Source organism: Macaca fascicularis, chromosome 3 (assembly GCF_037993035.2).
Source record: "Macaca fascicularis isolate 582-1 chromosome 3, T2T-MFA8v1.1".
In the NCBI taxonomy this organism is placed as follows: domain Eukaryota; kingdom Metazoa; phylum Chordata; class Mammalia; order Primates; family Cercopithecidae; genus Macaca; species Macaca fascicularis.
In genome coordinates this window covers 77126892-77198980 of record NC_088377.1, presented here as the reverse complement: position 1 = coordinate 77198980, position 72089 = coordinate 77126892, and the positions used below count along the sequence as shown (strand labels likewise).

General features: G+C 37.3%; 2 pseudogenes; one reads left to right on the top strand and one right to left on the bottom strand.

Moving 5' to 3' along the window:
- The first annotated feature begins 20609 nt into the window (after positions 1-20609).
- LOC123572515 (uncharacterized) lies at positions 20610-53520 on the top strand (annotated as a pseudogene).
- An 881-nt stretch (positions 53521-54401) lies between these two features.
- LOC123572711 (U2 spliceosomal RNA) lies at positions 54402-54608 on the bottom strand (annotated as a pseudogene).
- Between the last annotated feature and the right edge of the window lie 17481 nt (positions 54609-72089).

Sequence of the window (72089 nt, the reverse complement as noted above, 5' to 3'; positions counted from 1 at the left end):
ATGTAATCTTTTCCTGGTATTTGACTATATGAAAAAAACCTTTCTCCAGTCTTCTGAACTGCATTTGTACGGGAGAGCACTTCCACCAATCAGCCTAGCTAGAGCTTCTCAGTCCTTCCCTGGATATGCGTCATCTCCGGGCTTGCGTGTGTAATTTTCTTGTGACAGAGGCTTGACTGTTTTCTTCTCAGTAGTCTATACTCTCTGACTTTTCATTGTATTTGTATATACTACTTCAGTCTTGCTTGGGCTGTAATTCACACAGTAATTTTTTCTTTGCAGCTGGCATCTATCCTATGCTGCCTTTCCAATCAGTGTTCTGAGTCAGGCTAGACAGAAACTACTCCCTATAGCATGTTTGTTCCCAAAAAGCCAGAACATATAGCCCATTCTTCTCTTTCCAATTGAGGGAAGAGCTGGTTGCTGGTAGTTCTTTAAATTTTGGAGTAAAATGGCAGATAGGGCTTGGATCTGGAATAAGTAAATCCCTGCTTTGGTGTGAGTCTTCTTGGCTTTGACCTCATTTATGTGCTACAATTTTTTCACTGGCTTCTGGAATTCTCAGAAAGGTAACTTGATCCATATATTGTTGTTAAGTCAGTCTTAAAGATGTGGGCAGTGGCCTGGTGCCGCTTCTCCCATCTTTCTAACTTCCATTCTTGCTGTTGTCGTCTTATTTTGTGACAAGTTTAGACCAGTTTCCTAGAATGTTTTGATTTAAATCAGCGCTCATCCTTTACAATTGCTTCGAAAGTATCAAAAAGAGTAAGCATTATCTCCTTATTAATGACATTATAATATTTTCCTTAAAATGTTTTCTGCCTGTATGTAAATATTTGTGGCATTTCGTTAAAATAATGTCCTTAATTATTATTATTATCATCATCTTACTTATTCTATATATTTTAATTTTACTTTTTCTAACTTTCCTATAATTTTGTTAAATTTTTTTAGAAAAAACTATGTTTTCTACATTTTAACGTTTGTTTCATTTATTTGCTTGTAGTACTTTATATTAAGACTTTCTATATTAATGCTTTTATCTGTAGTTTTATCAGCTCTTAAACTATTTTCATTAATTACCTATTGTCATATAGTTTCTCTGGGTTTTGTGGTTTATTTTGCTGCAGGTTTGTATATTTCATAAGCTTTGTAAATTTTTTTCTAATGCACCCAATTTGAGTTAAAATTCTCATTATTTCATTCCTTTCTGGTTTTATTAATTCTCATTTATATTTTAATTATTTATTTTATTCTGTAAATACTAGGTATATCTTGTCAATATTAGGGCCACTGAATTTAAATATGTAACTATTTATTTTCTTAGATATCTTACTTATTTTGTTTTATTTTTAATGCAATATATATGCACCCTGTAGATTTAATTAAGTAGTTCTGAACATTTTATGTTTCCAATTGTGTTTTCTTTTTCACATCCTGAGTTAATTAAGAGTAAGATTTAAGCTTGATAAACTTCATTTATTGATTTTTGATACTTTCATATTAATGACTCAAATTTGATACCACTATAATAAAAATAACCTGTTTTATGTAATTCCTATTATCTAAAATTTTTGAGACTTCCTCTGTGATCTAATACTGTCTGCAAATATGTGTGCACATGAGTGTGTCTCTGTGTCTGTGTGTTTTGATTTTGAGAAATATTAGTTTTCAAATATACTTTTTTTTCTGCTATTTGATGTATTTTAATATTTACTCATATTTTAGGTAATGAGCTATTAAGAATTATTTCCAAAGTCAGATTGATATTTTTAATTTATGGATTTTTGCATTCTTCTGCCTTCTGTTGGATTGACAGAAATTTTCTTCATAGAAACTTTATTTACCTTGGTATTTCTGGAAGTGAACAATTGTATTTTATAATTTTTGTGGTCACTCTTGAAGTTTTTTTTTTCTTTTTTTTGAGATGGAGTCTTCCTTTGTCGCCCAGGCTGGAGTACAATGGCATGATCTTGGCTCATTAGAACCTCCGCCTCCCGGCCTTAAGCGATTCTCCTGCCTCAGCCTCCCAAGCAGCTGGAACTACAGGTGCCTGCCACCATACCCAGCTAATTTTTGTATTTTTAGTAGAGATGGGGTTTCACCACCTTGGCCAGGCTAGTCTTGAACTCCTGACCTCATGATACGTCCGCCTTGGCCTCCCAAAGCACTGGGAGTACAGGGGTGAGCCACTGCGCCTGGTTGGTCACTCTTGAATTTTTAATATGTATGCTTAAATATTTTAAAATAAGTATGTACATCTATTTTGTAATTGTATCTTCCTAAATTAATGATCATAGCATTCATAAGCTTTAATTATTCAACTTAAAACATCCATCTTGGCATTTTTTAAAACTCTGAATTTAGCATTGTTCCTTTATTTTTCTGACAACATAGATTTTAATTTTTTAAATTTATTTTTGGACTCATTTACAGACTTAGGCATGTTATAAAATGTACAAATATTACACTTTTTGTAAATTGTTTGTATTACTGTAATAAGATATTTGTTTATAGCATGATGGTCACTACACTTAATCTATATATTTTCTCCTGTTATGACAGTGACAATATTTGATGTTCCACAATTACTCCACAATATCACTATACTAGTTTTACTTCAATTAGCTTATGATAGAAGATACCATTCCACTTTGAAAACCTGAAGCTTTCATTAATTATTTTGTACTTCCAATTATCAATTGCATTTCAATTACTTTCAATAATTCAATAATTCTCATTGATTTTTATATTACTTTTCTTTTATTTCTAATGTTTTTTCCCTATGGAATGCCATTTGAAACAAAACTGAAACATCTCAATTTATTATTTGAGTGCCTTTTTTTAATTTAATTTAAGTTCCAGGATACATGTGCAGGTTTGTTACATAGGTACACGTGTGCCATGGTGGTTTACTGCTCCAATCAACCCATCACCTAGGTATTAAACCCAGAATGCATTAGCTATTTATCCTGATGCTCTCTTTCCCCAACAATCCCCACCAAAAAGCCTCAGTGAGTGTTGTACCTCTCCCTGTGTCCATGTGTTTTCTTTGTTCAGCTCCCACCTATTATTTTTTATTATGATAGTTGCTTTATTGTGGTGGTCTGATACCAAACCTGCAGTGTCTCTGAGGAATTCCTATATTCTTCTTCTTTTTTTTTTAATTTTATTTTTAGGTCTGGCATACATGTGCAGGTTTGTTACATAGGAAACATGGGCCATGGTGGTTTGCTGCACTGGTCAACCTGTCACCTAGGTATTAAGCCCAGCATGCATTAGCTATTTTTCCTAATGTTCAACTCCCACTTCTAGGTGAGAACATGCTGTGTTTGGTTTTCTGTTCCTACATTAGTTTGCTGTGGATAATGGCTTCCAGCTCCATCCATATCCTTGCAAGGGACATGATCTCATTCCTTTTTATGGTTGCATAGTATTTCATGGTGTATATCTACCACATTTTTTTATCCAGTCTGTCATAGATGGGGATTTGGGTTGATTCCATGTCTTTGCTATTGTGCATAGTGCTTCAGTGAAAAAATGCATCCACGTATCTTTATCATAGAATGATTTATATTCCCTTGTATATATATACCCAGTAATGGGATTGCTGGTTCAAATTGTATTTCTGATTCTAAATCTTTGAGGAATTGCCACACTGTCTTTCACAATGATTGAACTAATTTACATTCCCACCAACAGTGTAGAAGTGTTTCTACTTCTCCACAGCATTGCCAGCATCAGTTGTTTCTTGATATTTTAATAATCATCATTCTGACTGGCCTGAGATGGTATTTCACTGTGCTTTTGCTAATGATCAGCAATGTTGCGATTTTTTCATGTTTCTTGGCCGCATAAATGTCTTCTTTTAAGAAGTGTCTGTTCATGTCCCTTGCTCACTTTTTAATGGAATTGTCTTTTTCTTGTAAATTTGTTTAAGCTCCTTGTAGATTCTAGAAATTAGCCCCTTGTCAGATGAATAGATTGCAAAAATTTTCTCCCATTCTGTAGGTTGTCTGTTCACTCTGATGATACTTACTTTTGCTGTGCAGAAGCTCTTTAGCTTAATTAGATCCCAGTTGTCAATTTTTGCTTTTGAGGTTTTTGTCATGAAATCTTTGCCTGTGCCTATGTCCTGAATGATATTGCCTAGATTTTCTTCTTGGGTTTCTGTACTTTTGGATTTTACATTTACGTCTTTAACCCAACTTGAGTTTATTTTTGTATAAGGTGTAAAGAAGGGGTCCAGTTCCAATTTCCTGAATATGTATATCCAGTTATACCAGAAATATTTATTAAATAGAGAATGCTTTCCCCATTGCTTGTTTTTGTCAGGTTTGTCAAAAATCAGATTGTTTTGCAGGTGTGTGGTCTTGTTTCTGAGTTCTCTATTCTGTTTCATTGGTCTGTGTGTCTGTTTTAGTACTACTACCATGCTGTTTTGGTTACGGTAGCCTTGTAGTATAGTTTGAAGTTGGGTAGCATGATGCCTCCAGCTTTCTTCTTTTTCCTTTGGATTGTCTTGGCTGTACGGGCTCTTTTTGTTTGTTTCATATGAATTTTGAAGTAGTTTTTTTCTAATTCTGTAAAGAATATCAATGGTAGTTTAATGGGAACAACACTGAATCTTTAAATTTCTTTGGGCAGTATGGTCATTTTCACAATATTGAGTCTTCCTATCCATGAGCATGGAATAGTTTTTTATTTTTTTGTGTGTCCTCTGATTTCCTTGAGCAGTCATTTTGAGTTCTCCTTGAAGATGTCATTCACTTTCCTTATAAGCTGTCTTTCTAGGTATTTTATTCTCTTTGTAGCAATTGTAAATGGGAGTTCATTCATGATTTGACTCTCTGCTTTTCTATTGTTGGTGTGTAGAAATGTCTGTGATTTTCACACATTGATTTTGTGTCCTGAGACTTTGCTGAAGTTGCTCATCAGTTTAAGAAGCTTTTGAGCTGTGACAGTGGGGTTTTCTAGATACAGGATCCTGTCATCTGCAAACAAAGACAGTTTGACTTTCTCTCTTTCTAGCTGAATATGCTTTATTTCTTTCTTTTGCCTGATTGCTCTGGCCAGAACTTCCAATAATATATTGAATAGGAGTGTTGAGAGAGGGCATTTTTGTCTTGTGCCAGTTTTCAAGGGAAATGCTTCCAGCTTTAGTCCATTCAGTATGATATTGGCTGTAGGTGTGTCATAAATGGCTGTTATTATTTTGAGGAATGTTTCATCAATATCTAGTTTACTGAGAGTTTTCAAGATGAAGGGATGTTGAATTTTATCAAAGCCCTTTTCTGCAACTATTAGTTCTGTTTATGTAATGAAATGCATTTATTTGTTTGTGTATGTTGAATCAGCCTTGGTTCCCAGGGATAAAACTGACTTGATCGTGGTGGATAAGCTTGTCGATGTGCTGCTGGATTCAGTTTGCCAGTATTTAATTGCGGATTTTTGCGGCAGTCTTCATCAGGGATATTAGCCCGAAGTTTCCCTTCCCTTCCCTTCCCTTCCCTTCCCTTCCCTTCCCTTCCCTTCCCTTCCCTTCCCTTCCCTTCCCTCCCCTCCCCTCCCCTCCCCTCCCCTCCCCTCCCCTCCCCTCCCCTCCCCTCCCCCTCCCCTCCCCTCCCCTCCCCTCCCCCTCCCCTCCCCTCCCCTCCCCCTCCCCTCCCCTCCCCCTCCCCTCCCCTCCCCTCCCCTTCCCCTCCCCTCCCCTCCCCTTCCCCTCCCCTCCCCCTCCCCTCCCCTCCCCTCCCCTTCCCCTCCCCTCCCCTTCCCCTCCCCTCCCCTTCCCCTTCCCCTCCCCTCCCCTCCCCTCCCCTTCCCCTCCCCTCCCCTCCCCTCCCGTCCTTTCCCTTGCCTTCCCTTCTCTTCTTCCTTCTTCTTTCCTTCCTCCCTCCCTTTTGCTTTGCTTCTCTTCCCTTCCCTTCCCTTCCCTTTGCTCCCCCACCCCTCCCCTCCCCTCCCATCCCCTCCCTTCTCCTCTCCTTTCCTCTCCTTTCCCTCCCTCCCTCCCTCCCTCCCTTCCTTTCTTCCTTCGTTCCTTCCTTCCCCCCCCCTTTCTTTCCTTCTTTCTTTCTTCCTTCCTTCCTGCCTGCCTGCCTGCCAGGTTTTGCTATCAGGATGATGCTTGCCTCATAAAATGAGTTAGGAAGGAGTTTCTCCTTTTAATTTGTTTGGAATCATTTCAGAAGAAATGGTACCAGCTCCTCTTTGTACCTCTGGTAGAAATCAGCTGTAAATCCATCTGGTCTTGGGCTCCTTTTGGTTGGTATGCTGTTTATTACTGCTTCCATTTCAGAACTTGTTATTGTTCTATTCTGGCATTCAACTTCTTCCTGGTTCAGTCTTGGGAGGATGTATGTGTCCAGGAATTTATCTATTTCTTCTATATTTTAGTTTATTTGCATAGAGGCATTTTTAATATTCTCTGATGGCTGTTTGTGTTTCTGTGGAGTCAGTGGTGATATCCTCTTTTTCAATTTTATTGTGTCTATTTGATTCTTCTCTCTTTTCTTTATTAATATAGCTAGTGGTCTTTTTATTTCATTATTTTTTTCCAAAAAAAAAACTACTCCTGGATTTGTTGATTTTTTGAAGTAGGGTTTTCATGTCTGTATCTCCTTAAGTTCAGCTATGATCTTCGTTATTTCTTGTCTTCTGCTAACTTTGGGGTTTGTTTCCTTTTGCTTCTCTAGCTCTTTTAATTGTGAGGTTAGAGTGTTGATTTGAGATCTTTCTGTCTTTTCCATGTGGCATTTATTGGTGTAAATGTATCTGTTAACATTGCTTTAGCTGCACCCCAGAGATTCTGGCATGTATATCGTCTTTTTGCTCTCATTGATTTCAAAGAACTTTTTGATTTCTGCTTTAATTTCATTATTTACCGGGAGTCATTCAGGAGCAGGTTGTTAAATTTCCGTATAGTTGTATGGTTTTGAGTGACTTTCTGAATCTTGAGTTTGAATTTGATTGTGCTGTGGTCTGAGAGACTGTTTGTTATTATTTCAGTTCTTTTGTGTTTGCTGAGGAATATTTTACTTCGAATTATGTGATCAATTTTAGAGTAAGTACCATGTGGTGCTGAGAAGAATATATACTATGTTCTCTGTGGGTGAAGAGTTGTGTAGATTTCCATCAGGTCTGCTTGATCCAAAGTTGAGTTCAAATCCTAAATATTTTTGATAATTTTCTGTTTCAATGATCTGTCTAATATTGAGAGTGGACTGTTAAAGTCTCCAACTATTATTGTGTAGGAGTCTAAGTGTTTTTGTAGGTCTCTAAGAATCTGTTTTATGAATCTGGGTGCTCCTGTATTGGGTGAAAATAAATTTAAGATAGTTAGCTCTTCTTATTGAATTGAACCTGTTACCATTATGTAATTCCATTCTTTGTCTTTCTTGATTTTGTTGGTTTAAATTCTGTTTCATTCGAAACTAGAGCTGCAACCCTTGCTTTTATCTGATTTCCATTTGCTTGGTAAATTTTTCTCCATCCTTTTATGTTGAGCATATGTGTGTCTTTGTATGTGAAATGGCTCTCTTGAAGACAGCACATTGAAGAGTCTTGACTCTATCCAGATTGCCATTCTGTCTCCTTTAATTGTGGCATTTAGCCCATTTACTTTTAAGGTTAATGAGGTTATATGTGAATTTGATCCTGTCATGATGCTAGCTGGTTATTTTGCAGACATGTTGATGTAGTTTCTTCAGTGTCATTGGTCAGTGTTGTACTTCAGTGTGTTTTGTAATGGCTGGTAATGGTTTTTCCTTTCCATATTTAGTGCTGCCTGCAGGAGCTCTTGCAAGGCAGTCCTGGTGGTGACAAATTCCCTCAGCATTTGTTTGTCTAAAAATGATTTTATTTCTCCTTTGTTTATGAAGCTTAGTTTGGTTGGATATGAAATTCTGGGTTGGAAATTCTTTGGATTTTGTGGGGGCATTTTTGTTGATGCTGCTGTTGTTTTCTGTTTGTTTGCTTTTCTTTTAATAGGGCACTCTTCTGTAGGGTTTGCTGCAGTTCCACTCCAGAACCTATTCACTTGGGTCCCTCCCGCACCTGGAGGTGTCACCAGTGGAGACTGCAGAACAGCAAAGATGGTTGCCTACTCCTTCTTCTGAGAGCTTTGTCCCAGAGGGGCACTGACCTGATGCCACTGGGAAATCTCCTGTACAAGGTGTCTGGCAACCCCTGTTGGGTGTCTCACCCAGTCAAGAGTCACAGGATAAGGGATCGGCTTAATGAAGCACTCTGGCTGCTGCTTGGCAGAGGGGGTGACACGCTGGGAGGAATCCCTCTAGTTCAGCCTGCCCAGATTCCTTGGAGCCAGCAGGATGAAAGACTAAGTCCACTAATTCATGGAGACTGTGGGCACCCCTCCCTGCAGGGGCTCCATCCCAAGGAGATCGGAGTTCTGTTGGTAAATCCCTGGATGAAATTGCTGAAATTCTGACAGGGAGGCCCCACCTTGTGTGGAGGGATGTGTCAGGATCCAGACCAAAGAGGCAGTCTGGTCACAATCTGTGAGAGCTGCTGTGCTGCCCTGTGGGGAATTCCTCCCAGGTCCAAACCACCCACTCTCCCTTGTACCAGCAGGTCAAAATGGCAGACTACTGCTGCAGTGATGGTTGCCATTCCTCCCCCTGGCAATTCAGTTGTCTTAGGCAGCAGACATCCATAATAATGATAGCCACCCTTTCCCCCAAGAACTCGGTGGCCTTAAGTAGTCTCCAGCCAAGTGGCCACTGAGAATCTGCACATCTCTGTGCTTGGGAACCAAGGCCTTGGTTGCACTGACTCACCAGGGGAACTCCTGATCCGTGGGTTGACAGATCCATGGAAAAAGCGTGGTTTCTGTGGAAAAAGCATGGTTTCCCAGGTTTCCCGGGCAGGTAACACAATCAGTCACCACTTCCCATAGCTGGGAGTGAGGGCTCCCCTTGATCCATGTAGCTCCCAGATGAACTGTTGCTCCACCCTGCTTTTCCTGGCTCTCTCTGAGTTGCACCAACTGCCTAGTCAGTCTCCATGAGAGAACCTGGATATCTTGGTTGCCCGTGCAGGATTCACTCACTGTTTTCATTCTCGCTGGGAGCCTCCAACTGCAGCTGTTTCTAGTTGATCATCTTGGCCCCTCCCTTATTATTTGCATTTCTTACATGGTTTCTCATATTTTTATCTTTCTCTATTGTATTTATATTCTGAGTATTTTCTTCACAATTGTGTTTCAATTAGTGGATTGTCTCTTACTAGTTTTGAGATTACATCACATTAAATGTTTTAATTTGGGTACAATAATATTCTTTTAAATACATTTAATGTGATTGTTCCATATTTTTTATGTTTGTCATTGTCTTAACTTTATTTCTAGCTTAAAATTTCTTGTTTACTATTTTCTTGCCACTTTAATAGATTTTCTTCCATTTTCTTTTTAATTTGTTCTTGTTTGTATAAAGGAATGCTGTAAAAATACTGAATATTACAGTTATTTTCAAGTTGTTGAATTACTTTATTGTTTTAAAACTGAAATCAATTAAGCCATCATATTCCCATTTTAACCTACATTATAATTTTAATAATGATTATAGCTTTTTCTTGGTTAATTCCATTAAGTAGTATATTCATAACATAATTAAAGGGTTTTTTTATTCCCAGACTTAATTGGAATATTGGTAAATATCACACTGTTTAACACATTTTAAAAACAGAATAATATATATTTTTTATTTCCCTTATATTCCTGTATACAATTTTTTAAACAAAACTGAAATATGACTCTTATCACCTATCTTTTTTGCTTTTGTAGAAAAATAATTTTATTAATAACATGAAATAATTTACATAATTTATAATATTGAATCATCTGTGTATTCCTGGAAAAATTTTATTTGGTCATGATATATCTTTTTATAATGCAGTTAGTTCATCTTGCTGTTTTATTAGAACTTATACAATCATGTACTTACTTAGACTGATCTGTAGTATTGTTTTCTGTGTTAAATATATCCTCAGTTTATGACCAATGTTATGCTTGTTTCATAAAATTGATTTTCAAGTTTTGCAGCTGTTGATAAGCTATGATACATTTATTAGCATTTTTCATAACTAGTTTTATGAATATTTGGAGAATCTTTTCTGAAAAATTTTCTGGGCATGAACTTTTCTTGGGAGATGTACATTAAACTTTTGTATTCTACAGAGTTTTTTCATTTCATTTGTATCAGTTTATATTTTACCATAACATTATCATTCGATCTCTCTCTCTCTCTCTCTCTGTGTATATATATAAATAATATGTAATATATTTATATATATATAAAATATATATATACATTTTTTTGGTTTTTTTTGAGACTGAGTGTCACTCTGTCACCCAGGGTGGAGTGCACTGGCACAGTCTCCACTCACTACAACCTCTGCCTCCCGGGTTCAAGCAATTCTTCTTCCTCTGCCTCCTGAGTAGCTAGGACTACAGGTGTGCAACACCACACCCGCTAATAATTTTTTATATTTTTAGTAAAGATGGGGTTTCACCATGTTGGCCTGGCTGATCTTGAACTCCTGACCTCAGGTGATCCACCTGCCTTGGCCTCCCAAAGTGCTGGGAGGATTACAGGTGTGAGCCACTACTCCCGGCCTCAATCTATATTTTTAAATGAATTTTTATATATCTAAGAAATAAATTTTTAATATTTTCATTAATTTATACTCAAACTATTTCTTTTTTTCTTTTTGACCTATTTATTGTTTCTCATTAATATCTCAAATTAATCATTTTACTTTCATCTTTATCAATGTATGAAACAGTACATTTTCCTCTGAGGAGAATTTTAATTGCTTTCCATTGAATCTTTGTGGATGGTTTATTATTGTTAACATTATCTTTTTTTTTTTTTTTTTTTTTTTTTTTTTTGAGACGGAGTCTCGCTGTGTCGCCCAGGCTGGAGTGCAGTGGCGCGATCTCGGCTCACTGCAAGCTCCACCTCCCGGGTTCACGCCATTCTCCCGCCTCAGCCTCCGAGTAGCTGGGACTACAGGCGCCCGCCACCACGCCCGGCTAGTTTTTTGTATTTTTAGTAGAGACGGGGTTTCACCATGTTAGCCAGGATGGTCTCGATCTCCTGACCTCGTGATCCACCCGCCTCGGCCTCCCAAAGTGCTGGGATTACAGGCTTGAGCCACCGCGCCCGGCCAACATTATCTTTATTATTAAGGTTTTCTATATATCACATCATTTTGTTTTTATTTCTTCTTTAATCCTACTTATATTTAAGAAGGTTTTACCTTTCTATGCACTAGAGATATTTTTGTTTCTAGTTTTGTCATTAACATTTAGTTAAATTTATTGTAAAAATAGGATATTTCCTGAAGCATTTTCATTTCTCACAAAATATTACATTATCCTCAATGTCAGCTTCTGTGACTGTTTCATGGTGTTATCTAGGATTTTGTAATACTGAATTTGCATATCTGTTCCTGTGTATGTAATAATACTAAGCTCTAATTAATTAATATTTGTTTTCTCTTTATCAATAAATAGCTAAAATAATAGTCTATTATCAAGCAGAGTGGAAGAGATGAGTAACATTTTCATACTATCAAAATGATGTTCCAATGCTTCTTTAAGTTACTTATAGTTTTGCAAATCAATATATATTTGCAGAATTTATTTGTGATGCTGAGGTGGGTGGATCACAAGGTCAGGTGTTCAAGACCAGCCTGGCCAAGATGGTGAAACCCCATCTCTACTAAAAATACAGAATTTATTTGTTACCATCAGATTGTTTTTGTATCATTACAAGTTGCTCTCTTTTATTCCATTTCTAATGTTTCTTGATTTAAGACTGAAAATTAACTTTTGTTTTAGATTCCCCATTTAATACTTGGGGTTAATATTTTTACTTGTATTGATATAACAGCCATGCTTTTTAAAATTTCTGTGTCATATGTTATGCCATAATTTGTTTTTATTGCTATATTATTTTTAAAAATTTAATATAAACCTTTTATTTTTCAATGTTCATTAATGTATATGTATTTATATACAGCTGTGTTTTATTTTTTAATTCTTTTAGTCTGATAATTGGAAGGTTTTTTCAAAAAAAAGTTGATGTAGAAGTGTTCAAATGCTTTAAATCATGAAATGTATAATTATATCTTCCTATTGTAAATTGCAGTCATTTCATGATTTTAGGAAAATCAAGTTTAATTCTTTCTCTCAGTGCTTGGTTTTAATTTTCAAATATCTACATAGGGCTTAAATGTACTAGAAATATACTTGAGGCCTAGTGCAGTGGCTCACACCTGTAACCCAGCACTTTGGGAGGCCAAGGCAGATGGATCATGAGATCAGGAGTTCAAGACCGCCCTGGCCAAGATGGTGAAACCCCATCTCTACTAAAAATACAAAAGTTAGCTGGGTGTGGTGATGGGCACCTGTACTCCCAGCTACTTGGGAGGCTTAGGCAGAGAATTGCTTGGATCTGGGAGGCGGAGGTTGCAGTGAGCCAAGATCACGCCACTGCAGTTCAGCCTGGGCAACAGAGCAAGACTCTGTATCAAAAAAAAAAAAAGAAAAAAATACATATATGTATGTGTGTGTATATATATGTGTGTATATATATGTATATATGTGTGTATATATGTGTAATATATGTGTGTGTGTATATACTTGAAAAAGGGAATGATATTTTTGCATAGAATATTACGTAGTATATGTTTAAAGCTTGGAGAATGAGATAAAAATCAAAAGTGATTTTGACATGATATTTTGCGAGTGATTGACATACTTTAGTAATTACTAAACTTTGTAACTTAATCATTGTACATGCTAGATCCTTTTTCAAATGGTAGCATGACTACTTTCTGACAGACCTAATTTAATTCGAGCAGCCAACAAAAATAACAAAAACTCAGATAATAAAATATATTTTAAAATCATGAGGAAATACACTCATATGCCTACCTCTCAAGAAATGTAAAAAGGAAAAAATTTTAAAGAACAATTGTAAATTTGTATTTGTATTTGAAAGATTTTTAACATATACCAATAGCAATTATATTGGAATCATTGGGTAATATAATATTATATCATAGAGGGAGGGAGTCAAAATAGAAAATAAATAACTCAATATAGTAGAATTCCTGTATTAGTTTTACGTTTCTGTCTATCAAACTACCACACAATTGGCAGCTTCATATTCACAGTGGATCCCTGAACAATGCAATCTGGGCACCAATGCCCGAGTAGTTGAAAATCCGAGTATAACTTTTGGCTTCCCAAAAACATAGCTACTAATGACCTACTGTTGACTGGAAGCCTTATTAATAACATGGACTGCCTTATCCGGGTGCGGTGGCTCACACCTGTAATCTCAGCACTTTGGGACACTGAGGTGGGTGGATCACAAGGTCAGGTGTTCAAGGCCAGCCTGGCCAAGATGGTGAAACCCCATCTCTACTAAAAATACAAAAATTAGCCGGGCGTGGTGGCAAATGCCTGTAATCCCAGTTACTTGGGAGGTTGAGGCAGAGAATTGCTTGAACCTGGGAGGCAGAGGTTGCAGTGAGGTGAGAGTATGCCACTGCACTCCAGCCTGGGCAACAGAGCGAGACTCCGTCTCAAACAAACAAACAAAAAACACAAAGCAAAACAAACGAAAAAAGGAAACTACCTATTCTTCCATTAAACTAGGTCTGAGAAAAGGAAATGTTATTCAGGAAATCATAAGAAAGAGAAAATATATTTAATAATCATTTAGTGGAAGTGGGTCATCATAAAGGTCTTCATCCTCATGGTCATCGTGTTGAGTAGACTGAAGAGGAGGAGGGAGAGGGGGAGCTGGTCCCACTGTCCTAGAGTGGAAGCAGAAGAGGAGGTGGTAGATGTGGAAGGGGAAGCAGGAGAGGCAGGCACACTCCATGTAACGATGTGAGGGTTGTGGGCACCAATCCCCTGTGCAGTTGAAAATCTGAGTATAATTTTGGACTCCCCAAAACCATGCAGATACATTGTAATTTTTGTCTTACGTTTTTTGCTTTTTTGTTTCTCTAAAAAATGTTTCTATATTTTTCTTCTTCCACAAATTCTTTCACCATTTGCTTTAGTGTCAGGGCTCAGTTATAATAAAAGGATACATGTTGCAAGGAAGTCAAAAGCAGCTCTCTTGGATACGGACAACCCTTCTGCCACACTGTCTACTGTCAATTTGTTTTCTGGCACTACTTATTCTATGCCTTCTTCATTATCTGGCACTGGTTTGAATGCACTCATCTCCATCAAGTCATCTTCTGTTAATCCCTCTGGTGTGGTGTCTATCAGTTCCTGATTTTTCCAAGATTCATAACTTGAAACCATTTACACCACCACCAGTCCCATATTTTTTTCCATATGTACAATCTCTTTCATGATTTCCTTGATTTGCCTCTGTCTTTAATCCTGTGGAGTCATGTATAACATCTAAACGTAGTTTTCTCCAATAGAAATGTATTGCTTTTGGCTTGATGGATTTGACACCTTTTTCTGTAACATCAATGGCATCTTCGATAGTGTAATCCTTCCAGGCTTTTCTGTAACAACAATGGCATCTTCAATGGTGTAATCCTTCCAGATTTCTACGATGTTCTATCAAGACGCTCTTCTATAGCCTTGACCGTCCTCTCCACAGAGGATTGACAATCCTCCTCTTACTGTGCATAAGAACCCAATTTATGACTTCCTGATATAAAGGCTGAATTAGAGATGTTGTGTTTGGGAGCAAGTAGACTACTTTGACACCTCTGGGGTTGAACTAATGAGTTTCTTGGAGAACAGGGGCATTGTCCAATATTAAAATAACTTTAAAGGCAGTCCCTTAGTGGCAAGGCACTTCCTGATTTCAGGGACAAACCATTGATGGAACCAATATAGAAAAGGGGTTCTCATTGTCCAGGCCTTCTTGTTGTACAAACAAAAAGCTGGCAGTTGGTGTTTATCTTTTCTTTTGAAGACTCTGGGGTTAGCAGCTTTATAGATAAGAGCAATCCTGATCATAAATTGGACTGCCATTTGCACAAAACAGAAGAGTTAGCCTATCCCTTCCTGCCTTAAATCATGATGCTCGTTTCTCTTCCTTGCTAATTGATGTCCTTTGTGGCTTTTTTTTTTTTTCCAAGAATGGGGCACTTTTGTCTGCATTAAAAACCTGTTCAGGCAGATAGTCTTCCTCCTTAATGATTTTCTTAATGGCATCTGGGAACTTTTCTGCTGCCTCTTGGTTGGCAGAAGCTGCTTCTCCAGTTATCTTGACATTTTTTAAGCCAAAACTTTTGCTAAAATTATCAAACAGTTTTTACACCGGTATTAAATTCTTCAGCTTTAGATTCTTCTCCTTCCTTTTGCTTTAAACTGTCATATAATGACTTTACTTTTTCATAAATCCTATCAGTCTATAGTTACGCCTTTTACATAATCAGCATGCACCCTCATAAAAACTGCATCTTCAATATGAGATAAAAAAAATAGTTACCAAAAAGTGTAAGATTTTGATGACTGCTGAAAGAGGTGCAGCTATAGCTTCATGAATTTTCTTTTCTTTTTGCACAATGATATTTATGCTGAATTCATATATCTTAAAATGGCGGGCAATCACAGCTGCAGACCTTTGTCTGTGGTACATCCCAAGCAATTCAACTTTTTCTTGTGATGCCATAACTTTTCTCTGCTTCTTGTGAACACTTCCAGCTTAAACAGTGGTACTTTGTATAGGTTATTCAAGATGTACCATGTTGTATGGAACACAGTGAAAAAATACACAAGAGCCATGAGAGATTGCTTTTTATTGGGATAAGCAATTTACTGAAGGGATGAGAGGCTCACATGGAGACGATTATCTTCACAGGGCGTTTTAAGTGGATCCTAGCAACGCTTGGGTTCCTTGTAATAGCAACAGGGGATGGCTGTGAAATTATTACAGTAGTACAGAATTACTACAGCTAATTTTATGCAGTTATTATTTAACATTCCATCTTTATGTTTGTTTACATTTCTCTGGCCTGAATGGTACCATGTATGCTTTGTGTTTGTGTGTGCAATTTTGATAAATTTTAATTTTTATAACAGATTTGTGTGCATTTTATGGTAGTGATAGTGAAATAGACTAGTAGCTACAAATATTTTCTGTCTTCATGACATATCTAATTTTTTCTTAATTTTTTTGATATTTCTAAGCTATGCTATTCGCAAGTTGTTTACAAATTGTCACAAATTCCCTAAAAAGTATTTTAATGTATTTGTTGAAAAGAAATGTTTGTGTAAGTGATCCCATGCAGTTTAAACTGGTGTTGTTCAAGGCTCCACTCTATATGGTGGACAGAATTCCTCCTCAGGGTGATTGGATTCTCTGTTCAGAGTCTCACTGGGCTTGAAATAAAGGTATCCACTGGGGCTGCAGTTCCTATTGGAGGTTCAAGATCCTTTTACCAGTCTTGAATTTTTTTTTTTTTTTTTTTTTTGGCAGAATTCATTATCTTGGGGATGCAAGGCTAAGTTCACTGTGTTCCTGCTATTGGCTGAGAAAACTTTCAGCTCTTTGAGGCCACCAGTTTCTTACCACTAGACTCCCTTAAGTAATGAGTGACATGATATTTGTCATTTTCCAGGCTAATCAGAGAATGTCTTGTAACAAGCTGGAAAAAAGTGGCATCTTTAAAGCCCACATGCCCAGGAAAACCTCCCCCATTGTCATAATACGTAATATAATCAAGGGAACAATATCTCAGCCACGGGTTTCACCCACACTCAAGGGGAAGGAGGCTGTAAAAGAAAGAAGGCTTTCTAAAACCCATGGAATTTTAATTTACAGAGGTGACAGGTCAATATCATTGAAAGAATATTACTGAAACTGTCCAAGAGAAGGTAGCCAGGCTGCATCATGCAAGGGCATCTGGCGAAGCACCATGGTCAGCCAGGAGGCAGAACGTGCAAGAGAAAGCCTGCTCCAGAGTCTGTATTCTGCTTTCTATGGGAAAGAAGGGAAGATGGGACCGGTGGAATAATTTTAATGGGCTCTGGAACATAAGGGTAGTCTCTAGTTTGCTCCTGGCCCTGGGGTGATATAGGGTAGGGAAAGAATTGGCATTGTGTGTGAGAGTTAGATAAGGAAGCTGATTTGAGGCATGGGCTGTACTACTCGATATCTATATGAAAAGTATGTTCAAAGGCAAGTTGTGTTTTATCTCTAAAAATCCTAGGAGTTAGCTTGAATTACACTGGAATGAGCAACCTCTCCATAGGCAGGAAGGCTCTCAAGATGTGAAACCATCATAAAATATAGGGGAAAAAACGTGATTAATACAAGGTCATGGGAGTCATCTTAGAATTCTACCTACCATAAATTGAAATCAAATTCATAGGAGTTTGTTATGATAATTGAAGGGACCCAACATTGCTTAATGAAAAGATTATAAACAAAGAATAAAAAATTTAGCATTGTATGATCTTCAGCAAGCAACATTCTGAAGTTTAGATTCTCTAACTGTAAAATTAGTGTAATGGTATACATGCTGTAAATATGTAGGATGAAGTGAGAAAGTATATTTTAAGAGCTTACCATAATATTGGCACAGAGTTGAGCTCCAAAATTACAAATATCATTATTATTAGTATGTTATTATATAAATTTGATTATTCTTAGATTCTTTCAGACTTCCTTCCTTCCTTCCTTCCTTCTTCATCATTAAATTCCAAACTATGGAAACTCTTGGTTTTATTATAGTGGTGTCTGGACTTGTACCCTTTCTTATTTCTGAGATCTACATTGTGTTTTTCACAATGTCCCATTAATCATATTATTTACAAAAACACCTAAAATATGTAACACCACCTATTTGGTAGGACAGCAGGCACCAGAAAACAGGTAGACCAGTTTGAATCGATGGAGACTCATGCTATACTGGGAAAACTTTTGGATTCTTATTTGACAAGATTATAAATAAACATATGTACATAGGACAGAATTGACTGAGGTCACAAAGTATGAATGAAAGGGAGCTGAGTTTGGAATGCATGGTGCTGCAGTGTTAAAAAGCCTACTTTTGGAAGTGTCCTTTGAATTGAGAGGGCAAAGGTGGGTGGGGGGTTAGTAGAAGAGAGGTAAACAGACAACAAGCACACCATGGTAAGGAAACAAAGGAACAGGCCTAGCATGGTGGCTCACACCTGCTATCCCAGCATTCTGAGAGATTGAGGCAGACAGATTAATTCAGCCTAGGAGTTGCAGGCCAGCCTGGGCAACATGGTGAAATCCTTTCTCTACAAAAAGTACAAAAAATGTCAGCCCGGCATGGTGGTGCACACCTGTAGTCCCAGCTACTTGAGAGGCTGGGGTGGGAGGATCGCTTGAACCCAGTAGGTGGAGGTTAGAGTAAGCCACGATTGTGCTACTGCACTTCAGCCTGAGCAACAGAGCAAGACCATGTGTCACAAAACAAAACAAAAACAAAGAAATAAAATCAGGAACTGTAATTATGTCTTGATATAATTTTGGTTGTTTTAATCAACATAGATATCTGACTATAATTAAATACGGCAAGAGTTTTAGACTAAAAATTCTTTGCTTGTTCAGGTTTTAAAACAACATTATAACTTTTTATCTAGGAGCTCTAACAAGAGAACAGCTGAGAAAGCTTTAGAGTTCTGCAGAAAGTGTGCCTATCAATGATCCCTTCAGAAGAAGTTAGGGTGCAGTGGTGATTCTCAGCTCCCAAAGGAGCTATAACAGGTGGAATCAGGGACCAACGAAAGACATTTTTATAGTCTCCTATACAAGTTTTCACTATGTTCTAAGCATTAGCATTTGTGAGATCCCTAGATGGCTGTCCAGTGAGTAAGATGTAAATGTTTATTTTATGAAACCATTGTGTTTTGGGTATTGTTACAGCAACAAACTGTATGTAATTCAATAGTTAAAAAGAAAAAAACAAAAAGGTCACTTTTTAATAGGTAATGAGTTATTATGATGTCATGAAGACAAATACCAAAGTGCTGTGTAACACTCTTGAAGATTTATGGGTATAAACGTTCCTTGGGCTTCCAATGGTGGATGTAGGTGTGGGGTTAAAGAAGTGGTAAGTTGGAAAAGACCCTGAACCTGTGAGCAGAGTAGATTAGATTCTCTTCCTTATATTGCACACTACATATTACATTTCAGATGCATTTCAAGAAATGGTATACTCACAAAAGGATGGAGGAATGGAGCAGTATTATGATTGTAGTCATGGAAATCTATATCAAAGATGCAAGGAAAACATTCTAAATTAGGAAATTAGAGGAAACGGTATGTTCAGTCCTTGCTATCTATAGAGCTGTAAATTCCTGCAAATGATGAGATTGATTTATACAATACAAAGACCAGACAAAACATAACAAACAAACCAACAAACAAAAAACAACATAGTTTTAATTTCATAGCAATCTTGTCGGAAATAAATAAATTCAGTGACAGCAGAAACTCCAATTCGGCAGAGACCGCAGCAATGTCAGGTCTATTCGCAGAAATCTTGGGAAGGTGATGGACTTCACACAAAATACAGGCTGAAAGTCTAGAGCCAATTTTATTTCATTGCAAAAGTCAGGATGGTATAAATGGATTTCTGAATTATATTTAGTAGAAAATATGAATTTTAGAAGGCTTATTGCAAAATCAAATTTTGTGATTTTTAAACTATACTTCAGTGCTTCCCAAATATATTAAAAAATCATAATCCTGGGTTTTCCAGAAAATTTCTCTACAGTATTTTCTTCACATTTACCCATCATTTCCAAGATGTCTCATAAATTTTAATATTCTGTGACAATATTCCATCCTTTATCAACCCAGAAAAGAGTATTACTTTTGAGATATTTCAAACCAATGTTTTTTTTTTTTTTTTTTTTTTTTTTTTTGATTCAGAAATTTTGGTCATTGATGTTAAAAGACACCCCGGGTATTGGGAAATCTAACCCAAATGGTTGAAGAAAGATTTTTAAATTAAACATAATCTGTCTACACACATTAAGTTAATCAAAAGGCTTCCATTTTGTCAACCAGCATGTGCTGTAAATCACAGTTGAAATCTTCAAGGGGGGCCGGGCGCAGTGGCTGGTGCCTGTAATCCCAACACTTTGGGAGGCGGAGGCAGGCGGATCACTTGAGGTCGGTAGTTCGAGACTAGCCTGGCCAACATGGCGAAACCCTATCTCTACCAAAAAATGCAAAAATTAGCCGGGCGTGATGGCACACGCTGGTGATCCCAGCTACTCGGGAGGCTGCAACAGAAGAGTCACTTGAACCATGGGGACGGAGGTTGCAGTGAGCCAAAATCACACCACTGCACCCCAGCCTGGACGACAGAGTGATGCTCAATAAAAAATAAATATTCACGCAGACAAATACTATCTGTGATGGCTAATCCTAGGAGTCAGCGTGGCTGGAGGAGGGTGCCTAAGGCTGGGCGAAGTTCTTTCTCAAGTGACTGTGAGGGCGTCGCCAGAGGAGATTGACAGCTGAGTGGGTGACTGGGAGAAGAAGACTTGCCCTCAGTGTGGGGGACCAGCCAATCCGCTGCCAGCGCGGTTGGAACCAGGCCAACAGAAGATGGGGGATGAGCAGTGTGCAAGGTCCTCATCCTCTGGCTCACTCTCTCTTCCCGTGCTGGGCGCTTGCTTCCTCTCCTGCTGCCCTTGGAAGTCAGACTCCAGGTTCTTCAGCTTGTGGCCCCTGGGGCTATCGGACTTGGGAGGACTGACTGGGAGCACACTGTGGGCCTCCCTGGTTTGGGGGCCTGGGACGTGGCCGAGTCCTGGGGCTTCTCTGCGGCCTGTTCCGGGCGTCGCGGTGAACCGCCAGCCAGTTCCCCAAGTAAACTCCCTGCTCACACGCCTGATAGCTTGTTGGTTCTGTCCCTCTGCGGGACTTTCACTACCACTCTCGAACTCACACACAGAGGAAAGAGTGTTACGGGAGAGATGGAGCAGTCCACTCCAAGAACATTCTTATCCTATGGATTACGAGAATTGCCTGAGACAGTTTGGGTATGTGCATAAATGTGATTTTATGTACAACATCTTTAAGCTTGTGGTACAGAGGGAAGGTGGGCAGCCCATAACTGGTACCTTGGCTTCCAAATTTGGGCTTCAGTTGTAGTTCTGACACCAGTTTCATGATTTTTAAAACTCATCATCCATTTGGGGAACTTTGTTTTGCCATCTATGAAGTATGGATAATTGTGCCACATAATATTTATTTGAAGAGTGACAGGATATCTGAAGGTCATGAATAGTCAAACATCACTTAAACAAATTTTATAGTGTTTTTTACAAAATTGAATCAAAATTTGATAAGGATTTATAAAGAGTAAGTCAAATTTTTACCAGGACTTCATATCTGTTTTATTAAAATGATAGGCATTTTTTGAAGATTAAAAAAAAGCAACTAGACAAACTGTCAGAGATACAATAAAATGTTTTCCAAGCTACCAATGATTTAACCTAAATACAGAGTTCACCATTAACTAAGCAATTAAGAAAATGAGATCGCTTGCTAATTAAGAATCGGTAAAATATTATACATAATATATAATCTCATTATATATAATCGGTTATATATAATATATAATTTCACATATAATTTGTTATATATAATATATAGTTTCACATATATAATCTGTTATATATAATATATAATCTCATGTATATTTTATATAATCTCTTGTATATAGTATATATAATCCCTTATATATTTTATGTAATATTATATATAATATACATAATCTCATATATATTATATATAATGGCATAAATATGTATAAAATAAAAGATAAAATATATATAGTTCTGTCTCTCTGGAACCCTAACATAGGTGTTAAACATATTCATAATTTACTCTTTTAATAAACATTATTGAAAACGAAGTATCTGTCAAACATTTTGCCAAGGAATTGGGATTTAATGGTGAAAAACCAGAGTTTGTGCTATCAATTTAGAAGGAAAGACATTTGAGCAAGCAATCGTTTCAAAACCTAAGATAAGTGAGTAATTTCAGGACGTTATGCTATGTGCTAGATTTATACAACCAAAAAGAGGGGAATGAAGGGGAAAAAAAGCGTCTTTATTTAAATAGGAACCACAGGGATTGGGCGCAGTGGCTCACGCCTGTAATCCCAGCGCTTTGGGAGGCTGAGGCAGGCCAATTACCTGAGGTCAGGAATTCGAGACCAGCCAGGCCAACATGGTGAAACCCCGAATCTACTTAAAAAAATGCAAAAAAATTAGCCGGGTGAGGCGATGGGCACCTGTAATCTCAGCTACTCGGGAGGCTGAGACAGGAGAATGAATTGAACCAGGGAGGTGGAAGTTGCAGTGGGCTAATATTGCGCGCCTGCACTCTAGCCTGGGTGACAAAGGAAACTCCACCTCCAAAAACAAATAAATAAAAATAAATGAATAAATAGGAACCACAGTAATAAGAGTGAGTTTATAGGTCCATTCTTTAATATTCCCAACATTTTATTTATTAATAAATTTACAATTTTTAATTATTATGTATTTATAATAGTTGTATATATTTCTGGGGCACATGTAAAATTTTGATACAAACATGCAATGTTAAATGATCAAGTCAGGCTAATTGGGGTTCCATTACCTCAAGCACTTATTATTTCTTTGTTTTGGAAACATTCCAATTTCATTCTTTTAGTTATTTGGAAATATTGGCAATAATTGCAACATTGCTATTCCTCCAGCACAAATTTCCTTTAGTCTTATTTACAAAACTATGGTAAGGAAGTTTAAATTAAATTCAAGGTACGCCATGTTACAGGTAAAATTGTTCCATAACAAAGCACATTGAAAAATTGTTGTATTTATTAGTTGAGGAGACTAAGTCACAGCATCTGTTCCAATATATAGAAAACATATCTCTCTAACGTGTGTATACAGACAACCACACACACACACACACACACACATATTTATAGTGCCAAGCTAGGCAGCTAATAAATGTGTTCAGCAGCAATATATAAATCAATAAAATAACAAAGGGATAGATTGAATTAATTTTGTTAGAAGACACAAAAGTTGAACATTTATAAATTTTAGGTGGCTTGAACTTGATTGGTTCATTTCACTCTTTCAAAAAATAAAAGGTGAATTTTGTTTTGCTTTCACCCTGCAGAATTATAGTAAATGCATAATTCAAAACATATAAAATAAAAACAAACCTAATTAGTACAGTGCATCATATAATATGTTCACTTTCTTTAAATTTAGTAAACTCCATACTACTTTATTACTGCAAATCTAATTATAATGAAGTTACTTTTTACTGACTACTTTCTATTTGTTAAGTTCTAGAGACTTATTTTTCAGGATAATAAGTACACAACAGCAAAAATATGTATTGTATATGAGATGAAAGTGTTTAGAGGATACTAATTTTTTGGTGTATGATTGTAAGCTATTTTTTCTTCGTATTTGTATGAATTACCCATTGTGAGAAAGCAGTGCAGTTTTAGATAATTATTCTTAGATTTCTGATGATAATTCATTTTATTGAACATTAAAAAGGAAAAAGTAGTAGCTGTAACATTATTATAACGCAAAGTAGGACTCTGCTGAGATTTTTTTTTTTCTTAACAATATATTTAGTATTTATTTCAATAAACATTCAGGTCTTTTTTTTGTTTTAATCGTTGTAAAGCCAAAGGTAAAAATACCATAATTTATAATATTTCCCTGGGTGAAATATTTAGGTTTAAATGTATATTTTCTCAAATATTAACATGACTGCATAAAATTTGTGGTTATTAAAATAAAGCCAGCTCTGATTTAAGTAAATGATTTTTTCTTGTAAAAACTAATGAAAAAAATAGATCCTAAATCCTCCGGAGCAAAATAACCTTTAAAATTGGGACATAAAAAACATCTCATTTGGGGGTCTGCTCAAATGAGAATCTAAGAGATTTATTAGTTTTCTTACATGTCTTTTGTATTATGCCAGATTTAATATGGTGACTGAAATAGATCATATAATTCTATGCATCTCATTAAGTAGGTCTTATTACTATATATACTTGTATATTTTTCTTTCCTTTTATTCTATTCATATACCTTGGAGTGTCATTTCCACTTGACTTTACGTTTGCACTTCTGCAGTTTTTCTCTCTAAAAGTTTTATGGTAATATAATGAATATATCATACAATTTAACTGCTTAGTGTACAATTCATTGCATCTTAATATATAAACAATGTTGCACAGCCATCACCACCATCAATTTTAGAGCATTTTACCAGCATTCCCTGTAAAAGAAACTCCATCCCACATTAACAGTCACTCTACTTGTAAATTTTTTTTTTCTTTTCTTTTCTTTTTTTTTCTGAGACAGTGTCTCACTCTGTTGCCTAGGCTGGAGTGCAGTAGCATGATCTTGGCTCACTGCAACCTCTGCCTCCCAGGTTCAGGTGATTCTCCTGACTCAGCCTCCCAAGTAGCTGGGGCTACGGGTGTCCGCCGCCACACCCAGCTAATTTTTGTAATTTTAGTGGAGACGGGGTTTCACCATATTGGCCAGGCTGGTCTCGAACTCCTGACCTTGTGATCTGTCCGCCTTGGCCTCCCAAAGTGCTGAGATTACAGGCGTGAGCCACTGTGCCTGGCCGCAGTCACTCTACTTTTACAGTCACCCCCACCCTCAACTCTAGACAACTACTGATAAAAATTCTGCCTCTATAGATTTGCTTGTTCTGGACATTTTATATAATTGATATAAATGAAGTGTGAATTGTTGTCAAATGACTTTTTCTGTGTCCTTTGAGATAGTGTGTGTTGTGTGTGTTACATCAATTAACTTTAAGATATTATGGCACTCTTGCATCCTTGGAAGAAATTGCCCTTGATCTTTGTGTATAATCTTTTTATGTTTCTGGATTCAGTTGCTAGTATTTTCCTGACACTTTTTACATATAGTTTAGTAAGAGATATTGGCCTCTAGTTTTATTTTTCGCTATCTTTTTCTGGTTTTGATACAGCATAATACTTGCCTCATAGAATTACTTGGAAAGTGCTCTCTCCTAATATTTTTGTAAAAGTTAGTGAAGAATTTATATTTATTATTTAAATGTTTTGTAGAACTCATCAAGCAATTTGGAACCGAGTTTGTTTGTTTGTTTGTTTGCTGTTTGGTTTTTTTGTTTGTTTTTGGTTTTGTTTGTTTCTGTCGCCCAGGCTGGTATGCAGTGGTACAATCTTGGCTCACTGCAACCTCTGCCTCCCAGATTCAAGTGATTCTCCTGTCTCAGCTTCATGAGTAGGTGGGACTACAGGTGCATATCACCATGCCCGGTCATCTAAATTTTTGTAGTTTTAGTAGAGATGGGGTTTTACCATCTTGGCCAGGACGATCTCGATCTTTTGACATCATAATCCACCCTCGTCGGTCACCTAAAGTGCTGGGATTACAGGTGTAAGTCACCTTTCCCAGCTAGGACTGAGGTTGTTTTTTTTTTTTTTTTTTTTTAAGAAATGTTTAAATTTTTTTTTTTTTAATTTATTTATTATTATTATACTTTAAGTTGTAGGGTACATGTGCAGAAATGTTTAAATTTTTAATTCAGTTTCTTGTTATAGATCTATTCTCATTTGATATAATTTTGTGAGTCAGTTTTGGTACTTTCTCAGAATTTGTTCATTTTGTCTAAGTGATCAAATTTTGGGGCATAAGTTGTTTTTAGTGTTTTCTTATAAGCTTCTTTATTATTCTACAACATTTGTAACCATGTCTCCTCTACTTCCACTCTTGATATTAAGTTGCATCCTGTCTCTGTTTTTTTTTTTTTTTTCTTTACTAATATAACTAATGGTTTGTCAATATTTTGGTCTGTTCCAAGAACCAAATCTTGATATCATTAATTATCTGTCTTATTTTCCCAGTCTTTATTTTATTACTTTCTGCTCTAACCTTTATTACCCTTTTCTGCTTTCTGTATGTGTGTTTGTTTACTTTTCTCAGTGTTTTAAGAAGGTGGTTCTGGTTATTCATATCAGTTCTTTTTTTTTTTAATATAAACTTTTCAACTTTGAAGTTCCTGTTGTATAATTTAAAAATTGTCTGGCCTTTCTTTCACTTTCTTACCACAACAATTCTAAAAACTCTTATAACTTTCCAATGATGGAAGTATCTTGATTATTCAACGCGCCCTTGAAATACACGTGAAATTGTACTTATGAGGTGACTCATGGTAAGACCTTAAATAGCTTTTAAGATTGGGGCTACTTAGCAAACTATCACAAGAACAGAAAACCAAACACCACATGTTCTCACTCATAGGTGGGAACTGAACAATGAGATCACTAGGACTCGGGAAGGCGAACATCACACACCGGGGCCTATTATGGGGAGCGGGGTGGGGAGGGATTGCATTGGGAGTTATACCTGATGTAAATGACGAGTAGTTGGGTGCTGACGAGTTGATAGGTGCAGCACAGCAACATGGCACAAGTATACATATGTAACAAACCTGCACGTTATGCACATGTACCCTAGAACTTAAAGTATAATAATAAAAAATAAATAAAAAAATAAAAAAAATAAAAAATAATAATAAAAAAAAGATTGGGGCTACTAATGTCAGAAAGGCCACTCATACGATTAGAGGCTTGCAGGTTTGTGCCAACAATATCAGCCTTACCCTTAACCTCTGTGGAAGGGAGGGAGGCAGTACATTGAGTTAAATTATGTGACCAATGGATTGCATTCACCATGCCTATGTAATTAAATTTCAACAAAAACTCTGGACACTAATGCTTAGTGGAGTTGAGTTTCCTGATTGGTGAACACACTGACATGCAAGGAGAATGATGCAACCTAAGAAAGCATGTAAATTCTGTATACCAGACCCCTGGAAACTTCACCCTCTGTATCTCTTTGTTTTGCTGTTTCTGAGTGGAGTCCTTTATAATAAAATTGTAATGCTAAGTGTAGTGTTTTCATCAGTCTTATGAGTGGTTCTAGTGAAATTATCCAACCTGAGGAGGGTGGTGGAAATATTCTCGATTTGCAGCCAGTTGATATGAACTGAAGACAATCTTGTAGACTATGCCCTTTAACTTCTTGAGTCTGTGTTAACTCTATGTGGTTCATGCCAGAATTGAATTGTGCTACCTCAGTTAGGGTCGGTGTCAGAATAGTTGGTGTCAGATGTGGGAGTCACTAGCATGACCCTGGCTCATTGAAATCTGTGCTTTGAGAAGAGAAGTAATGAAAGGGAAGGAGATGGGGAAGCTTGATTTACAAGTGGCCATGAGGTTCCCCATGGTTTAAAATAGCAGATATGCTGTAGTCAGTTTCTGAAAGTAAAGGTTACAAATGAAATTCAGGTATGATTGATTCTTCTCCCAGAGAGTTGCATTACTGGGTGTATAAGAAAATGTAAAATAGAAAAAAAAATTAAGTTTAGAGAAAAACTGGTGTTCGAATGTGTAACTAGTTTTATTTAATTTACCTAAATGTATTGTGGAGATAATTAGTGTGTCTGACTAGGGGACATTTCCTCTATGTAGTGTTATAAAACAGAAACATGGAAATCTGCCTTTAAAGCTATATTAATTGGACCTGCTAAATAGGAGTTAATACGATTGTGTGAGCCCAAGCAAGAAAGAATAGAAACAAGAGTGCTAGTATAGAAAATTTATCTGTGCGATAACCTTGTGTGGAGCAGAGGCTGGGGCTTATAATAAAAGCCTGTAAGTGTCTTCTAGTGAAGGATATTTCAACCACAGTGTGAAATATCTAATGTTTGCCCTCAGATGGGTCAGCCTTTGGCATGTGGGCTTTCACTATGAAAGAGTGGACTCAAAAAGTTGCTTTCCTTGATATCTCAGTTATGCTGCCAGCATCTTCTGATATCATACCCAGAAGTTAGGCTCCACTAATTGCCAGCTGATTCTATTGCTTTTAACAAGGCCTGGGTGGAGCATAAATTGTTCCACTTCTGATATAATTGATGTTGGGCCCTTTTATAGACTTTAAGGTTGGTCTTTGAGGCTTTCACTGACATGCTAGGTGGACTCCTCATCTTTCTCTTTCCTGATTTTCTCTGATAAACTTCTAGCTAGTCCAATGTTTAGCTTGTTGCTAATAAGGAGCTACCAGCTTCCTCTTTGTTTACTACTAAAGTCTCCACTGTTTTTGAAAGCACCTTTAGGATCGAACTTCTTCACAGTCTGTTCCAAACAGAGGCAAGGATGCCCATGGAGCTCTCTGCTCTTATGTTGTTCCTCTCCTTCCGAGAAGCAGCTCCGAACCCTGCTCCAAAGCATGGGTAGGCATGAGATGCTTTTCTTATTCGAGTTACTTCCTCGCTTTATGAATAGGGCAATGACAACTGGTGATCACTTCTAGTCTTCTTGGGCTGCCTGACCAGCATGGAACAGACAACTTATAAGTCATCTGGGGTGAGACTGATAGGGGTTCAGTGTTCCTGGCCTGCTGTTCCTTTGTTAGGGCTTTTTCTCTCTAAATGAGGCCTGGATGGAAGAAGAAAGTCTTGTGCTTCTTAGCCACTCTTGTCTGGAATAGAGCTTACGCAAAACAAAGCAGGGGTGGAGGATGAGAAATGACGGTATTCTACTCTTCATGCAGAGATGCCTTAATTTTAGAATAAAAGGTAGAGGGAAAGGGAGCCCTGCGTTCTTGGCCATAGCCACTAGGATTCAAGCTTCTGTCATTCTGAGCCACAAGGCAGGAAGACAGAACAAGCTATGGTTCAAATGCCGCTGACCACTGACTTTGCCTGTTCATACTAAGATTTGGTAGATTCCTTAAGTTTTCTTGTTCTCCGTTCCTACTTGCCCATAAGACAGTTTCTAGAGACTTTAAATAGTTCTTTTTTTAAAAAAATAATTTTTATCGGTTATGATCATTTGTCTGGGAAAAAGATTCTGTAAGGTTTCTCATGCCTTCATTCAAAAACCTTTTTGTGTTGTCTGTTTTCAATCTGTGGTGACACACAAACTGAAACATCCACAAAAACTTCAAGTCTAAAGATAGTAATTACAGATGAGTATACTTTACTACAATTCAAACCCTTGTAATCATTTTCAGAACTCAGCTTCAGGGAAAGGAATTAGAGAAAATGGAATAGCAGGCCGATGACCCATCAGCTGATATAAGATAAAACATGGCTAGAAGAAGTCTTTTTGTATTTTTTTACAAATAGATTTACAAGCATTTATTCATGTATTCTTAAAACGATCACTATTGAATATACAATGCCCATCAACACTGCTTCTTATTTGTTATTCATGTAAAATAATCACAGGTTCCTTGGTATTTAATTTTTTTTTTTTAATGTGGTTCAGGAAAACAACACCTACCTTCTCTCTATTCTTTCAACTCTGGAGTTGACAAGGAAGAGAAAAAGGAGTAGAAGAAATGTGATAGATAATTTTTTAGTTATTTTGTATTCATTCTGGTGAAATGAACATTGTTTTTGGTTTTTCTACCACGTAAAGAATATTGCCCTAGAAATGATCATTTAAGCCTAATGCTTCTCTGGGTGGGGGAAAGAAGATACTATTAAGTGATGAAGAGTTTTAACGTACCAGATAAGTTTTTTTTTAATGCCATAAAATATCTTGCATTTATGATTATTGATTTTTAATTTATTTTTGGGAGAAATTTAGTATGCAGTAATAGTTTTATTTTTTCTTATTTGAACTCTATTATTCGAATTGATATTCATTTATTTTAAATCTGTAGGTAAAATACAGATATGATAGGCAGGATAGGATGATTAGCTGCGGTTTTTGACTGGGTTGGCATTTTGGGGATATTGCATTTAACCACAATATGCTTGTTTTATAAATCCTTGAATTGCTACAAGAATCACTATTCCATGGCTAAATAAAATAACAAGGGGTGCTCATTTCTGATTAAGTGATTTGAAACATTGAGTCGGCCAGGCATGGTGGCTCACGCCTGTAATCCCAATCCTTTGGGAGGCTGAGGAGTGCGGATCACCAGGTCAGAGGTTCGAGATCAGCGTGACCAACATAATGAAACCCTGTCTCTAATAAAAATACAAAAATTAGCTGGGCCTGATGGCCCGTGCCTGTAATCCCAGCTATTCAGGAGGCTGAGGCAGGAGAATCGCTTGAACCTGGGAGGCGGAGGTTGCAGTGAGCTGAGATCTCACCACTGCATTCCAACCTGAGTGACAGAGCGAGACTCCATCAAAAAAGCAAACGAACAAACAAAACAAACACACAAACAAACAAAAAACAAAAGAAAGAAAGAAACATTGAGTTAATGGGAATCTGATGAAAATATTTTCATATTTTAAATTTTAAAATGCAATTTTTGGACAAAAATAAGCTATAGGCTAACAATTACAGGTTTTTATAATTGATGCAGTAAGTGTAGAAAATATCATGGTCAGAAATGTGGGAAATGAGCAATGATGATGAAAAGGAAATGGAATTGCTCAGAAAGAAAATTAGGGCTACACAGTAGCTAATGCGCTGCATGACTGATTGCCTATAGTTATGGAGTCACAGTGAAAGACATGTGATATTAGATACTTAGATTTTAAAAACTTCGTTAAATAAATAGAATATATATGAATACGTGTAGGAGCTATATCTGCCTACAACGTTTATACTGGCAAACAATAGGATATTGTTGGCAAATAAAGCCCTATAGAGTTATTTCATACTAGAAATATTAAAACAAGAATAGGTACACACTTTAAAAAAATGTAATGAGGCCCCAGAAACACATTTTAAGATTGATGTCGAGAAATTAAGGAATATAAAGTCAACTTTAAAGAACATCCTCTTTCAAACTTGTCAAAAGCATTGGAGTATGGGGTGGGAATGTAGAATCAAAGGCGAAATACAACTTGTGTCAGAATCACCTTCAGTGCCAATTAGCAATGTAAATTCCTTTGATGAGATTTGCTGGGATAAGCAATTTTGAGGACAAGGGTTGGAAATCAACAGTTTACAAGATATCCAGGTGATTCTTATATATACTACAATTTAAGAATCACTGCCCCAGTCTATTACATTACTAGACAACTTACAATATGGAATCTATTCGATAAAATATACAGTGATTTCAGAAACTGAGGAATGAAAAGTGCATTTTTCCCTTCATTCACTTTAAAGAGCATGGAGCCGGGGAAGGAATGTGGCCTATGGGATGCAGGAGGAGATGCCCTTAATGCTCCCAATGCGTTCTTAAATAATACAATGTGAAAGTTATTTTTTATTTAATGATGATTTTCTTTAAAGGCCTGTATCATACCACTGATGGTTAATTCATTATGAGTAATTACAAAAGGTTGAAATATACATGCTTCAGATAATCTGGTTTGATCCATAGCTAAAATTAGTAACAATTAGACATACCATCTAAACTTTAGTATTTTTTTTTTAAACGGAGTGTCACTGTTGTTGGCCTGGGGTTGGAGTGCAATGGCATGATCTAGGCTCACTGCAACCTCCACCTCCCAGGTTCCAGCAATTATCCTGCCTCAGCCTCCTGAGTAGCTGAGATAACAGGCACCCGCTACCATGCCTGGCTAATTTTTGTATTTTTAGTAGGGATGGGGGTTTTACCATGTTGGCCAGGCTGGTCTCGAACTCCTGACCCCAGATGATTGACCCACCTCAGCCTCCCAAAGTGCTGGGATTACAGGCGTGAGCCACCGTGCCCAGCCAGTAGTATTTCTATAACAAAACATTGGATATGTTTTGTACTTATTAGGGATTAGGTCAGATCTACATACTCTGAAAGTCAATCAAAAGAAGTTCATTCACATGTGAAAATAAAAGGCACGGGTCGGTTCCAATATGATCAGGCTGCTATAACAAAATACCATAGACTAGGTGGCTTAGAAACAACAGGAATGTGTTTCTCACAGTTTGGGAGTTGGGAAATCCAAGGTAAAGTCTTGTGAGGTAATGTTCTTGGTTCCCAGACAGTTCCTTTTAGCTGTATCCCCACATGCAGAAGCAGGGAATGAGCTCTCTGGGATTTTTTTACACAGATGCTAATCCCATTCACGTGGGCTCCATCCTATGAACAAATCACCTCCCACAGGTCCCACCTCCCAATACCATCACACTGGGGGTTAGGATTTCAATATATAAATTTTTTCATGACACAAAGGTTCAGTCCTGCAGGGAACTCACTAAAATTCTGCCTATACATTGTGGGAGAATTCAGGAGAATAAGGAGAAATGGATGTGTTTCTCTTGTACATTTCATTTGCACAAAATTTATTTCTGAGTTTTCACTAACACTTGCTAAAATAGGGAATGTCAAAACTTCCAAATTCTAGCCAGTTGAAACATTCTATGTGGGCATTTTATTTTCAAGTTATCAAGGAAAAGCAGTTGTTAGGGATGAAAATCAGTGGTTAATATAAAACTCTTCATTTTTAGTCCGATTTAATAAATTTTTTTTTGTGGGATGAAGTTCTCACAAAAGAGTGAAGTCCAATACATATTTTATATTTCTTTAGCCTCATTCCTCAGAAAGAGGACATTTTAAAGAAACATATGAAAGGAATGTAAAAACCACATTCTGAAAGTTTTGCACTCATTTGCTACAACTTCAAACCATTTAATTTTTTTCTTAGTCATTACTCTGATTTAATTGCTGTCATTTAGAATCTTTGAAAACATTCAATCAGCTGTTTTCTGTTTTAAAGCTACTAATTTATTAATGATTTATGTCACTTCACCTCTCGAATTCTTGTTTGCTTGTTTTTTCTAATTCTAGTGTAACCTTGGGGAAATCAGATCTTTCTGTACCTCATATGTGTGAACAAGGTTTACATTTTATTTACCTATATACCTGCACATAAAAAGGGGTGTCCTGTCTACCCAGAGGAAGGGCCTAGAGTCAAAAAGACTATTTGACAATGAAGATTCTACTCTATATTGTGGTTGTACATACCCATTGCCGCAAATTTCTGAGACATAGAACTATTTTGATGAAGTTGTAGATACATTTCAGTGAACTCACTAAGCCAGCTGACCTTAAGATACCAGTTGCCATTCAGGAGTTAGCACTTTCAGATAAACTCAGCAGATACCTTACATGTCAGTATTAAGCATATGGTTTAGTACAATGTAATTCTCTAAAATGTTTGTTAGACATTCACTCAGTCAACCAGTCAAGAAATACTGATTGAAAAATCTACTATTTGCCAGGCACATCATTCAACTGGAGACTAACGGGGACCAAGACATGAGCATTGTCCTCCAGGAACTTCCAGCCCACTCAGAGATACAAATGAGTGTATAGGAAAGTAAAACACTGTGTGATGTAGAGAAAATAGAAGATTAACATAAAGAGGCAGCTGATACCTTTTGAAAGTCAAATAAGGCTTTCCATGGTGGAATGAAATAACCTAAGATGAGATGGATGAACAGATTTTAGCATATTAGCAGTGGTGGTGGAGTGCTGTGCAGTGTTCTAGGCGTCAGAACATGGCAGGTGCAGACTTCTAGAGTTTGGAGAGTATGAAGTGGATTGATTGAGTTTCATTTTATATCAGTATTGCAATGGTATTACTGATACTGAGTGCATTGCCTTAAAAGTGTTTTTCTTACTTTCCATTTTGGTTTATTTTTATGCTAAGTAAGTAAAGGTTCATGTTCAAATGTTTAATTGCCATTATGGAGTGCCCTTAGCTGAGATGAGGCTTTAGGGGCATGAAGTAATGGCACTTCGGGTGGAATCCAGAGTTAAATGCACTTCAAAATTCACTCCTGTGTTTCTCAATGCTTGGTCTAGGAGCTAAGAATAAGTGTATGTATCCCAGGACTACATAAAAATCTCATTATCTGTCCCCAGTGTCAGATTCTACCACTGAATGCCTACAACTAGTCCCTAGGGCGCAAACATAACATTCAAGTCTGGTGCTTACCTTTTTCTTCTGAACTATTTCTGTTTTATCAAGTCTTTGTTTGTTCCTCTGAATAAACCACAGCATCTTGAGCTTCCTCAGTGATATGGAGGAATCTTCTATACAGACCAACTGACTCACCAGATTTTCTGGGTTTTTGTGAGGTACTTGAATGGTCGTTAGAAATTCTACATCATGAAACGTCTCTTTGACAAGCACTGGGCCATATGGGAGAGATGAAATTGGTTGGCTGACTCCTGATCAGCCAGATGGAAATCAGGATGCATGGAAGCTAAAGTTCCATGCTATGCCCAGGCCTTTACTCTCCATGATCTGTCCACTGACTTGGAGATACACAGATGCCAAGGAGAAGATCTTCAAAATGATGCTCGCAGTGACACTGTTTAATATTCCCTGTTTTGTGGGATGCAAGGGTCTTTACGATTGATGAGGCTTAACACAATTTATTAACTCATCTGTAGCATATGTTGAGAACTGCATTTTTCACAGTCAAACCAAAAGTTCCCACCAGTCACATCCCCACCTAATACTGAATGTTTTGTACATAGGAAGAAAGAGGGGATTATAAGCTATAAAAATATTTGGCTATGATAATGTTAAATTTATTCCAAAGCCCAGGCATGCCTACCACAGAAGTTAACAGATTCTGAATTCATTAAGACAGTCTCACCTTCTGAGAATAAATTTTGCTACTTTAAACTTCTAACCTAATTGTTGATCAGAGTATGAAGGAAAGTTTATATCTCAGAAGAGGCTTTCAAAGCAATTTACAGGTCACAAAAAATACACAAAATAATAAAATAACACTTGCTAATATTTAAAGTTTGGTTAGATTCTAGTCCCAGGGATTTATGTGTTTTACCTCCCCTCACATACACTATTTCTACGAGGGAAGCACTGGTATGACCTTAACTTTATATTTGAGGACACTGAGTTTGAAAGAGTTTATGCAACTTTTCTAAGTTCTCACTTAGACTAATCTAAAGCTCAGGATTACAATCATGATCCCATCGTGATTCCCTTGGCTTAAATTTTAAATTTAAACAGTAACACTTCCATCGTCCTGGTTTACTCACTAATTTCTTCTTGTGTTCAGACTTTTACTTGTTCACTCACTAAGTTTAGCATGATCAGTTATTGGGGCACCTCTGCTCTTCATCCAACATCTATTCTCTTGTATCCACTGCTCACAAGCTATCTACCAGGAATAATTGTCACGTGGAGAGCCAGTGGGGCACAAATATGAAGAAGCATGGATTTTGCCCTTCGTTTCTCAGAGGGAGACATACAAAACCCATAACGTGGCTGACATGGCCAGAGCCACGGGGAGGGGAAGGCTGAGGTGCAGCGCAGCGTGAGAGGATTGGATCCCCAGAGAGGCGGGTGGGGAAATCTGGGCTTGCAGCTGCTTGCTGTGTAATCAATATGCTTTTCAAAGATTCGAGGGTTGGAACTGGGAAGAGGCCTGTGTAAAGAGAGAAATTCATTCTCTGACAAAAAAAAAATCCTCAAATACAGCTGGGTAGACAAATACATTTTGTGAATGGTCATTTTGATTACTTTACCAAGAGCTAAAGGAAAAAAAAAACGGACTATTTGCTTATAAATGGAAAGCGTATGGATTTCTCAGCCTTGGCTCTGTTGCTAACTTGGCTTCATTATTATTATTCTTGTAATTATTATTTTATCCAATGGTGATGCTTCTTTAGAACATCAGCCATCAGATTTCCAATATTCATTATCACCTGGTGAAGTTCCTGCAGTGGTGGTGTATAAGTAAGGGTTCTCCAAAGAAGCAGAACTTATAGGATATGCATACATCATACAAGTGTGTGCGTGTTTATATGGATATAGGATGTGTGTTTATATACATATATGTAGAGAGAGAGATCATAGGAATTGGCTCACAGGATTACGGAGCATGGCAAGTCCAAGATCTGCAGGCTGGCCTGGCAAGCTGGAGACCCAGGAGAGCTGATGGTGTGTGGAGGCTAAAGTAATGCTATCCTGGATGCTCATCCAACATGTTGACTTCTGACTAACTCTGGTTTCGGGAATGCCTGTAAGATTTCTGTGTTACCTACTGTTCCTTGTGTAAACAAGTACTTACCATAAATCTTGCCTTTAAGCAGTTGTCCTACACATCCCTTCTGAAGCATGGACATTCTGTCTCCATGGTACATAAGCCCTTGGTCTTGGGGATAACTCCATAGAATCCACCATCTCATCTTGGTGGCCGTTCAGTGCATGGTTCTGTTTGTAAGTCCCTGTTGAGTGTTTCTGAGAAACTCGATATGTCAGACTCTGTCTTAAGCCTCTCAGCTTCCTCGGCCTTTGGGAGTGGGTTTACATAGACATGCCCATTGTGGAACATGGTATGAGTTTCAGTCCAAGGAAAAGCTGGATGTTTCAGTTCTAGTCTGAAGGCAGGGAGAAGCTGATATCCCGGCTTCAAGGTACTCAGACAGGAGGAATTTTCCCTTACTTAGGCAGAGTTGATCTTTTTGTTCTACTCAGGACCTTTACCTGACTGGATTAGGCCTTCTTACATTAAGGAAGGCAATCTGCTTTATTCAGTCTACTCATCCAAAAACATCCCCAGATAAACATCCAGATTAGTGTTTCACAAAATATTTGAGCACCCCATGGCCCACTCAAGTTGACATATGAAATTAGCTCTCACAGGTGGCTCTCAGAATGTGGTCCTGGGATTGACAGATAAACACTATCTGGGAATTGCTAGACATCCACATTTTGAAGTGCTAACCTAGATCTACTGCCTCAGAAACTCTGGGGATGGAGCACAGCAGACTGTGGTTTCAAGAGCATTGCAGGCAATTCTGATGCAAGCTAATGATTAAGACCCAGTGGCAACAGGATTGCTCCTGCTTCTCTCAGATGTTACTCATTCACATTGAAACTTACCTGTTCAGAGAAGAGAGTTATTATTTCAGGGTGCTTCCTGCAGTTCACATCTGCACTGGGTGAACTCCATGGCCTATTAGCCCAAGGAGTGGAGACATCTATTACTTGTTAAGGATAATTTTCAGAGTCCAGATTGCTAACCATTACATCACGGGGCCAGATGTGGTAGGGATAGTTTTCAATGTGTACATTTAATATGCTACTAACAGGAAGTTGTGACGACCGTCATTAAGCTATAGTATTAGTACTCTTCACGGTGCAGTACACCAATTCTGGACTACGAATCAAAACACCAGTGGTTTTGCACCAGGGCCAGCACACACCCAGCTGTGTTGCCTTGTGGCATGAGTTAAATACCTCCAGCCTTGAAGTCTTTAGCTGTTACTTGCACAAATAATGCCAGTCCTGTCTACCTCAGATGTTTATTTGGGTATAAAATGAGAGAAAAAATGAACGAAAGCTTTTGATACTTGTGAACACCGATCAAACACACAGGGAGAGAAAGGCTAAGTTTGATGTATTTTAAAAAGCAGCCTCGAAAATATCAGTGGGAGAGAAAGTGTCTGTCTTACAGAAAGCAGTAGAGGAATGATGTGTCGTCTTGCTAATATTTCCTTCATCTTGAAACACCCATCACTGGGAAATTGAGGTAGCAAAGGAACAAATAGCTAGGCCTCTCTGTGGTCTTAGTCCTAGTAGTTCACACATGAAATTGACAAGAAGCAAATAGATTAGACGTTGGCAAATTCTTATAAAAATGAACCAGGGGATTAAAAAAATAAGACTTGCCTTCAATGATAATTCAAATTTGAAGAAATCTGATTGTTAATGAAGCCATGCACACAGAACTTGGTGTGGAGACTGAACAGCTCATACAGGGTATTTTGCCCTAGAGCTCAATGAAGGTGTAGTTATGATTGATAGTGGATAAGGGAGCTCCTCTCAGAGCACAGAGCCTGGGTCTCCCAGAATAGATACTGATGGCCTCAGCAGCCCATCTGGAGCAGCCACAGTGGGGATGCCAGCTGCAGTGGCAGAGGCGTGGCTGGGACTGTGCACTCCGCGGAGCAGGCAGGGGCCAGGGACAGGAGGGATCCCCGCCATCTTCTGAGTTGGCAGGTGAGGAGCCCTGCACTTCCAGCTGCAGCTGCCTCCACCCAGCCATGGTTTTGCACCCAGGCATCCCTGCATTCTCGGGAGCCCAGGAATCCCCCTGCCCAGGCAGCCTCAGAAATGTCTGCTTCCACTCCTCCTCACTCTTAGCACCTGCTCTGGAGCAAAGTTAAGGCCAAACTTGGGTGCTGTCACTACCCAGCTGGTTGTGCACATGCTTGGGTTGGCACTGACATGCCAACTGCCTGCTGCATCAGCTCTCTCCAGACTTTGGGTGCCAACAAGCACAGGAGGGAGGCTGAGGGGGAGTGAGAGCGGTTCAGTTCAGGCCTGCAGATGCCCCTTGGCACAAACTACCTGGGCACCATAGATGGCATGTTGATGGTGGCAGGAGGTAGACAGACTCATGGGTGGAAAGGGACAGGTCCCTGGTAAAACCCCACCTTCAAGTCAGGGACTGCCTGAAGACTGGGGGTCAGGCTGCCAGTTATGAGTAGAGTCTGCAGTCCAGAGTGAGGACTTGTGGTGCTTTTTCTGGGCCTGCCCATGGACAATCAGCATATACTTTCCTCCTTCTGAGCCCATAAAAACCCTGGACTCAGCCAGACTCAGACAGATGTCAGGACTACCAACTGCAGAAAGGAGCTACCCACTTCAGGTCTCCTTGACTCTGTGAGATGACCTCTCTGCAGATAGGAGCTACTCACTCCAGTTCTCCTCTCTGCTGAGAGCTGGACCCTCATCGGGACCACCTGCCTGTGGAAAACAGCTCTCTACTTTTGGTCTCCTGAGAGCTGTTCTGTTGTTCAGCGAAGCTCCTCTCCACCTTGCTCACCCTCCAGTTGTCCACATAGCTCACTTTTTCTGGACGTGGGACAAGAACTTAGGAATCTCCAAACGGCAGGAATGTAAAAGTTGTAACACAAACAGGGCTGAAACATGCTCCCGCCACTTGCCACATTGCGGGTGATGAGAAGGTCAGAAGAGCTGTGGTCTTTCAGGGATTCCAGACCTAGGGGTTCCCTGAGCTAGGGCTATGTCACCCTCTTTGGGATTCTGTGGCTCCTGGCATCTCCAAGCTTCTGGATACCATTGCATTCCCCTCATCCAGAGGCAGAGGGCTGCAGCGGAAGCCACGTGCAGTAAATCTGGTCCTGCTGCAGCCTCACATAGAGCTAGCACCTGTGCTGGCACCTGCAGCTACCTGCCCCACCAGAGCAGCTAGTGTGCCTGGCTGTCTGCAGTGGACAGACCCCGTGCTCAGTCACCCACACACCCCTTGCTGCTCTATACCTTGCTTGCCCTTGGCAGGTGTGGGATCCAGGACAGTAGCGTGAGCTGAACGCAGCTGCCAGTCTGAGTGGGTAGAATGAGCCCAGCAATTAATACTCAGGCAGAAAGCAACTCCAGCCACAGAGATTTCTGGCTGGTGAAGTGACTCCCTAAGGATCCCATGGTAATAACAAAGCATTGGATCTCCTGTTAGGGGTTAGAGATTTTTTCTTCCTGACCAGCAGGATTATCATGTGCCAGGGATGCCTGTTTTACATTTTTTATTCTTAAAGGGAATTTGGTTGTAACTCTTCTATGTGTGCTCCAACACTGCAGAGACAGATAGGTTATCATTGAACTTGAGACTGGCTCAAACCACAGATAATAGATTACAAACTAAAGGTAATCTAGGTGAATTTTGATATTACTTCTTCCTTAAAGATGTGAGCATGTTCCATGTGGAGGAACTGAGATTGTTCATGGGCAACTGTTACCCTGTTTTCTGGGCTATGACAGACAAATTGAAATGTAACTCCCATCACAATCCACTTTTCCCAAGTTTTTCTTGCAAATAAAGGTAACTATGTCATATACATCTATCAAGGGAGGTTTTGTGGGTGAGGTATGTATGTATCTCTTTAAGAACAAAAAGCACAACCTTACTAATAATAATGGTTTTGGATCATTTTCCCAACCCCCTTCATCCAACTTGGAGTTTTTTGTGATACTTGGAGAAGCCACAGGTGTCTGCTAGCCATGCAGATGAAACATGCAACCAGCCAAGCCTGGAATTCGAACCTCTGAATTTTTGACACAATGAACAAATAAACCCCTCTGTGTTTAGGTCATTTTGGACCAGTTTTCCTGTTATTTGAAAATGAGTACATTACTACATGATAAATGAGAACTAGAAAAAATAAATCCACCCACTGGCAAAAGGAGATCATGCAGAGTCTTTTCTATCTCAGTCTGGATTTGGGAAGAAAAATATTCTTCAGTGAAAGTCCTTAAATGATGATCTTTCTCAGAAATTTAATGTTCATGCTTTTAATACCTGCACAGTTTAGTCACTTTCAAGCAGATATTTGGGTAAAATGTAATTGGAGGCTGGTTCTGCCACTGAGATACCTGACAGAAATATTCAACACCAAACATAGGATTCTTTGTGATAAGACCTTTTTCAAAGATGTGCTCATAATACAAAATTAGGAATTAAATCACAGGGACACATGCATTACAATGATGAAAATTAAATCCGCCAAACAATATCAAATGCTGGTGAGAACCATGAGCAACTGATACTCCTGCACGTTGTCTGTGAAATAGAAAATAGTACAACTACTTGGGAAAACAGTTTGGCAGTCTCTTATAACATTTAAAAAGGCCTACACAAATATCCAGAAATTCAGCTGATAGGTGTTTACAAAAATAAATTAAAGCAAATGTACATACAGGATTATATTAGAATGATCATCACAGTTTATTCACTTTAGCCAAATCTGGATGTTATGAATAAGCATATTGGAGTGTACTCATACAATTGAATTAATACATAGAAATTCAGATTAAAAAATATGGACACACGGAGCAACATGAATGAAGCTAAAAGTTATGCTGAACAGAAACAAAGCAGATACAAAATAATATATGCTCAAGATGTATGTTTATGTAAATCTCAAATACAGGCAAAACTAATGTATGGTAGAAGAAATCGAAACAGTACTTACCTTTAGGTAGCAGTTTATTGGGGCTGTTTGTAAATAAAATTTCTTAAATAATGATGGTTGCAGGTTTGCTGATTTATTAAAACTCAGAAAACTATGTAAGTTCTATTCCTTTTACTGCATATAAATTATACATTCATTAAAAATGATCAAATGCACAAGCACACAGCACGTGGGTGTAGTGCCAGCATGTCATGGGTAAAGAGTGAGCAGGCAAAGTAACAGCAGATTAGAATTTGGATAATTTAAGATAGTCAAACTGCAGGTGAAAATTACAAAAACATCTGAAGTGATTAAAGGCATTACAAAAGGAAATGATAAAAAGACATGAACAGTGAATAAGAGGCAGGCATATTTGAAAAAAGAACCAAACAGAAGCCAAATGTATGTCAAAACCAATAGCCTAAAAGTGTAGATCATGTACAACTTGAAGATGAGTTAATAAATTGTAAGATAGAGATGCAGGAACTATCTAGAATGCACCACAGTAATATAAGATAGAAAATATGTAAAAGAATATGACCAGATAGTTCTCAAAAGAAGACATTTATGCAGCCAACAGACATATGAAAAAATGCTCAACATCACTGGCCATCAGAGAAACGCAAATCAAAACCACAATGAGATACCATTTCATGCCAGTTAGAATGGTGATCATTAAAAAATCAGGAAACAACAGATGTTGGAGAGGATGTGGGGAAATAAAAACACTTTTACACTGTTGGTGGGAGTGTAAATTAGTTCAATCATTATGGAAGACAGTGTGGCGATTCCTCAAGGATCTAGAACTAGAAATACCATTTGACCCAGCAATCCCATTACTGGGCATATACCAAACAATTATAAATCATTCTATGATAAAGACACATGCACACGTACGTTTATTGACACACACTATTCACAATAGCAAAGACTTGGAACTAATCCAAATGTCCATCAATGACAGACTGGATTAAGAAAATGTGGCATACCACAGAATACAATGCAGCCATAAAAAAGGATGAGTTTATGTCCTTTGCAGGGACATGGATGAAGCTGGAAACCATCATTCTAAGCAAACTATCACAAGGACAGAAAACCAAACACCACATGTTCTCACTCATAAGTGGGAGTTGAACAATGAGAACACATGGACACAGGGCAGGGAACATGACACACTGGGGCTGGTTGGGGGCTGGGGGGCTGGGGGAGAGATAGTATTGGGAGAAATGCCTAATGTAAATAACGAGTTGATGGGGGCAGCAAACTACCGTGTCACGTGTATACCTATGTAACAAACCTGCACGATGTTGCACATTACCCTAGAACTTAAAGTATAATTAAAAAAAAAAAAAAGAAAATATGTAGAAGGGAAAAGAGACATGTCTGACAGGATGAGACAGTAAAACATATTCCTAATTTGAGAAAGATAAAGTAGAGAGACTGGAAGACAAGCAATATTTGGAGAGAATGGCTGAGAATTTTTTAATTGTTGAAGGACGTGAATATTGATATTCAGGAAGCATGAAGTTACCCAAGCCATATGTATGAAGTTATAAAAAAATAGGATGCTGAGTTGTAGAGTATGTTGTCAGTCTAATTGTTATTTTTGTCTAGGCAATCTATAGTTTTGGTGATATTAAAATTGTCTTTTTTTTTTTTTGGAGATACGGAGGTGTCACGTTGTGGATTTATTTATTTTTTAATTTTGCTTGGACTCAATATACCCTTTTTATATGAAGGCTTACCTGCTTATATAATTCAGTACTCAACAAAGTGATAATGTACATTTTTAAAGCACTTATTTGGAAAAATTGAGCCTGAATAGGTCTCAATGCATGTCAACAAATGTCTAAGAATATACAAAGAATATATTTTCTAACTATAACCAATCATATTTAGAATTAAATCTAAATGGTAGTAAAGCAAATAAACAAGCAAAACTGGAAATTTTTTAAAAATCTAAATAACTAATGGGTTTAACAGGACATAATAACAAAAATTACAAATTTTTTAAATTAACCAAAAAATAAACCAAAGGCAAACTTATGGAGTTTATTTAACATGGTACTTAGAGAGGAAATATATTTACCTCAGGGTGTTCACCTAGAAACAAAGAAGAAATATATAATTTTGTTAAGTGTTCAATACAGGAATTCAGAAAAAGTAAGAATAACTTTAAATGAAGGAAAAAACATTAATTAAAATGTTGGAAAATAATGAAAAAACTGGCAAAATCAAACTTTAAGTTTCTGGAAAGAAGCAAACATACAAAAAATACAGGAACCATGAAGAAAAAAATAGATACGTATAAAAATGTATTAATCATAGTAGAAAATGTAAAAACATAACTCACTTAACTGCTCAAATTTGAAACCACAGCAAAATAGATAATTTTTAGAAAACATATACATTATAAAAAATATTATTAGATTTACAAGACCTGAATATTATGGCTTGTGTTTTCAGAGCATGTGCAACATGCCTCTGCATATCTTGCTTTTTTCGACTTGCTCTCTTCTCTTTGCTGAATTCTCTGTAATCTCCACAATATATCCTCCAATTCAGTAATCATTAATTTCAATAATTCTTTCTTCACCACTATCTAATCTACTGTTTAATCTATACATTGAGCTTTTAATGATCACATTTACATGTATAATGTTTCTAGTTGTATTTTAAACCTGACATTCTTTCTTTGTGATTAGGTTGTCTAGCAGTTGATACAAAAGAGAAAGGCAAGGTCTTCAACATATTACTTCAGTACAAGCATATCATAAACAGCACTGAGACAACCTTTAGTGCTTCTCAGCAAACACTGCCCTTGCCTTGGGTGCATTCATCATTGCTTTGCTTTGTCAAAAAACATAATGCTACCACACCAATGTATATGCTATTTCAAAAGTTTTTCTTACACTAGAGATTTATGCAAAAAAGCATATATATGTATATATACATGTATATCTCTTAAATATTTTTCCAATATTATGCTTCTACTATACATTCATGTTGTTTCATCTACACTATGAGTATATTGTATATACTCCATGCCTATTCTGTATTCCTAATCTTCCTGATGAGCATTTGGGCTATTTCCAAGTTTTGCTGTAAAAACAGTATTGCTATAAGCATTCATGTGCACATTCCTTGACAGTTATATGTAATGGTTTGTATAGAAACTATATCTAGAGAAGTCAAATTGCTGCAGGATTCTAAGGAACAGGCAATGTTTATTTGTAAAATAAACTCTAATTTTTTTTCAAAGATATATCCCATGAACAAGTGCAATAGCAAGTGACTGCTCATCTCTTCAAATTTTTGCCAAAACATGCAATGACATATCCTTAACTTTGCAAATCCATGTAATCATGTTCTGAGGTTTAGAGTGAATGTTTTTTATTAAGTTAAGGAAGTTGTCTATCTATCTATCATCATCTATCTATCATCTATCATGTCTCTATCTCTCTATCAGTCATCTATATATCATTTATCTTTTTTTACTATCAATGGATATAATACTATATTAAATAATCTTCTGCATTTAGTAACATGAGGTCAAAAGTCTTCCAATTTCTCTCTTTCTCTCTCTCAACTGCCCTCATTCTCTTCCTCCTTGTCTGTCTTTTTCTATTGGAAAAAAATGCCTAGCTTTATACAATAGAAAAATAGAGCCATAGAAAAAAGGGCTCAATTTTTTTCTATAAATATTTTGGATTATCCTGGTTAAATTTGTTCCTAGCCCATTATGTAACTTATGTCTATTATGATTGTTATTTTAAAAAGTTTAATTGCCTAACTCCTGATTGTACATAAAAATGCAGTTCATTCTTATATATTAATCCTATATCTATACCTTTATATATTGCTATATATACATCTTTTAATGAAATATACATTTTCTAAAGATTCTCTTGAATTTTCATTGTAGACAATTACATATTCAACTATTTTCATTACGTTTATTTCTTTTAAAACTCACCTCATTCTTTAAGACAAAGTTACAGCATTGGTTGGGAGATTGCATAACATGTTCAGGAAGCTGTGATTGTTGGCATCCTTGTCTTTTCCTTGATCTGTTAAATAATTATTTTTACAGGTAACTTATGAGAAATACATGTTCTACAGGGTTGGACAGGTTTTCAAATATATAGAACACGTTTTCAAGTTGAGGAAGTTCTCTTCTAGCCACTTAATTATTTTTAAATTTTATAATGAATGAATGTTAATTTTCATCTTATAGCTACTCTGCATATTATTGAAATAATCATATTAATTCATAAGTGGTGAATTACATCAATTTGATTAATGTTTATTCTGTTTTTCATCCAGACATTTTTTAACAGCAGAAAATTAGCTATGTATGTGATGATTTGTCTTATATGTTAATGTACTTGGTTTAATCATAAAATGTTTAGGATTAGTACATTTATGTTAATGAGGAAAATTGAATTGTATGCTCCTTTCTTACAAGAGTCATATCTCGTTTATATGTTTAGGTTACATTAGCTTCATAGGAAGAGGTGGAATGTAAATTATCTTTTTTTAGTCTGGTATTATAAGATTTTTAAATTACTGATTGAAATTTTAAAATGTAGGGTTCTTCAGATATTTTTGAATCAATTGTGAGAAGTTATATGGTTAATTTTATAGAGATAGTATAATATATACAAATTTTCAAGTTTATCAATTAATTTTGTAATTGAAATTTTCTAACTAACTTTATAATCTCTGTTTTATCCCTAACCACATTCCTATTTTTATTTTTAATTTTTATGGGTGCCTTCTTCCCTTTTTGTTTCTGATTAAATTTGCCAGTGTTATCTTATTTCTTTATATTTATTCATTCATTCATTTTAAAAGAATTTATATGCATTTTGAGTTAGAGTTATCAAATAATCAACTTCTGACTTTCCATGCTTTCTATTGTAGATTTATATTCTATTTTACTAATTTCTGCAAATATTTTATTTATTTTCTTGCTCCTACATTCTCAATTTCATTTATTTGTGCTCGAGTACGTTTCTGGGCTTATTTTCAGACTTTATTGTTTTCTGATAAAAAAAAATTTACAGAATATACTTTACTCTTTCAAGAGCAGTTGCATTGCTACCAGAATGGCTAGAATTCTACTAGAATTGATATGTAGTGTTTTGTTTATTATTCATTTCTGAGAATTATTTAGTTTTCCAGTATGACATATTTTGATTCATAAATTATTTACAAGCATGTTTTTAAATGTTCATTTTAAAAATCTTTAGTATACATGTGTGGATACACACATTTATGTATTACATTAAATCTCAACTATATATGTAAAGGTTATATGTAAAACAATATATTTTTCAAATGCTTACTGAAGAAATTGTTATTTTTAATCTTCAACTTACTGTTTTATCTTTTATTATATTTTATTTTCTAATAGTTTATATAACCTTCCTTATTTAAGGAAGACTTGTTGCCTGAATTTTTCTCGTTTTATTTTTTATTATGTAAATTAGTTTAAGTGGATTAATACCTCGTAGGTCCTTAATATTTTCTCTTTTATACTGAATTTTTGGTAGATTATAGCTATTAAAATGAGTCCAATCATTCTAGAATTTACTTTACATTATGTTTTAAACAGTAAAATGTCTAGAAAGCCATCACCACTAGATTTGTTACAAATGATGTACCATGCTTCACTCTGGAACAAAGTTGGCAATAAACTTAATAGAGTGATTTTTTATCTCTTCTCGATCAATCAATATCACCCAAAGGCCTTCTTTATATGTTACTATGAACAGAAATATTATCTTTTTTTAACTAAACAATCAGTTTTATTCATACCCCAAAATGTAGTTTACTTTTAATTCCACACAATCTATACCATGACATCATAGATGGTTTCATTTTGGATTATTTTTATTAGTGCTATTCATTTATCTTCTATACCAGGAGAAATATCTTGTTTTAATTTGCACTACTTTAGGGGTCCACCAAGATACTTTATCAATGAAACATGATTCCAAATAAGACACTGAATTAACCTGCAGGATGGAGTTATTTAGTGTTGGTGTAGGATATATTCTTCATTTCTCTAGTAATTTTGACTTTGGTGCTGTAAAATCTACTTTTCCTTCTAATGACAATGAAATGACAGGTGCAGATGCTTTTTCAATTTTTAATTCATTATATTAGAATAAGTTATCCACTTTCAAAACTATTTCTTGTTGACATGAAAGAAGATATCCATCTATTTAACACTCTTGTGGAAGGCATGGAGCTTTGCTCATTGAAGTCCAAGTCAATTTCATTTTATTTTCATTATTTATGATACATTTTTTGAATATTTAAGGTAGGCTCTTGATCTTGGAGTTTTGCTCAAATTTAAAATGCAGAGGGAAAGCTGGGTTGCTCCCTATGGAACAAGACCATATGCAGGTTCTTATTTCATTCTCAGATAAAATTGAAAGGTGAGAAAAGAGCAACTAGCACTGTGATCCCAGCTTTTCATCAGGTGCCCCATCAACTTTATTGTACTTAATCCTTATTATAGCCATTTTAGAGTGGTAATATTCATATCTTCAAGGTTAGAAAAATATTGAGAACACTTAACTGCCCTATCCAATTCACAAGACTAATAAGTGGTGGAACTGTTATTTGAACCAATACTTTCCATGTTACAAGTCTGTATCCTTCTTTAAAAATTCTGCCTTTCAGCGGGGCGTGGTGACTCATGCCTGTAATCCCAACACTTTGGGAGGCCGAGGTAGGTGGATCACTTAAGGTCAGGAGTTCGAGACCCGTCTCTACTGAAAACACAAAAAATTCGTCGGGTGTGGTGGCACACACCTGTAGTTGCAGCTACTCGGGAGGCTGAGGAGGAGAATTGCTTGGACCCAGGGGGCGGAGGTTGCAGTGATCCGAGATTGTGCCACTGCACTCCAGCCTGGGTGACACAGCAAGACTCCGTCTTAAAAAAAAAAAAAAAAAAAAAAAAAAAAAAAAAAAAAGCCTTTCTTTCACTCAGAGTCTAAGAATGTATATTTTTGTTGCTCTTAGTGTGCATTAAAATTAATTCTAAAACTGCCATGAGATTCCTGCCTTTCTCAGAAAAATCTAATGGAGAAGTTTAGAACAGCTTCCCTGCTATGAGAAGTAATAGTAATTCACCTTCCTTGTGAAAGACTTTTTGCTGACTCCTCTCTTCAAGTATTTCAATGGCTTCTTAGAAGCCACAAAATTATAGCTTTTAAATTGCCAATGTCACATTAAAAGAATCAGTAGTTCTGGAAATGGCATACCAACATTTTCCCAATAGTTATTGATAATAATTTTATTATTGAAATCGTTTTCTTTGGGAAGATATGAGCCTGTGATTCAATTTAATTATTAGGAACAGTTTTTTCAAGTATATGCATACACACATGAAAACATACACACATGAATAATATTTACATATATTATGGGTCTCATTTTACTATGTTGTGATTATTTGATAAAATAATATTCTACATGGTGCAGATTTTATTGAAATTGCTTCACTTACTCCCACATGAGAAATTTTCTCTTGAAGTACTCAAAATATTGAAAATTTCTTCAGACATTGCCCCAAAATTATTCAAGCTAACTAATCTATAGATCTCTAGCAAGCACATTTCCTTTAAAAAAAAAATCACCATTTTTATTTTCTTGTATTCTAATACGTTACAAATTCTCTTTAATTCCTTAAAATCCTTCAGTCTCACAATCTCACTTGAGTTTATCTGAAAGGGCCCTTCTTATTATTGAAAAGTGATGTATCCTGATCCAAAGGTATTGACTGATTTAACATAGAACAGTTCTCTTGAGTTTTCTTAGAATCAGAGTCACTCAAGTTGTGAAGCCACTTCCAGTGCCAGCTGCTATCTACAAAGTTTGAACTCCTTCCACCAGGAAAATAGGGGCTCTTAGGTTACGGACAACACACTGCTTCAATTCATGGACTCAAATTAATAAAATAACGTTCCTTACGTGGAACAGAAATCTATCTGCAGGACCACTCAGTGTGCTATTACTCTTAGCCTTTATAAAATAAAGCTATCCCTGTCTTCAAAAATAACCTTTTCATTTTTAAAGCCAAAATTTATTTGTTTCCTAAATAAGAAAACTCAAGTGGTATTTTTGTATCCTTAAAAACAAAATAATTCTTTTTCAATCTTATTCCTGAAAACATGGCTTTATTTCTGCAATTCTGTTCTTCCTTCCCTTTTTTTTTTTTTTTTTTTTTTTTTTTTGAGACGGAGTCTGGCTCTGTCGCCCAGGCTGGAGTGCAGTGGCCAGATCTCAGCTCACTGCAAGCTCCGCCTCCCGGGTTCACGCCATTCTCCTGCCTCAGCCTCCCGAGTAGCTGGGACTACAGGCGCCCGCCACCTCGCCCGGCTAATTTTTTTTTGTATTTTTTAGTAGAGACGGGGTTTCACTGGGTTATCCAGGATGGTCTCGATCTCCTGACCTCATGATCCGCCCGTCTCGGCCTCCCAAAGTGCTGGGATTACAGGCTTGAGCCACCGCGCCCGGCCTTTCCTTCCCTTTCAATAGGGATTCCCTTATACCTATATGCTATTTCTGGATTTCTCAGGTTTTGGCATTTTCGAATGAGTGTGATATTTTCTATGTAATAATATTTAACACTAATGCATGCTATCACTTGAGGGTTTTTTTTTTTTAACACTTTATGCTTTGTTGTATACATAATATCTATTTTAATTTTCACAAAATTCCTCTGAGAAACCTTTTATTATCACTATATCTAACTAGAAAGGAGAAATTAGAACATGAAACAGTATGATCTGTAATGTATTACAAATGTATCTCTATAATAACCTAAGGTCTAGGTTACAATTTACATTTTTGGATTCCCTGTATTGCTGCAGCCAGGACACTAAATCTTTCTACCTCCAGCTCTATCCAATGTTGTAATTTAGGACTCATCTGTACAGGCACTCCAGCTCTGTCCACACCCATGCCAACAGCTCCCTTGATCTATGGATCTGTAAGTGGTACTGTGGTCCAACCTAGGTGAAATGAATCTGGAAGAAGTTTCATATCAACCCTGTAGTGAGCTTAGAGTTTTTTAGTTATGGCATTTTGGGGGCATGTTTAGACAAGAGAATGTACTTTTTACAGGTCTGAAAATTACTTAGAAAATTTCGTAAATTCAGAAGGTATGTCATTTTAAACACAAAGGTCTTTTAAACAGCTTAGTGCTTAGTGCTCACAGCACAATAATGTAAGCAAGTTTGGAAGATATTTGGCTAGCAATCTGTTTAAGAGTAGTTTCTTTTGAAAAACAAGGCTTCATGAAGGTTGTCATTTTAGGAAGACATTTTAACGCAGTATGAAAGTATGAACTCTTCCATTTTATCAAAATAATCTTAAAATTGCTAGGAGGTTAAAAATAATTCAGTGAAAAAAAAAACAGTCTATAACAAAGCTTGTCAGGGCATCGGACTTAGCATTTCTAAGAAAGGCTAAACTCATTTGGTGGATAGGATTCAGTAATGAAGGTCAGGACTCTGGCATTCTCAACAGCAAACATTGCTGCTTCTCCTTCTTGACAGGGATGGGCATAGAACTACTCTAGGAACTTCTTCAAACACTGCTGAGGACTTCACGGCTGAAAGCCAAATATTCAGGTATTTAATAACACTGATTTCTTACCTAGGGTTAAATCCTGTGCGTAAATGATTGGAGTCGGCATTTTCTCTTTTGGTTTCTAAATTGTGTCTTTGTTATTTCTGACTTTGAATTTAGTCCCCCTGGGATTACAAGAGTGTTGAAGCAACGTTGTGACATGTCGGAACACCTTGAAATACATGGACACTTTCAAATCATTAAAGACTCTCAAGGTAAGACACCTACTTGGTAGGATAGTCTTCTCGTCCACCTTGCATCCCATAAGCTAATTTTCACTGGTCCATATACTATAACTTTGGAGGAATAGTTGTCAAAGGCGACAGGGCTATGTTTTCCAGGAGCTACATCAGTTGTTGCTGATCATCGACAGAATTTTACCTCCTAAGATTGCACACTTCGTGGTCTCCATCATCAGGTGTAGATCACTGGGGCCACCCGCCATACCACTTAGCTGTGAGTTGACCAGAAGCAAGAGCCCTGAGGCAGCCAATACGGAATTCTGGATAAAAAATGGAGAAAATAAACAAAATAGCTGTGAATATTAGAACATTGAAAAGCATGCCTAGAAAATAAATAATGAAAAACTTACTGAAAACAAAATGATACTAATAATTGCATGGTAACCTTCGTATCTCAAGCGTGCAAAACATAAATGAAAAGAGAGTTGGGAATCTCAAACTCTAATTTTCAGGTCCAGGTCTCTTGTAGCAACGTGGACTGTTGAGATCTACCAAAAGAAATATTGACTCAGTAGGTCTTGTATAGAGCATCCCGAGTCACCCTGACACAGGTGGTCCTGATCCTACTCTGACAGGCAGTGAAGATGTGATTGGAGTTTGGTGGTGAAACATAAGGCCAGCAGATATATGGAGGGCATGTCAGTCACTTCACTCACCCTATTTCAAGTGACTGTCTCTTCTCATAAATGACCCTCTCCTCTTTGTGTGCTGGGGCAACTGCTCTATGGAAATGGGGGACAGTGGGCATCCTATTTATGTGTACTTGTCCTTGCACAGTTCTTGAGCTTTATGGGCCGGGGCTGCTCTGATCTGCTCTCTGGGCCTCAGTCAAGTGTGACCAGTGCAACCTTACATCCCGAGCCAAGCAGCTCTCTTGGGGATGCTGCTGATTCATTACATGTTGACTTCAACTGTGCAGGGTCTGGCTGTATATCCTGGGAGTAGTAAAGCATCTTCTGTTGAAGAAGTCCTCTGAACCAGGCAACTTATATGCTATAAAATCTGATATGCACTATTTTCTTCTGAATTATTTTCCAGATATGCTGCATTTGGGGTATCGATTTTGTTTCAAAGCAACAAAATAATTAAGATGACAGTGAATTGCCAAGCACTTATTTTTTGTTGTTGTTTATTTGTTGTTGTTGTTGTTTTGTTTTGCTTTGAGACAGAGTCTCGCTCTGTCACCCAGGCTGGAGTGCAGTGATGTGATCTGGGCTCACTGGAACCTCTACCTCCCAGGTTCAAGTGATTCTTCCACCTCTGCCTCCCAAGTAGCTGGGACTACAGGCGCACATCACCGTATCTGGTTATTTTTTGCATTTTTAGTAGAGACGGGGTTTCACCATGTTGGCCAGGCTGATCTTGAACTCCTGACCTCAAGAGATCAACCCACCTCAGCCTCCCACAGTGCTGGGATTATAGGCGTGAGCTACCATGCCTGGTCTAAATTTTGGTTTCTATTTTTGTAGTTATAAAAAATATTACTACACTGTTATAAAACAAGTGTCACTTGCATCATAATTTATGGAATGTATTGTGGTGTTCCTAGTGACCTAACATAGCCTTTGCAAAAAGAAAAACGAAACAATGTAAGTAATTTTGAATAAAACATACTCTTGCCATCAAATGAATACCATTTGTAACAGGGGGGCCTCATAGAACATCTCCCAAGCTATTGATTTTCTCAGAATGCCTCCTGAACTCTTAATTCAAACATGATAGAATGCTAGAAACTCTAAATATGCTTTTCAACCAGTGTTGATACAGGGAGACCTATAGGCAATACACACTTTTCAAAGCATTATACAAAAATCACATGTAGTCATCCAAAAGAGTAAACCTAGACCCCAAACTTTTACAACCATATACAAGATTTAACTCAAAATGCATCAAACATCTCAGTTTAAGATCTAAAATGATAAAACTCTTAGGAAAAAATATGGGAGGTAATCTTCATGGCATTTGATTCAGAATCCTTTTTTTTAATTAGATATGACACTTAAAACACTGAAACAAAAAATTAATTAAATTGGACTTTCTAATTAAAAAAAAAAAACCCTTCTACTTATTATGGGATGCTGTCAAAAGAGTGAAAAGACATTCCACAAATAGGAGAAAATATTTGTAAACCATACACAAATGACATGGAATTAATATAATATAGATGGAACTCCTACAACTTAAGAATAACAACAAGAAAACACAACTTAAAAATGAGCAAAAGACTGAATAGACATGACAATAAATACATAAAAATATGTTCAACATCACTAGTCTTTAGAAAAATAGAGATCAAAACCATAATAAAAGACTACTTCACATCTGCTAGAATGACTATTACTTAAAAAATATAGAAAATCAGTTTTGGCAGGGAAGTGGAGAAATTGGAATCCTGCTGTATTGCTGGTAGCAATGTCAAATGGGGCAGCTGCTGCAATTTGGTGTTTTCTCAAAAACTTAAACGTAGAATTGCTATGCAATCCAGTGGTTTCACTTCTAGGTATACAGTGGAAAGAACTGAAAACAGGCACTCACACAAACGTGTACACTCGTGTTCATAGCAGCATTATTCACAGTAGCCTAAGAGTGGAGATAGCCCAGGTTTCCTCCAGCAGACGGTTGGATGGATACATGCAGTGTGGTGTACGCATGCAATGAATACTTTTTCCTTTTAAAAGTAGTGATGTTCTGATACATGCTCCAACACTGATGAATCTTGAGAACATTGTGCTGGGTAAAATAAGTTACACACAAAAAAGCATGTGTTTTGTACGGTTTGACTTCTATCAGCACCTAGATTGGGTGAATTCCTAGAGACAGAAGCAGAATGGAGGTTGCAGGGGCCAAGGGAAAGGGGAAAGGGGAGGTATCATTCCTTGGTGGGGGCTTTTGTTTGGGATGTGAAAGTGTTCTGGAGATGGATTGTGGTGGTGATTGTGCAACATTGTGGGTGTGTTTGGTGTTACTGAATTGTACACTTGAAAATGGTTAGGATTCTAAATTTTATGTGGTTTTACCAAACTAAAAGAAAATGTCAGAAAACTTACATTGATATTCTGAATATGATTCACAGAACATCACAATCTCACCCAGATACTGAAAGAAAATTTGTGCACCAAGTGCAGGCAAATAGAAAATGTGTGTGGACAGTGACTTTCATTAGGAGAGGCTTTGCTGTGCCCACTTATTAGGAGCCATTCTCTATTGTTTACTGCACTCGTCCTTAAACTGCTTCCACTATGACTTTCTGATAGAACCTTTGTTTTTGCCCAGTATTATAAAATGAGCTACATAAAGGCAGAGCAAATGCTAAAGGAAACTGTCCAGAAGGAAGGACAGTAGTAAGGGGAGAGACGTTATTGCAAACAAGCACCTGGTAACAGCTGTGTGAGTTGGTAAGTGCAAAGGAGCTCATACGCAAAGTCGGTTACACCTCAGCATGTCAGTTTGCTGCTTAGGTGTGGGCTTTTTCTGTGTTTGTTGTGCCACTCACTGTTAACTGGTTATGTGTTTCTAACATTCCTCATTTCAGTTTATGGAAAATCATTACCCAATTGCCAGTTTTATGCAGAACATCTGATTAGCAGGAGCAAATGGTCAAAGTTAAGCATGGTGTATTATTTTCAACCATCTCCCTGCTCCAAAAATCCACTTCATATATTGTCCTGGGATAAAGGACATACCAGATATTAAACTGATAAAAACAGATCCTACACTTGGTCTTAACCAAAAGACCTAGAAGGGATTCTCTTCTTTAATCTCTTGCTCCTCAGACTGGGTGGGAGAAATTTTGTCTTAACATTCCTTAGCTTTGCTGAAGCAAGTCCTTACACATGCATTCTTCATTAGCCTTATATTCATTATATTCTGATCCGGTTTTTTATGCATGAAAAAGAGAAGTAGGTTCTAAATAGTTTGTTTTCAACTCATTTTTCTAATAATCAATTGTATCAATTCAATTCTCTCTAAAATCATTTGTTAAGAATTTGAGACAATGGACTGGAATAAAAAAGGAACTTCAGTATTCCAAAAAAATGTAATATGAATTTGCTCTGATCTATGTCCATTTTTGGACTTATTCCCCTTTGCTTTTTGGAAATTCTCTATGTTAGCATAAAGCATATTTTGCTGCAAAGGTTTGCATACCTAAAATTCAACCTGGAATGCCAACTCCTTCTTTTCTGGAAAAGGCTTATTTGTGTTTATTTAACTGACTCTGGTCAGTGATAGCCTAATTAACTCTAAATTTTTTTCTCTCCTGCTTCTTTTTTTTTACTTTCAGGATGATTCTGTGGGAAACAAAACAAAACAAAACAACAATATCTAAGTTTCAGGGGGGAAAAGGTAGGGTGTCTGAATAGCTGAATGTGTATCTGTCATTGTCCAAGTCTCTGATATTCTGTAGTGCACATCTAGATCTGTGTTGACATGCTTAAATTCTTTTGTTTCACTTTTCTTCATAAATGACATTCTGATTTGGCTCATTCATATCCTATAGCTAAGTTTGGGAGAGATATTCACATTGTTAGATATGTAGGGAGATCTACAACGACTCCTAACATCTTCCCTTGTTTTAGGCCAAAGTTTACACTATCAAGTACGTTATTTACAATGTGCTTTTTTTGGGTGTTTCCTTATTTAATTGAAGATATATATTTTAGTGTCTTAGTTGATTCATGCTGCTCTAACGAAATTCCTTAGATTGGGTAATTATAAATAATAGAAATGCATTGCTTATAATTCTGGAGGCTGAGAAGCTCAAGATCAAGGTGCCAGCGGATCTGGTGCTCAGTGAGAGCTCCCTGCTTCACAGATGGTGCCTTGTTCCTGTGTCCTCACCTGGCAGAAAGAGTGAATGTTGTGTCCTCACGTGACTGGAGGGCAAAAAGTGACAAACTTGCTCCATCACACCCTTTTATAGGAGCACTACTCTCATCCCGAGTGCGAGCCTTCATGGGCTAAGCACCTTCTAACGGTCTCACTTTTAATACCATCGCACTGGGGGTTAAGTTGCAACATGAATTTTGAAAGGGACACAAAAACTCACAGTGATATATTTTTGTTTTGGTGATTTTTAAGGGAAGTCAGTCATAGGTAAAAATGGTTTGATTTGCTCAACCTTTCTTGAAAGTATCACATTTTTTAATGAAGTGTTTGCAAATAGTAGCACATGAATAGTTACGCAGAATCTAATTCTTGATGATTTTTTTTCTCTAGAATTCACAAAATTGTGACTAAGGCCTTAGTTCCCCCACAGCCTGGTTCATCTTTCAGTTTCATTCAAGATGGACTGTATGGAAATATGAATGAGCAATGTCCATATCACCTTTTAGTTTTTCAAAAGTTGTGCAGCTAACCTCACATCTGCTCATTGACTATGTTACTTGTGGAGTTTATCATATCTACATGCAGAGAAAATGTACTAGTGCTGACCTGTGTTATCACTAATTCCAATGAAGGGAAGACTGGTCAATGAAGAGGTGAGAAATGCAAAGAAAGCTGTCTTTTCTCCTCTGCCTCCCCCAGCCTGTGTAACAGCCAGGTTGTTAATATGAAGGGAAATGGTAAAACCCCTGCAGTCTCCGCGTTGTGGTGAGAGTGAGCAAAGGGCGATCTTGGAGGCTGGTATGAAATGACTGTAAGAAGTCAATGAGAAGCTTAACTGCATGGGAAAGGCACAGAATAAATTTTTTAATTTGCTTATTTCCTTTTTACGCTGTTAATTTCATTTTTACTTTTTGTCTGCTTTTTTAAAAAAGGGACTGATTACTTGCTTTCATCTGTATTTGTGTTTAAATGTCCTTGTATAGCCTCTTGAAAATCTTTCTTTTAAAGAGGTGTTCCTCTCTAACTTCATAGAATGAGAGAAAAGCAAGTAAGAGCTTCACACGACTTGCCTAAAACCCCAATAGAAGAAAACAAGACAGATCCACACTAACGGTGTCTAGGCCTGTGGAGGAAGGCCTGCCCTTAGAAACTGTCTTTTGGAAGCATCTTGGTTTTTCCTCTGACGGTACCAGTTGTAAACAGTGAAGCATAGATTTGTAGCTGGAGAGGGACATTCGGGGGAGGAAGATATTCTCCTGTTTCCATAAGGCACTTGGTAGCCTCTTGGAGTGGAGAATACTGCCTCATTGTCTGAAATAAGCCATTCATGAACATTCTTAATAGTGATGCTCTACTCATTCTTCAAATCTCATTTCCAGGGTTTCAAAGAATCTCTCCAGCACTCTTCAGACCAGACAAAAGAAGGACTCTTACTCTTCCTCCTGGCAACTTCTGGTGTAGCACTTGCCGTGGAGTGTCCTTTATGAATGAATTTGGAAATTTTCCCTTCATGTTTGTGGCTCATGCTGGAATATAGTCACTATGAGAAAGAGATCTATGATCTTTTATTTGTTGTTTTTCTTGCCACAGTTAAATATGGTATCTTGAATAACAGCTGCTCCAAAATAATCATAACTCATTTTCCCCACTGCAGGAATATTTTTAAAGCTGGGAAAGATATTTCTCTCATGCAGTTCTTACAAGTATACTGTGGCCTCCACCTACTTTCTCCTGAAGATTCTGTTTCCAGGGTTGGGAATCACTCAGACATTTATAAACAATGGGTACTTTGCTCTTGGGGGAAAGCAAAAAGATCATTCAGGGTGTGCACAGGACTGGCAAATCAGAAGAATATTTTTCTAGGTTTCTATTCACAAGAAGAAATGTGTATCATTAAATTTGGCTTATAATCAAGAAAGCTAGAAAGCAGAACAACATTCTCAGATATTTCAAGGAAGGTGGTGTGAAGTGCGAGATCCAGGGCGAAGGATGGCTCTTCTCTGCTTGAAAGGATCTCAAGGATAGGCTAGGTTCCCTTGCCGTGGCTGGAGGTCCCCAAAACAAAACGAAACTGACATTGTTTCCTCAGGACATTTACAGGCCCAGGAGAACTGGGAGCTTTCTACCATCAGCTGGCTATGCTGAGGGGTGTGGATGTGAAGAGCAGAACTTCAAGAAGCAAACAAATGTGTTTGTGAGCACATGCCAAAGGTTTATGTAACTCATTGTGAACTAATCATGGGAAAGACAAAGTTCAAAGAGAATTAAAGGAGTGGGGCAGGCAAGGGATGCCAAAATGCCATTACTATCTAAATTCCAAAACTGATTCTTGTTCACCAGGGAACTAAAACTCTAACTTTAAGGTCATTTTCTCTAGCAGACTATAAAACTAGGATGACATCCGTCTTTATATAGATTAACTTCTAACTTGATAGGGTTGTAAAATATCTGAACTCTTGCTGTTGAGAATTGTTAGTTAAAAATACATTCCCTGAGAAAATCATATTGGTCAAGTGAAGTCATGCCAGTTTATCAGAAAGACTCAAATCAGCTTACAGAAACAATCTCCATCTCTCCCTCTCTCTCTCTCTCTCTCTCTGATATATCTATGATATATAGATATGCTATCTATGTGATATACATATAGATATGATGCCTGTGATAACCATATGAGAGAGAAAGATATAAATAAATACGTAGATATAGATACATCTAAATATGCAAGCCATCACTGTATTTTCATGTTTGGATAGACATATTTTAACAGAAATTTGAACAGGATATCTCTGAGGCCCTAATTGACTTCAATTTTCCACAAGGCAAAGTTTTTGAAGGTACCTAGTTTTAACTGACAATATGGTCATCTGATCTGGCATTTCTCCTGGAAATGTGGATACCTCTCAGTAAAACTAGCAGGAGGAATTGTCACAACTGTCACTGTGCCCCTTGCCCCACATGTCAGTTATAAATTTGCAAGTAATTATATTTAAACCCACTATTAAAACAATATGTCCATCAGAAACCTGGTTCAGGCCATTAGCACCTTCATGGGTAAAGCACTTAAAATCAGAAGTGATGGCCTGGGGAGAGAGGAGGCCCTGCAACCAGGCTTTTTCCTAACCGCACCCGAGGTTGGGACCTGACCTGGGTCCTATCACAGAACCTGATGACACCATCATGTAAAGACCACTGAACTTTTAATGCTAAGTACTTTTAGCAAAAAGCGTTTGAAAGGCAAACATTTTATTCACATATATTTCCATTATCCCTTCAAGTTTCCTATGTGATTTAAGATAAAGATAGACTTTTTTTTTTTTTTTTTTTTTTTTGAGGCGGAGTCTTGCTCTGTAGCCCGGGCTGGAGTGCAGTGGCCGGATCTCAGCTCACTGCAAGCTCCGCCTCCCGGGTTTGCGCCATTCTCCTGCCTCAGCCTCCTGAGTAGCTGGGACTACAGGCGCCCGCCACCTCGCCCAGCTAGTTTTTTTTGTATTTTTAGTAGAGACGGGGTTTCACCGTGTTAGCCAGGATGGTCTCGATCTCCTGACCTCGTGATCCGCCCGTCTCGGCCTCCCAAAGTGCTGGGATTACAGGCTTGAGCCACCGCGCCCGGCCATGACTTTTTTTTTTTTTTTCTGGCTTTGGCTCTGGCCAGTAGCAGTGAATTGTTGCTCAAAGTGAACACTATTAGGTAGCTTTCTTTTTTAGCCCACCAGGTATTTTTGAAAAAAGTACTCTGAGGAAAACAGAAACCGCAAGCAAGACAGCTACAAGGATTAGGGATCACGGTGATTTCAACCATCACTGGATATGCCCAAAAGGGTTCTCCGAGAGAGCAGCTGTGTCTGCCCTGCTTTGGCATTCTTTCCCATGCATGGCGACCGTTAAGTCCAAATGTAATCCTTATCTGGTCATACAAGCCCTGACATTACTCATATATGCAGATATTTTAAATTCTTCCAATTTTTTTTAGGGAGGAGTATTAAAACATGAGTAAAAATTAATTTGCGGGCTCACTGAGAGTGAGATTTAATTTGCATTTTTGATTAGCACCAAGCCTAGAAGAACTTGTGTTGATTAAGAACTTGTTCATTGAGCCACTAGAAAGGGACTTGTCTTCCATGAGGAGATCTCTACTCTTATGGATTTTACTCTCTAGCAGAGGGACATGGGCAACAGACAATAAAATAAATGTTATATGGTATATTTGAACAATATAAATGCCATAGAAATGAAAAATAAAAGTGCAGAGCAAGGAAGAGAAATGAGAAGGCCAACTGAGATCTTAAATGAAGTGGGGATGGTGGGCCCCACAGAGAGGGGAGGTGACACACTTGAAGAAGGTGAAGGGGCAAGCAGAGATACTATCTGGGGAATGTGCATTACCAGCAGGACCATCAGTGCTGAAGCCATAGGTGGAGGTGTGCCTGGCACTTGCCAGGAATAATGAGGAAGGGGAGGTGGCAGAGGAGAGCTAAGCTGCTAGGAGAATGGCACAGGATGTTGGAGAGCTGATGAGGTCCAGATGACATGTGGCTTCACAAACCATTGAAAGGATATGGCATCTACTCTGAGTGAAATGGAAATTTATTGCAGGATTTGAAAAAAGAGTGATGGCCATGTCCAGTGGCTCATACCTATGATCCCAGCATTATGGGAGGCCGAGGCAGGCAGATCACTTGAGCCCAGGAGTTTTAGACCAGCCTGGGCAACATGGTGAAACCTCGTCTCTACCAAAAATACAAAAATTAGCCAGGTGTGGTGGTACATGCCGATAGTCTCAGCTAATCAGTATGCTGAGGTGGGAGGGTCACTTGAGCTCTGGAAAGTGGAGGCTGCAGTGAGCTGAGATCACCACCACACTCTAGCCTGGATGACAGAGTAAGATCCTGTCTCAGTAAAAAGTAAAAATTGTTGATGTGGTTTGGCTCTGTGTCCCCACCCAAATCTCACCTTGTAGCTCCCATAATTCCCACATGTTGTGAGAGGGACCCAGTGGAAGATGACTGAATTATGAGAGCTAGTCTTTCCCATACCGTTGTCATGGTAGTGAATAAGCCTCACGAGATCTGATGGTTTGATAAGGAGTAACTCGTTTCGCTTGGCGTTCATTCTCTCTTTGCCTGCTGCCATCCATGTAAGATGTGAATTGCTCCTCCTTGCCTACTGCCATGATTGTGAGGCTTCCCCAGCCATGTGGAACTGCAATTAAACCTGTTTCTTTTGTAAATTCCACAGTCTCAGGTATGTTTTATCAGCAGCGTTAAAACAAACGAATACAAGCATGATATAATGCGGATTTATGCTTGAAAATACTTGAGACTACTCTGTGTGTGGATGGAAGTAGAGAAGGGGAAGGAAATGGAGATCCCTAGGAAGTTGTCAGTAATACAGGTGAGATATTGATGACAATGAGTGTAGTGGCAACCAGGACCACAGAACAGGTGGAGTAGGGAAAATAGTCAGATTATGGATATTTTTTTGATGGGAGAAGCAACTGCATATCCTAAATTTGGATTTGGAGAAGAAGAGAAACTGACAAGTCAGTTGACATTGAGGTTGCAGGCATGAACAAGTAAGAAAGAAATTTCTGTGCAAGAGATCAGGGAAAGCTGCTGCTGGAGCAAGTGAGGGGGTAGAAGAGGGGGTGTTGGGTTGAAATCAGGGTTTTTTCTTTGCCCCTGTAAGGTTTGAGGTGCCAAGTAGACATCCCAAAGGGAGTTTCAAGCAAGTTAAATATTTGAGGGCAGTACCTCAGGGAGATGTCTGAGATTGAGATATGGATTCTGCTGTCAGTAAATATTTCTTCAACAGAAGTTTGGTATTAGGGAGAAAAGGAAAATCCTGGATCAGGGAAGCAGTGGGACAGCCACAGTTCAACTTCATCTCATTGCAAAACAAAAAGGACACAATGGGAGGTGTACATGGGAAATAAAGTAGATTAAGACATTCTTCTTGATTTCACAGTCCTTTTTTTAAACTACATTTACCTTCCAATAATATTTTTAAGTGTTCAATAACCTTGGAATAATTTTTGCTAAGTGCAGCATTTCCAACTGTCATGTTTACCAGTGAATAATCTAAGTATATAAGTGGGACTGAATTTGAATATTTACTGTCATGCATTACTTCTGTCAACACTAACTTTGTAATTCAAACCATATATTTTATCTTTAATTGATTATCTATTACATAATCAGACAGTAATAAATACCATGTGATTATTTCTTTGGAAAACTTAATCTAACACAAAGTATATTCTGCTGCTAAATCTGGTGAGAAACGATGCGTTTGGTGAGCTTAAAGCAATTAAGAAAATGTAAGATAATATGGTAGACACCGTTTTGTGGTCTGTGCATTTTTAAATTTGCTACTATATCATTGGATTGCTTAAACTGGAGAGCTATGAAGCCTGAAAGAGTTTGTTTTTCCTAATAAAGTGCTGCCAGCTCTGTACTGTGATCTGCACACATCAGAGAATGGAGGCTTAAAAAGCAGCTAGAGAATGTAGCTGCTCAGAAAACAGAAATTCCTTCTGAAATCATAAAGCTTCATTCCCTCTCAGAGTGGTGAGGGTCTGCCCCTGCTTGTCAAGTAGTTTTCAAGACAGAGAGGTGTCTTGTGTGGTACAAAGACATGTTCCTGATCATGGTACCCACCATTCCTAGAATATGCCTCAGAGGCCCCAGAGCTGAGTGATGGTAAGTGGCTAGCACCAGGAGTGAGCAAGAGTTGAGCACATGCTGTCATGAAGGTGAACTTGTCCAAGGAAATACTTGCTTATGGTGACATTTCTTTCTATGCAGAGAGGCATACCTTGTTTCTGAAAAGAGCTGAGTGCTTGAAATTGTCTTTGAGCAGAATGTTTGAAATCATGCAAACTGAAGTGGCAAATAAGGCAAAACCATTCCTCACATGTAGAAAAATCAGCAGAAGCTTTCAAACATATGAGTTATGAAACAGCACAGCTGGGATTCTTTTTAAGCAATGTGTCAAGTTGTTACTCAGAACACTGAAGATGTGTTTTTGCTTCCTGCTACATTTTTCTGAAAAGCGGTTGAAAAGGACTGGCTGCCCTCAAAATGTGGAGAGAAACATGAAAAGTTGTCTATGCTACTCAAGCAGGCATTTCTCTAGTTTAATGAAACATTAGCATTTGATATTCATCAAAATTACAACTAAAACACTGCCACTCAGCCAAATTATTGGTTATCTAGGTCCTTCTGTGAAATGTACTGGTAGCGGACATAGTAAAATAGCATGGTGGAGAGAATCCTTGATTTCGGGTCACACGACTTGTATTGCAGTATTTGTTCTGCAAGTTTCTAGATAAGAGAAGTGAATTTTCACAATTTTAAAATGGGGATATAAAAACATGTACCAAAAGTATAGGTGTTTTATGATGAATAAGTGACAAAGGTTTGTGAAAATTACTTTTTATTTTACTAATTATTCTAATATTACTTTTTAAAATATAATATCTTGCACCCACTGGGATGACAACAAAACCAAACAGACAAAATCAGGGAAAAAATTGTTAGCAAGAATGTGGAAAAATTGGAACCCTTGTGCACTGATCGTAGGAATGTAAAATAGTGCAGCTACTGTGAAAATAATTTGTCAGTTTCTCAAAACAATGAAAGATAGAATTGCCATATGATCCTGCAATTCCACTTTTGAATATATACCATAAAGAACTGAAAGCAGTGTCTCAACAAGATATTTGTTCACCTATGTTCATAGCAGCTATTCATAATTGCTAAAAGGTGAAAACTACCCAAAGTGCCTGTAGACAGACAGAAGGTTGGATTAAAAAAAATGTGATGCATCCATACAATGGAATATTATTCAGCCTTAAGAAGGAAGGAAATATTAAAACATGCTACAACAGAAGTGATCTTCAATGACATTAATCTAAGTGAAACAGCCAGCCACACACACACACACAAATATGATATGTATATTTTCACTTATGCAAACTACTTATAGTAGCCACATTCATAGAGACAGAATAGAATGGTGGTTACCAGGGCCTGGGGGAGAAGGGAATAGGTAGCCATTGTTTAATGGGTATACAGTTTCAGTTTGGAATGATGAAAGTTCTGGAGATGGATAGAAGTGATGGGTGCAAAACAATACAAGTGTACTTAATACCACTGAATTTTACACGTAAAATACTTAAGATGGTATATTTTAAGTTATGTGGATTTTCTTACAATAAAAGTTGGATCAAAGAAGAATCAAATAAATGGATACTTACTCTATGTTTATGAATAGGAAGATTCAATATTGTCAAGATGTTAATTCTCCCCAACATGATCTGTAGGTTCAATCCCAGTCAATATTCTAGCAAGTTCATTTGTGAATATTGAGAAACTGATTCTTAAGTTTATGTGGAAAAGCAAAAGACTCGGAATAGCCAACACAATTTTGAATGAGAACAATGAAGTTAAAGGACTGACACTATCTGACTTCAAGACTTACCATAAACCTATAGTAATCAAGACCTTGTGGCACTGGCGAAAGAATAGAAAAATAGATCAAAGGAACAAAACAGAAAGCCACATATTTATATAGTTAACCAAACTTTTACAAAAGAGCAAAGCCATTCAGTTGAGAAAATATAGTCTCTTCAACAAATAGTGCTGGAACAATTGGACATTCACACGCAAAAAAAGGAGTCTAGACACAGACCTCACATCTTACATCTTTCACAAAAATTAATTCAAAATAGATCACAGAACTCAATGTAAAATTCAAAACTATATAATTCCTAGACGATAGTGTAGAAGAAACTCTAGATGACTTGTGTTTAAGGATGGCTTTTTAGCTATGACTCCAATGGCCCAATCTATGGCAGAAAGAAACACAATGGAAGTTTCTGCTCTGTGAAAGATACAGTCACTAGAATGAAAAGACTAGACTGAGGAAAAATATTTGCAAAATAAACATATGACAAAAGACTCTTGTCTAAAATATACAAATAACTCCTTTTTTTTAATTTAGAATAAACTTTAATTAGAAGGAAACAGGAATATTCAATGGACTCCCAAGACAAGAATGTAGATGTGTATCAGAAGCTGAGCACTGATGTTGCTACTAGAGTCTCTCTGAGCCCTAATTGGATTCCCACTTCTGGAGTTGCTTTCATTATTTTGCCTCTCAGTTTCAAAACAGACAAATAACTCAACATTCAACAATAAGAAAAGTAACAACTTGGTTGAAAAATGGGCCAAAGACCTTAAAAGACACCTCACCAAAGATGATAGACAGGTAGGAAATAAACACATAAAAAGATGCTCTATGTCAGATGTTCATCAGAGAAGTGAAATTAAAACAACAATGAGACACCACTGTGCATCTCCTAGAATGACCAAAATCCAGAACACTGGCACCAAATAATCTTGAGGATGTAGAACAGTTCTCATTGCTGATGGGAATGCAAAATGGTACAGTCTTTTGGCAGCTTGGAGATTTCTTATAAAGCTGAACTTGGATTTACCACACCATCTACCAATGGTGCTCCTTGGTGTTCACCCAGTGGAGTTGAAAATATATGTCCCCACAGAAAAACAGGCACATGGAGGTTTACAGAAGTTTTACACATAATTTCCAAGACTTGGAAGCAACCAAGATGTCCTTCAGTCAATGAATGGATGAATAAACTGTGGAACATCCAGACCATGGGATATTATTCAGTGCTGAAAAGAAATGAGCTAAGAAAGCCATAAAAAGACATGGAGGAGAAGTAAGTGCATCAGTGGAAGAGTCCAAAAGGCAAGGTGCTCTATGCTCCAAATTTATGACATTCTGAAATAGGTGAAACTATGGAAACAGTAAAAATATTAGTGATGCCAGGGGTTAAAGGAAGAGAGAAAGTGATAGGCAAGAGAACTGTGGATTTTTAGGGCAGTGTAAATACTCTGTATAATACTATGATGGTGGGTACACAACATTATACCTTTGTCCAAATCCATAGGATGTTCAACACCAAGAGTGAACCCTAATGTAACCTATGGTCTTTGGGTGATAATGATGCATCAATGCAAGTCATAAATTTGGAAAAATTTACCTCTCCTGGGAAGGAGTTGATAATGAGGGAGTCTCTGCCTGTGTAGTGGGAGGGGTTATGTGAGATATTCATGTGCTTTCTGCCCAGTTTTGCTGTGAACCTAAAATTTCACTAACAGTGGACAAAGGATGTGAACAGATAATTCTCAAATGAAGACATACATGCAGCCAACAAACATAAAATAAAGCCCAATATCACTGATCACTAGAATATTGCAAATCAAAACCACAGTGAGAATGAACCAGTCAGAATGACGATTATTAAAAATTCAAAAAACAACAGATACTGGCAAGGTTGTCAAGAAAAAGAAATACTTTTACACTTTTGGTGGAAGTGTAAGTTAGTTCAACCATTGTGGAAGACAGTGTGGTGATTCCTTAAAGACTGGAGACAGAAATGCCATTTGACTCAGAAATCCCGTTACTGGGTATATACCCAAAGGAGTATAAATCGTTCTATTATAAAGACACATGCACATGTATATTCATTGCAGCACTATTCACAATAGCAAAGACATGGAATCAACCTAAATGCTCCTCAATAATAGACTGGATAAAGAAAATGTGGTACATATACACCATAAAATACTATGCAGCCATAAAAAGGAATGAGACTATGTCCTTTGCAGTGATGTTAATGGAGCTGGAGGCCATTATTCTTGGCAAACTAATGCAGCAACAGAAAAGCAAATATTGCACATTCTCACTTATAAGTGGGAGATGAATGATGAGAAACATGGACATATTGAGGGGAACAACACACACTGGGGCCTGTGGGAAGATGGGGGCAGGGAGGATGGGGGGTGGGATGCTGGGCTTCATACCTGGGTGATGGCATGATCTGTGCAGCAAACTACCATTGCACACATTTACCTGTGTAACGAACCTGCACATCCCACACATGAAACCATGACTTTAAAGTTGGAAATTTTAAAAAATGAGAAAAAAAATTGGTCTACAAAATGAAGTCTTTAAAAAAATGGGAAAATTGCAATCTCTTACTGATATCACAGTTATTATGCATCATTTCTCAGAACCTTATGAAGATTGTTGCTGAAAATAGGAACCAACACATTGTTTTTGTTATTGGATCAGAAAGAATTAAGAAAGCTCAGGCCAGGCACAGTGGCTCATGCCTGTAATCCCAGCACTTTGAGAGTCTGAGGCAGGTGGATCACCTGAGCTCATGGGTTCTAGACCAGCCTAGACAACATGGCAAAATGCTGTCTCTACTAAATATACAAAAATTAGGTGGACATAGTGGTGGACTTCTGTAATCCCAGCTCCTCAGGAGGCTGAGGCAGAAGAATCACTTGAATTTGGGAGGTGGTTCTCCAGCCAAGGCGACAGAGCAAGACTCCATCACCCCTTCCCATCCCCAACCCCCCGCCCACACACAAAATAAAGAAATAAAGTAAAAAAGAAAGTTCACCATCTTTGAGGCACAAGCCAACAGGGGTGAAAAAGCCAAAGATGCCAACATCTACTGTTTTTTGGTTGTGGCCATTCTTGCAAGAGTGAGGTGATACCACATTGTGATTTTGATTTGCATTTCCCTGATGATTATTGATGTTGAGCATTTTCTCATGTTTGCTGGCCATTTGTATATCTTCTTTTGAGAATTGTCTGTTCAAGTCCTTAGCCCACTTTTTGATGGGGTTGTTTTTTTCTTACTGATTTGTTGGAGTTGGTTGTAGATTCTGGATATTAGTCCTTTGACAGATGTATAGATTGTGAAGATTGCCTCACACTCTGTGGGTTGTCTGTTTACTCTGCTGACTGTTCCTTTTGCCATGCAAAAGCTCTTTAGTTTAATTAGGTCCTAGATAAATAAATATCTTAGTTTTTATTTCATTTGTGGTGAACAGGGAACCCTTTTACACTGCTGGTGGGAATGTAAACTAGTACAGTAGCTATGGAAAACAATGTGGAGATTCCTTAAAGGTCTAAAAACAGAACTACCATTTGATCCAGGAATCCCACTACTGGCTATCTACCCAGAGGAAAAGAAGTCATTATTTGAAAAAGATACTTGCACACACACACATGTTTATAGCAGCACAATTCAAAACTGCACAATCGTGGAAGCAACCCAGATGCCCATCAATCAATGAATGGATGAAGAAACTGTGATATCTATACACACAATGGAATACTATGCAGCCATAAAAAAGGAATGAATGAATAGCATTTGTGGTGACCTGGATGAGATTGGAGACTTACTCTAAGTGATGTAACTCGGGAATGGAAAACCAAACATCATATGTTCTCACTGATATGTGGGAGCTAAGCTAGAGGATGCAAAGGCATAAGAATGATACAATGGACTTTGGGGACTTAGGGGGAAGAGTGGAAGGGAAATGAGGGATACAAAACTACAAATATGGTGCAGTGTATACTGCTTGGGCGATGGATGCACCAAAAATCTCACCAATCACCACTAAAGAACTTAGTCATGTAACCAAATACTACCTGTACCCCAATAGCATATGAAAAAATAAAATTTAAAAAAAGCCACAGACAAGTGAATGAAAGGAATAATTGATTGCCATGATTTCCAAGTAGATTTGCTGGGTCAAGATCAAGGTCAGGGAAAAATTTACACACTGTGAATATTTTTTTTATCTGCATTGAAGTTGAATAGAAAATTTGAATTCATACTTCTGTCTAATTTTAAAATAGTTGCATATATTCTATTAAATTCATTTAATTGTCATTTATTTTATTGTGTATAATAAGCATTACATACACTGGGTAAGGAATTAAGTAGCTGTAAAATAAAATAGGATGAAAATTATGCATTCCTCTTCTCCATTTTTTCTGGAAACAATGTTAAACCTAAATGATTTTAAAACATAGTTACTCATTCTTAAGGTATTTTTTTCTGCTTTTCAGTAGACTATTAAAAATTTTTGTAAAACAACTCATTAATAATAACATAATCTCTAAGCACAGAAAATAAACTATGTATGGAGAACAAAATGCTAACAACCAAAATTTGAACCAAAATACTAAAAATGTCTACTAAGATAATGTAAATAACTAATAATTAGACAGTTTCACATTCTTGAAAGCTATAATTAAAACTATATGTATGTGTGTGTGTGTGTACATATATATATAAAATGCACAAAATGCTACATCATGTTTATACTTTCTTGATACTCTTAATTAGAAAAACATGTTGGAAAGCAATTTAAAAATAGGTGTCAACACATTTGTTAATAACATCAATGCAATATTACTAAAAAACCATACTTCTGAGTTTTTATTCTATGAGTATAATCTATAATCTGTAATATTAATATAATAGTATTTATTAGAGAAAATATTAAAAACCAATTCAATGCCCAGCATTCAAACACTGAATATGAAAACTACCATGTTTCAAAATTTCAGGAAAATATATAGCCTTAAAAAAGTGGTTGTGAAGATTTCTTTTAAAACTATCATTTATTACTCTTCTATTGCAACATAACAAATGATCACATTTAATGGCTTAAAACGTGCACATTTGTCTTAGTGGTACTGGGTGCGGAGTCTGTCCATGATTGGGTCCTGTGGTCAGGGTCTTGCGAGGCTGAACTCAAGGGAGTTACCGTGTTTGTGTTTCTTTCTGGAACCCAGTCTTGTCTTCCAAATCTATGCCTTTGGCCCTGATTTCTTACTTGTGAGCACCTTCCTCAGTCCCAGAAGCTGCCCACAATTCAGCCAGGGGGCCCTAACTATAAACCTTCATTGCTTCTCCAAGTCCAGCAGCAAAGTCTCTCTTTCTAGGTAAGACAAGATTGGTATTCTCTAAAATTGCTACGTTATTTGGCTAAGAATGGTGGTTTCCAGCTGCATCTGTGTCCCTAACAAACCTGCACGTTGTGCACATGTACCCTAGAACATAAAGTATAATAAAATAATAATCATAATCATAAAAACGCTACGTTATGTGTGCTATTTTGTCACCTTTACTATGTTCTATTGATTAGAATATTCTATTGGCTAGAATATTCTATTGGTCAGAAATAAGTGGCAGTACTCATCATTCAATGGGAGGGCATGACACATGGATCACTGGGAGTCACCCGAGGGTACATCTGCCACAGCAGTAAAGGTATATCTTATGACAGTAAATAAACAACGTACAATATGACTTGAATATATAGAATAATGCAAATAAACAAACAGTCATGAAAAAGAAAGTATTGGGCTGAAATGAATCAATCATCAACTTTTTGGAAATGATAATATATTTTTGAATTAAAGATTACTTAAACTAGAAAGGAAAGCATTCAAGAAGTCCTGAAGCGAGTCTTAACTCAAACAAATAAGTCAGTTGCTCTAATTGCTATTAAACATACCCAGAAATGTTAAAATAGGTTTACATATATATTTCCCTCATATTCTTAGCACAGCCTACAGATCTCAATTTTGGAACTTCATGTTATAATGCAATTTGCACTTATCAAATATTAAATTTAGTTTCAGAGACAACTTAATATAATATCAGAGGAATTTGCTTTATATGTATGCCCAAACTTTTCTGATGATCTGATCCCCCTTTTCAATTTGTCTCTACATCTGAAGAAATAAAAAAGCAAAGATATGGTAGATTCAGAATAGTTGAAAAATTTCCTGGCAACCCATCTTGCTTACCACAGTTCTTTTATATTAACCATCATACTAGATATGAATGTACAATGATTTATCCAGATTTATTAGAAGACCAAAAAGAACATAAGGGTCATGAGACAATCCACTTACTTGGGTTTCATCCAACAGAATTCAGTGGAAAAATACTAATTGGAATACAAATGAATTCAAGGAAAAAAAGGAAAAAGGAAAAAAGCCTATGCAAATTACGTCTGTTACAAGAACATTTTGTTTTAGCTGGAATAATTTCAGTGTTGTAAAATTAGTCCTTTTCTCTCTTGTTCTCTTTGGAGCTGAACATTGAAACCTGAACTGGATAAAGTATGCACGTGGCACTGTAGACGTAAGAGGAAGAAATGTTAAACTGTGAAGGCACAGGGGTGTTTCTCTGATTCTTGCCCCCTGTGAATGTAGGTGCCTGGCCTTTAGTTATGTCCCTATAAACATTTATGTGACTATGGGCAAATCAGGAGAGCTACCTGCTGCATTCCCCAGCCACTGGCTGTCTGTTCATCTGCTGATTCTCACCATTTCACTCTGCAGCTTTCCTTTCACCAAGCAATGGTAAGCCACAAAGAGCTGGCCAAGAATCATTATCTCTTCTAAGAGCATCAATGTTCTGATAATGTTGGTGATGAAATGAGGATTTTAATACTGCCTCTGCCCACCAGAAGTTAATAGTGCAAAAGTGTAATAATAAGTGTGAAAAGTTAAATACATCTTCTGGGCTAGGGCATTAATAGCAAAACCAATTCTGTTCATAGTCTCATTTGGTACTTATAGGATCCCACAAGATAAGCATAACTGCAACCCTAGTCAAGAAACTCCGTCTCTACAAAAAATACAAAATTAGCCAGGCTTGGTGGCATATGCCTGTAATCCCAGGCGGGAGAATCGTTTGAGCCTTGGAGGTGGAGGTTGCAGTGAGCCAAGATCACACCATTGCACTCCAGCCTGGGCAACAAAAGCAAAACTCCGTCTCAATGAAAAAAGAAAAAAAAAAAAAAGATAAAAAAGTTACATGGGCTTCAGAGTCTAGTATCATAAAGTTAACACAAACAACAAAGGTGAAAGAGAAATGAACAAATAGATGATAATGTTGAAATTTTATTTTGGGGAAGTTTTCCCTCAAGGGAAGTCTGAGAAGTGTCTATGGGTTCTGCTGAGGCATCTACCACAAGAGGTGGTGCAGTGCTTCTCAAACTAGCTAGAGTGAATGACCTTTCTGTTGTTACTTTTTAGTTCCAATACATTGTAGCTGATTATTTTTGCATGACACAATGACGATGAAAGTAAAAATGTTAAAGATATATAAAGTCTTATTTTTATTATTATAATCAACAGACATAAAATTACTTTATTCCACAAACACTGGTAAATGCTTTACTTGAGTTTCTTTCCTTCTCTAGTCACGGACTAGTAACAAAATTTCATAGATCTAAACTTATGTGCAGACTACATTGCGAAGAGTAACAATTTATTGGACAAGTTTCTTGACATGATTGCTAAAATTTATGTAATGAAGAGATTATGGAGCTATTTATTGTAATGTCCCTTAAGATAGGTTAAAAGAATAATGCCAAATAAAATTTCAATAACATACAATCTATGAAGGACTAAATTATTGTTCAAAGGAACCATTCTTTAATGTTGTAGATGTAACCTAAGGCTAAAATTTAGAATACATG